The 51238-nt window shown below is 42.3% G+C and overlaps 2 protein-coding genes across 2 annotated transcripts; both read right to left on the bottom strand.

Moving 5' to 3' along the window:
* Positions 1-9143: 9143 nt before the first annotated feature.
* LOC148000695 (uncharacterized) lies at positions 9144-12786 on the bottom strand. Its single transcript, XM_087586941.1, has 4 exons — positions 12623-12786; positions 11713-11872; positions 10194-10325; positions 9144-9751 (listed from the first exon to the last, which is right to left on the bottom strand). The coding sequence occupies exons 1-4, from the start codon at positions 12711-12713 to the stop codon at positions 9550-9552; spliced, it is 585 nt and encodes a 194-aa protein (XP_087443067.1). The 5' UTR covers positions 12714-12786; the 3' UTR covers positions 9144-9549.
* A 10274-nt stretch (positions 12787-23060) lies between these two features.
* Positions 23061-30401, bottom strand: LOC148000696 (disks large homolog 5-like). The gene is made up of 5 exons (XM_087587147.1): positions 30063-30401; positions 29159-29321; positions 27863-27994; positions 27229-27405; positions 23061-23656 (listed from the first exon to the last, which is right to left on the bottom strand). The coding sequence occupies exons 1-5, from the start codon at positions 30211-30213 to the stop codon at positions 23572-23574; spliced, it is 708 nt and encodes a 235-aa protein (XP_087443273.1). The 5' UTR covers positions 30214-30401; the 3' UTR covers positions 23061-23571.
* Positions 30402-51238: the final 20837 nt, after the last annotated feature.

Below are 51238 nucleotides of genomic sequence, written 5' to 3' on the forward strand. Positions count from 1 at the left end.
TTGTTTAAGATTTATGACGTATACCGCATTCTGCCTGCATGCATGCTTGCAGGCCAGAAGAGGGCGCCAAATCTCACTCTAGATGGTTGTGAGCCACTGTGTGGTTACTGGGAATTGAACTCCGACCTCTGAAACAGTAGCCAGTATTAACTGTGGAACCACCTCTCCGGCACCATTACTTCTATTCTAATCTGCCTGGTGTCTCCAGTAATTTTCTCATGAATGTTCTCTTGGCATGATAAAGTTTGATCTTAACCTATGCGCTCAGAAGGGACACACATCTGCAATGACATGTTCATTTTGAGTTTTGTATTTTGTAATCGAAGATCTTTTTGTTTGTATTTAGCATGGAACTATCTATGTAAACAAGGATGTTCTACTCCCTGCCTCTGCCCTCCTGCTTGAACTCTTGAACTAACAGTGGACCACCACCATGAAAGGCACTTTCTTCTTTGTGTCCCAAATCCACAAAAAAGCAATTAAGTGCCTACTAGGGCGTTATGAATATGCTATCACCTTAGATGGTTCACGGCATGGCGTATAGATTAACAACTTGTAGCTGGCCATTTCGAGGCATTGTTCAATTGGACTAGACAGAAGACTCTGGCATGAATTTTCTAATGGCGCTAAGTGCCCTTTCATTTTTCTGAAAGTCCTTTGGACTTATGCCAGAGTGAGGGATGTGCATGAATCTCACTGGAAATTAAGTGTCTGTTTCCTTTAAGGCTGAGGTTGGGTTTCTTTTGAGAGAGGAGTGCTTGTGACTGGGATGATTCAGGTCTCCTCCAGCCAGGGCAACTGTGGGAGAAGACATCCCTCAGGTGCACTGAATTCTCACTTCCACAAGGTGGCACCCATACCTAGCAATCCATATCCTCATTTCTTCAGGACAAACACATAAGGGCCATTGGCTAGAAGGGGTCAGAACAACACCACTCTTCTGTTCCCCTTTCATTGAGCAGTAAGTGGTGATCGCCCTTATAGACAGCAGACTGCTGTGGTCAGAATGGAGGAAGGTGATAATTTAAGGCCTGTCACTAGTAGGAATTAAAAGTTGACATTTTTATCTGCAGATAGTATAATAACATTTATGAAACATTTATGAAAATTCCAAGGATATAATCATTAAGGAAAATTTTCAAGCTGATTTCCCATTAATTATTATATATCAATTGTATAAAAAAATCAAAGAAAAGCTATTGCTAAGGAGTACTGATCAAAAAGACTGCATATTTTTATTTTTTCATTTTAATTTGCTTTCAAACAGTGTGTGTGTGTTCCTACATTTTAAACTGATGTGAACAAAGAGAAACTGTCCAGAGGGATAAAAAGAAATGATAGAAGAGGTAAGGAAAGGAAGGACAATGGTATTGAGACGCAGAGATAGGCAAAATATATGGTATATACATATATGAAAATTAGACACACACACACACACACACACACACGTGCAATAGCAGCAAGGTACTCAGCAGGTAAAGAACTTGCGGCACTAGTGTGATTATCTGAGTTCAATACCTGGGACCCATGGTAGAAACATGAACTGAATATTGTGGCACATATGTGCACAGACACACACATATCCACTGGCAAAGAAAACTTTGAAAATTCATAAACATTTGACTTTAGAGGCACAAGGATCAGGAGTTGGGAATGAGGTCACCCCAACATTCACTTACCTCAGAAAACCCAAGAACCGAAATTGAGCTAAGCTAATGAGTCCAATTAAAGTGTGGCAAATGCAAGAAAAAAGAATTTTAATGTGCAAATATGCATGGCATAAACCACAACAAATATTAGGTTAGAAATATCAAATTGCTGGTCCTTTATATTAGTTGATAGAAAGAAAGTAACAAAGAAACAAAAAAGAGAGAAAAGAAACTAAACGACAAACTTCTGAAGGGAAGTAGAAGCCATCAAAATGAAGGCAGGGAATGAAAGAAAATGGGCTGGGGTGCCATGCTTGAAGGAGGAAAAGACTTTAGACTCTCTGCTCCTATGAAGCTGACTAAGGCGGTGCCTGCGGGTCCTTCACAGGCGCTTTTGCGCTGCCTGCTCAGCTTGGGCACAGTTGTTTGTCCTCTTGTATCCTGTGCGGATTCCAGGTAAGGCAGGCAGTGGGAGAGCCAGGTCTCCAGCTAACTGGCTAAGCTGCTGTGCTTCAGAGCACAGGGTGCTTTGTTGCAGCTTGAGCAGGAGCTCCTGAGTCTGCACAGCCGCTGCCACAATGTTTCCACCTCACTCCTGCTTTCCTCCCCTGAGAAATCCCCTCTGGAGTCAGGTTTGCTGCTTGCTGTTGTCCTGAACTGCTGCCAAAGAAAAACAAGCTCGTTCCTGAAGAACTATTGTGAACCGGTCCTCTTCCCCCATATCCTAATAACTTTTCTCTTCCATTAACTATGATGTGGGCTACTTATTAAAAGTAGTTTGCAAAAAACTTTGCCTCCATCCTGCTGTAGTAGAAATAAGGAAAAAGGAAGCAGGTCCTTTTGTACAAAATACTTTATCAGAGGTCTTAAGCTCCTCAGGCTTCCTCAAAGAAGCTCTGAAGGCAATTTTAGGAAGTATCTAATAATTTTGTATGTGATAAAAGAAGAGAGGCCCTTGGGTCAACTAAAATCCAACTTTATTAGTCTGGTCTCTTAGTCTTCGGTGCATCTATCCAGGCTCTTCTGGCTTTTAGAGTCTCTAGCGAGAAGTGATATGTGATTCTCATGGGAGGACTGACTTTGTATGTTACCAGTACTTTTTCCCTTGCAGCTTTTATTATACTTATTTGTTCTCCATGTTTACTGTCTTAGGTAATATATGCCCAGGGGAATTCCTTTTCCACTCCAGTCTATTTCATACTGTGTGCTCCTTTTACTTTGATGAGTCTCTTGTTTAAGTTAAGGACATTTTCTTCTATATTTTGTTGAGAATTTTTTTTGTTTGTTTGTTGGTTGGTTTTTGTTTTCTGTTTTATTTGCCTTTGACCCAAGTTTATTTTCATCCTTCCTATATACTTTATTGTCTTTATCATTATTATATTTGTTATTTTGCAGAAAAATCCTGTATATTTCTTGGATGTTTTCTTCCAGGATTGACTTCCTTCCTTCCTACCCTCCCTCCCTCCCTCCTCCTTCCTTTCTTCCTTTGCTTTTCCTTTATTCCTTTTCCCCCTCCACTCTTTTCCTCCCTTTGGATTTAAGATTTCCTCTATCTATGCATCCATTCCTCCTATGATCTCTTCAATGCCTGAGGTTCTCTATTCCATCTCTTGTAGTCTGTTATTAAGGTCTGCCTCTGAGAGACTACTTGAGTTCCTACATTTTGCTCATCCACATCTCTCTGTTTAGGTTTTCTTTATTCATTTCCTTCCACCGTTATTGTTTTCACACATTTCTTTACTTTCTCTTTAAAGGCCTCTCCCATATGTGCAAATGCTGTTTTACAGTCTTTTTTTATTATTGTTCTTCAGTCATGTTGACATATTCAGGGCCTTCTGTCATAGTGTTGATGGGCTCTAATAGAGATTTGAATGCCCTGGCTGTTACTGGTTGTGTTTCTATGCTGGTCTGTAGTTATCTGGGGTTGGGAAGATTGTAATTCTAGGTGCTGAATCTGGTTTTGTGTGTAGAAAGTATTTGATCCCAACCATGGATTTCTGCCCATCCTTTGCCCAGTTAGTTTCTGGATAAAAGATTCACACTAGCTTTATATCTATGATAATCCTTAATCAGCACAAGAGCTGGGCAGATAGCTATCCTCTATACTATTATGCATATTTTTCCAATAATTCCGTTATATAATTTGCCATGGTTTTTTCTGGGATGCTTTAAACTCCAATTAGACCACTCACATGGCCATTATTTAAAGATTCCTACCTCATGGTGGCTTCTCCTCTATTTATGTTCTTCTTTCTACCCCTGTCTGTCATGGTCTCCTCCCACCCCCAAGCTGGGAACACCAGGGAACACCTGTCTTAATTCTGTACAGCTTTTGACTATAGGCATTTTAATTTACAATTCAGAAATAACTTGGAGGCAAGGTCACATAAGAGTATGCATTGGTGTTTTCTTTCTTTCGTTTGCTGTTGTTATTGTTGCTGCTGCTCCTGTTTTTATTTTGTCTTTTTTTTTTCAGAGCTGAGAGCCATATCCAGGGCCTTACGCTTGTTAGGCAAGTGCTCTACCACTGAGCTAAATCCCCAACCCCGTTGCTGTTGTTTTTAATTTGTCTTTGTTGGTTTGGTTGGTTGGTTGGTTGGTTTTTGAGACAGTGTTTTTCTACTGTACTAGCATTTTCAAAAGCCAGTTGCTTGATTAAGATATCTGGGGTCAGAGAAATGCCTGAGTGTTAGTATTCTGCTAGCAGCCTTCTGATGAAGATGTAGAACTCACAACTCCTGCTGCACCACACCTGCTTAGAGGGTGACACGCCCCCACCTTAAAGACATTGAACTAAACATCTGAACCTATAAGCCCAGCCCCAATTAAATGTTGTCCTTCATAAGACTTACTTTGGTCATGCTATATGTTCTCAGCAGTAAAACCCTAACTTCACGGTCCTGTGAAGGATCATTTCCCCAATGTAGGGGACTGCCAGGGCGTTGAGGGCACATGATTTAGGGCAAACATAGTCATGATCCTATTGGGTAGCGCTGACCTTAAATATTAAATCATCCTTTTTCAGTTCTGTAATAGCTGCCAACTGTAGGCTGGATACAATGGGGGCTAGAATGCCATATACATCTAATGCAGGGCAAAGGAAGGAGCGTCATCCAGTCCCACCAGTCTCTAAGGCTAATTTAGTTAAGGTCTAATTTAGAGTTCTATGTATCCTTTCTACCTGCCCTTAACTGTGGGGATGATATGCATAATGAAGCTTCCAATTAGTCCCCAAGATCTTAGTCAGTCACTGACATTTCTGAAATATGAAGGCAGGCCCTTATCTGGTCCTATTACCTTAGGTGCTCCAAACCTGGGAAAATCTCTTCTAGTATCTCTATCCGTCTATCCAGGAGGAAATGTCCACAAAACCCAGCAGGTATTTTGAGCCATGTCTTTCTTCCTTAATCTCTATAAAATCAATTTTCCCAGTAGAGGCCTCCAAGCTCTTACCTCTCAGTCAGGAGTTTGGATATTTGGGGTGACTGGGAGTGTTGCTCAGCTGATAAGCTTTAAAGTTTGTGATTCGTTTTACTCCCAAGTGAGTGACTGTGTGGATCTTTCTGAGAAGAGTTCTTGTTAAAGAGATGGATAATATTAGCTTACGTTCACTCGATCATCACCATCCCATTTAATTTCTTTTTCTGCATATATCAGTTGATCTAGGTGGTTCAGGTAGAACAGTATCCAATCTAGAGATGCTGTTTTCTTTAAGACTATGTCCTTAGCGGCCTTGTTAGCCCATGTGTTATCTCTAGCCATTGGTTTCTTTTCCCATGATGAGGGCTTGTGTTAATGTTATTAGCTTGGCCCTTTGAATTGAAGTGTCTGGAGGAACAGACTGAGTCCAGACTACCTCCATTTCCAGTGTCACCACTGCCTCTGCTCTCCTCTGACCCTCATGGGTAAAGCTGCTTTTGTTAAAAAACCAGATCTGTTCTGTCTCTGACAGAGGAGAATCACTTTGATGGAGTGGACAGTCCAAGTCAGGGTTGGGCAGCAGAATTGCATGGTTCGGGGAAACAGGTGGCTGGAAAATATGTAAGCCAAGATAGATTAATAAAGTCTGATAATGAAGCCTTAGGCATTACTGAACAGCAATCAGGATGTGTGTGTGTGTGTGTGTGTGTGTGTGTGTGTGTGTGTGTGTGTGTGATGAGTCCCAAAGTTAACTTATCCGCATCTTTATCCAACAGTGCTGTGGCAACAATAATAAGCAGGCAATACTGCTGTCACTGAGTCCAGTTTCTATGATAAATAAGCCATTGGCCATTTCTATGGTAGTCTTTTCTCCTGGATCCATGGCTTTGTTGGCTAGAGGGGCTCTAATTAATTCTTCTTGTCTAATCTGCACTCTTCTATAATCTCTGCAACTTTTATTAGCTTGTATCTGTATCTTTTATCTAATATTTGGCACTAACTAATTGAAGAAAGCCCTGTACTAGAGTTCTCTGTTTTCTCTTATTTCATATCATATCTAAACACTGGCAAATTATTGTTTAAACATGCTTACAGAGCCTGGTGGCAAATCTGGAGGAGATCCCTAACCCTTACACCCATTAAATAACCAATCTGGTTGGGTTCCCTGTGGGCCCAAGGGCCAGTTTCTTGGCCTATGTCTGTGGTGAAGAGAACCTGTAAGAACTTTTCGGGGGAGTTGGTGTCATGTCCTGAATACAGTTTATTCTACATTATGCCATCCGGTGGCTGGTTCCTCAGGGGAAGAGATGCCTCAACATGAGCCTACCAGAGGCATCCCCTTTCTTTATATAAAATAAATCTTTTTCATCTTAAAAACTCAGAGACCACATTTACTCGGACAGGGAGCATGCATTTCTCTTGGCAAGAAGGATATTCATTTACTGAACAAAAGATGTGAGCAGGAGTCAATTGCAAACTCTGTTAATGGATACATATGACCACTTGGGGCCTCTCCTGTCATGGACCCTGGATGCCAGACTGCACTGTGTCTGCCCTAGGCAGAAGGAGAGGGGAAGAGGGGATAAACCGGTGAGAAATGTAAAACCTGGAGCTGGTCCTGAGGGAAAAAGAAACTCAACAAATGACTGCTGAGAATTGAACTCAGGACATCTGGAAGAGCAGTCAGTGTTCTTAACCACCGAGCCATCTCTCTAGCCCCAAAGCTAACACTGTCAACACGGATGGAGCTAACTGCTAGGCTGGACTCAGATTTTGTTCACGTTGACAAAGAAGTGTTAGCAGGGAGGAGGAGGGAAAACTTCTGAAACACTATATCCTCTACTGCTGACACCTTGGGGGGGGGTCCTGTGGCCATTTAACATCAAAAGCAGGCCACTCTAAGTTACATTAAGTGGTCATTAGTCCTAACAACCTGTCCCATGTCAAAAAATTTCATCAGTCCAAGTCCAAGAACACAGAAAACAAAAGAACAACTAACACAAAGTGCCCTCCTTGGCAGCTGAAGTACACAGACCAGCCTGTCCATGCCACGGACAGCATAACTCAGGCCTTCTGCTCCAGCCACTGGCCAGATCAAAGTCCTGTTACTGAGGCTGTCCGAGCCCTCCTTAAGCTTGCACATATGAATCTAACCAAAAGCAGAACACATGGAAGCTAGATAGAGGAGACGTAGACAACTGTGGTACATTGCTCAAGCTGTCACTTCCCCGATTCACCACTCTCCTGTGGGTCCCCCACAAGAGGGGAGTTTACTGGCCAATACACAAAATATGAGGTACAAATTGAACCACTACCTGAACCTCCTGAAATGTGACTCACAGAGGAGGAAATCTATGTAAAGGCAAGAGTTTAGTCATTCCAAAATATCATGGTCATCTCATTTCAAAGAGAGAAGTCCCTGAGCAGAGTCTTCCAGGGAGCTATATACTTGCAATCAGGGTAGAATTCAAACAATTGGGGCAGAATTTGTACAAAGGTAACTAGATAGGGTACAATCAGGGGGGAGAGGCAACCTCCAAATAGACTGGCAGTCAGTGGGCTGTTCTGGGACTTTCTGAGGGAGTCGGATGGGGAGTCACAGGAGGCTTTTTCAACAGTCTGGTTTGCAGCTGTTGCAGGAACTACACTAGCTCTACTCCTCCTGGAAGGGAGGGGTCTTTCTGTGCTCAGAGGTTGGTGGTGGAATTTTCCCGCTGGCCTCAGCTTGGCCCCAACTCGGGCTCTTTCATGGGGACTTTGGATCTGGAAAGCTGTGGAAATGCTTTAAATAGGGCTTAATGGGCTATCCTAGAACAAATATGGAAGACTTTGTTACTGAAAGTGGTTTAAATTGTGTGACTCTGTCCCAAGCCTTCTGTGAAGAATTTCAATATTTGCGTAGAGACTCTTTGGGGAGGTTTTATGGTAAAGAATGTGGCCACCTTTTGCACTTGTCTGAAGAATCTGCCTGAGACCAAGGTTATGAGAATCAGATAAATTGGATTGAAAAAGGAAGTCTCAGAAACACCACTATGTGGCCCCCATAGTCTCATATGTTTGAACAAGCCTCTGGAAGCCTCAGGGTGGAATGTGAAGGTTTGTATATGCTTGGCCCAGGGAGCGGTACTATTATGAGGTATGGCTCCTTTGGAGTAGGTATTTCCTTGTTGGGTCAGGTGTTTAGCTGTGGGTCTGGGCTTTAAGACCCTCATCCTAGGTGCCTGAAACTGAGTATTCTGCTAGCAAACATCAGATGAAGATGTACAACTCTCAGCTCCTACAGCACCATATCTGCTTAGATGCTGCCAAGCTCCCACCTTGATGATAAAGAACTGAAGATCTGAACCTTTAAGCCAGCTCCAATTAAATGCTGTCCTTTATAACATTTGTCTTAGTCATGGTATCTGTTCTCGGCAGCGAAACCCTAACTAAAAACTTCACATAGATGTCTGGAAGTCTAGATAATTAGCATGCAGACCCCATAAATGTGTCCCTACATATCTCAAGAAACACTTTATTCAGGTATGATCCATTGCAACTAGTAAGGAACACGATGAAGGACAAAAGTCCATGGTAGGGGCTGGAGAGATGGCTCATCATTTGAGAATTTGTTTCTCAAAAGACCTGCAGGGCACCTAACAATCCTCTGTCACTTAAGTTCCAGGTGAAACACAGTGACCCCTTCTGGCCTTTGGGGAACAGCATGCACAGACCTACAGAAGGCAAAACACTCATAAATATAAAATAAATCAACGACAACAACAAACAAAAACAAAAGCACCCAAAGGAGGGAAAAACAAAGGAGAAAACTCATATGGCACCTTTGCCTGGATATTTTGTCCAGCTTTTAAAGAAATCTAGAAACTGAATTGTAATCTATGTGGTCTGCTTGAGTTGAAATCCCAAATGGAACATAGTACATTGTCAAGAACAAAAGTCATCATCCTAATCAAGAAGAACAAGAAAACAACCAACCATAAAAACCCTATCCCCTGAAAGGTCTTGCAATTTATTATCTCCTCTGTGCAGTTATAATTGATATCATGTTTGAAGGAAACCAAAAGCAAGCAATTCTGTTTCATGACTGCTTCTATACTCCGTATAATAATATTGTTTTATTTCCTGTGAGGTACTAGAGAACACCTGATGAATATTCCATTAATATGTTCAACACTCTCATCCACAAAAGAGTATATTTTAGTGGTCACTAAATATTTGATAAGGATACAGCATTGATAATTTTTTCATCATGAAGTTGGTATTCAGAGTTGGACACACAATCTACACTGAAAGTACAATTGTCTTTGTATCTCAGTCTGACTGGGAAGTCATTATGATGCCCAATCCCTGTGAGAATGCAGAGATCCATCTCTGCCTGAGAGCTGTGGGATTTCAGATGGTTACATCTCACTTCAATAAAGAAGGTTCTTAAGAGTGACGAGTTCGAGATCACTGTTTGATTCACAAGGATACATTCCATTTACTCAAAAGTAACAGGACACAAGGATTCAATATCTGCATTGCAGATGGTCTTGCTGGCCTCCTCACAGAACCTCTTTCCCTCCTCACAGGATGCTTGCAGTTCAGTCTGCTCCACCAGCAGTTTTCTGTTCTCATTCATCAAAATCCTTACATTCTTCTTCAATTCATTGCATTCATTCAGGAGGTGGAAGTTTCTGATGCTGAATCAAAAACAAATAATGGTAAATCCCAGGCAGTTTCTATTTGCCTGCCACTCCTGCAAGTACAATCATCCCTTCAAGGGCCCCATCCCCAGGCATCTCCAGACTAGAGCCACAGTTTGCATGTTTGCACCAATCAGAGGAAGGTCAAATCCCGAGTCCGCACTCCACGGGAATCAAAGTACTTCAGAAAATCTTGACACTAGAGGGTATATATACATCAAAGCAGAGGACATGGTGCATATGGGTGCTTATGTGTTCATGGTATTCTAAAACCATTGGCAGGTGGAGGGCCAATCCCCTCTGAGGGCTGATAGAAGACCCAGCAGCTATACAATCTTCCCATGTGTTTCTCATGGATCCCAGATCTTTTTTCAAAGTCACAGCTGGACAGAAGTATTCCCTGCCTAGTGCTGGGGTCTCCTTTCTGTCAGTGACTCACCGGTAGGAATTGTTCTCTTGTATGAGCTCCTTGTACTTCTCCATGGCATCACTTAACCAGTTGGTCATCTTATGCATGTCCATCGTTCTCATCTCATGTTGGGATTTAAGCATTGGCAATTCAACACTCAGCCTGTGTTAGAACATGACCCAAGGAACAAATAACTGTCTGACCCCATGATTTCAGAATTAGGTGAAGTGTAAATTAAAAATAGCCAATAAAAAATTCAAATTCAAGGAATGGGGGCTAGGGAAGAAAGTAGAAAACTTAAAGACCACAGCGAAAACACAACAGTGAGACTCAAACCATCACTCTCCCATAGAAAATATTTCTCTGCAAATCAGCACACATTTGTTTTGAAATAAGTAATCCTTAAAAGGCTAGTGAGATACGGTCCTACAAAGACCCTCTGTATAGGAGGGGGAGAGCCTGAGAGCTGCATGTTTGGGAATAAAAAGTGTCAAGAATTTATTCCTACAGTCACCTTTTCTAGGTCACAATAAACCATCCTTGGATAGTTAAAAAAAGAAAAGAAACTTCAAAGCAGGAAAATAAATAAATAAATAAATAAATAAATAAATAAATAAATAAACAAACAAACAAACAAACAAACTCAGACTGCTCTCTGGACTACCTAAGCCCATTTATATAACACAAACTTGCTCCTTCCTATTGGTGCTGGTTAAACTCATTATCCTGGGCATTGGACGACAGAGCTAGGGGACCAAATGGAGGGAGCAGACCTTCAAGATCTGGCCAGGTAAGCATGAAGGAATTGAACAGTTGTGTAAGAAGTATAAGATGTTTCCTCCAGTCTGTGCCATAGCCTTGGGTCCAACAGAAAGATGTGATGACATTTCTCTTGTTTTGAAAGCAGGGATTCTCAATCCTTGTTACATGACTCCCAGAGGCCGTAACTACTTTTTACAGGGAAGAGGATTCATAACACCTCCTCCCCTCAGGAGAGTCCTATGTGCCAGCAAGGTAAACAGAAGGAGCAAAGTGCTCTGTTCATCAATGACGGCCTCCACGGACTCATCACTATCATGAGCTGCAAACTGTTCATCAAACAAATCCTCAGACCCAATCAAAGGTCCCAACTCCCTGATCCTGAGCAAAACACACAAATACTTTCACATCCATCCATACATACCAACCCATATACAAACATAATTAGAATGCCAACTTTATCGTGGAGGTGCCATAGAATCAGTATATACGATCTAAATCAGAGTAAGAGTGAGGACATTCAGGCATTTCATTCACACACTTAGATGCAGCAAGTGTGACCAGGTCCTTCCAGCTGTTGAAAAAAATCCAATCCAACTCCAAGGAGGTCAGGGTCAAGTACAAGAGAGGTTGACCCTAAACACAGCACCTAGCTTCTCTCACAGGCCAGCACCCGCCAAGGCTCCTTAAAGTCCAGGATGAGAGATGAAACACTTTCTGGATGTGAGGAAATCTTGGCTTAGCAGAGAGAGCACAAGACAGTCAGTAGGTTACAGGGCATAATGACTACCTGTAGTTCAAACCATCATTGACATAAAGGTCCAGGATTTGAGAAAGTTCATCCCGCTCGATTTTACACTTCTGGATTTCAAGTTTTAGTTCCTCCAATTTCTTTATACGCTTTTCATGGTTACTGATGAAATTTTCTGATGATGCCTTCCGAATAAACCCTGTAGATAGATAAACACAAGTGAATGTACATATTGGATAGCCCATGGGTAGAAAAGACCATTCTGAGTCTCAAAATGGAGGTTGAGGAAGAGGAAAGACTGGAGACTTGTTGAATCCCTGAAAGAGAAGAAAAGCTATCTCTAATGTGGACTCTTAAGCTATTTCCCTCTTTCCAACCTCCATTGGCATACATAAGCCTCACTCACTATTACACGATCCCTCATACTGAAAGATAGAATCTACCTCTGACATAAAGATTTGGGACATTGTCAGCAGATATCAGACGTGGAGCAGGTCAATCCTGGAGTTCATAGCACCATCAAACCCTAATCGTGTGTTCAAGCTTAAAGTGTCTGCGACCTCAATTCATGACTAGGGGGTTCATCCTTCCTTGTTGTTGTCACCACAGACTTAGTAACCTACAGGAATCTAGAGGATGAAGTGCTTCAACTCCCAACCATGAATGGGCACATTGTTATCCTCATAGGGCTTCCTCCTGGCATTCCTTGGCAGTAGAAATTAAAAAGCTCATAGAAAAGAAGCTGCAGGCCTGCCAATTCCTGGCTCTCTGTCAAATTAATCATCAGGACTCTTGACTCTTGGTCTGCAATTGACAAATTCCAAGGCTCCTGCTTGTAAGGCCGACTCCTGAAAGGCTCAGCTCAAACCTGCCTCCTGGAGGAAGTTCCCCGACTCTACCCAGTACTCACTGTGCCTTCCCCAGAATGATTTCATTCTTCCGTACTTACAAGACAGGAGGCCAGCTTTCTTCTGCCTCCGTCTGGTCTCTCCTTGGTCTCCCCTCTCCTTCTGAACGAGCTTGAGCAGCTGGTGAAACATGCCTGTTTGTGAACCCAAAAGGCACTGAAGGAATCCCACAGGCACTTGTTGTCACCACAACACTGGTGACGTCACAGAAGATTCTAGTGCTCTCTTAGATACAAGAGATTGTCCAAGGAAGAGATTACTGATGACGTCACTGGGAAGTTTTTTGGCCTCCCTGCTACCCAGCTCTCCCAAAAGCAACCGATTTCTATGGGACCCTTTCCTGCAGCCTCTCCTGTGACCCAGGGAATATCCTTTGGCAACTTCTCCTCCAAAGTTAGATATTTCTCTCTGCTTCATCGGATGTCATCAATGCTTTTGATGGGGAGAGTTGGTTACAACCCTGAATTGGATAAGAGATTTTTGTTAGCACCCAAATCCCTAGGGACCATAAATGAGGGAGATTTCTCTTAATAATAAATCTACACCTGAGACAATGCACATACATACAGTCCAATTCCCAAAGTTTCCCTGTTTCCTAGAGGCCAATATATTTCTCCTATACTTTTAATTTTATAAAACCTGAATAATATTTGCTTACTGGGTATTCTTTGATAGCCGGCACTATTTCCACATAAACGTCCATGTATTTCACAAAGTCAGTGGTTGATAATCCTACTTTTTGCAATAAAAACTTCCTTTTCTTGGGAATATAGGGGGATTAACTACAGGGCAAATATAAAATCATAAATTTCTGCCCCTTCTTTTACATATTAAGTTGGACATCATCCCTTTCTCAAATATAGCCAGACAATTAAATTGGTCATCAGTGAGCAAAGGTCAACCTGGACTGCGTGTTCCTACATTGTAGCCCGACAGCCATCACTTCTCCAATATCTGTCTTCCTTCATTTCCAAGTCCAGGCACGAGGATATCGGAGGTTGCCCCTTGATACTTTACTCCTAGCAAACATAAGAATCAGCAGGATGGGGAGGCAGTCGAAGGGCCTGAGGTCAGGTTAAACCTCAATTTTAGTGGGTCCATAAGTTCAGGGGAAAGTCCATTTGGCATTGTCATCTGTGGCTTCTGTGTTCTTATCCTAGGTGCGCTCAATCTGTGCTATGACGCCTCCTAACCTCACAGACGTAAGAGTGAAAATCACGTCTGTCTTCTCTGGGAAGGGCTCTGCCTCTGACTCCCACCTGGAGTTGGACAACATCGCTATGCAAAGTTCAAAAAAGAGGGGTGGAGATGGTGGACGCCTCAGAAGTTTAGGGTCATTTCTTCCAAATAAGGCACACATTTTTCCAATGTAATTTTTCCTTTGTTCTTTCACTCATGGTGGCTGGCTTCTTTCCTGGCCTGAAGTATACTGGAGTCCAATCTTTTAGATGACTGAAGCATCTGTTTTTGAGATGACAGGCCCACCAAGGGGCCTGCTGCATACAGGCTCCTATCACCAAGGCAGTTGTTGTTACAGGATCATGGCATGGCGGCAGCAGCACACGATCTCTCAGTCTTCTCTGCTGCAATTGCTAAAAGAATAATAGGGTTGTTTGTTTTTAAAAATATTTTATTGGAAATACCTACAATGCTGGTCAGAGTTGATACATGCCTTTAATCCCAGCACCCATAAGGGTTTTTTTCTCTTTTTTTTTTCTCTTCTTTTTTTGCAGTTGTTGTTAGAATTCCCATTGTTTTCTTTGGTAATTCCCTCTATTTGCTCTGTACCTAGAATGTTACCCACACTCTTCATGGCCCTATTCTTCATGTTAAAGATTTTACTCTTACCACCCACACCACACATGATCACATTATTTACTTTCAAATAAGAAAAAAAGGCATGAAGAAGAGAGTTAACTCATATGGTCTAGGGTAATCAACACATCAGGAGTTTCAACTAGGCTGCTCTACGTTCCAGCTCACTGGATGCAGGCCTGAGGCCATGGGGTATCTTGGAAAGGAAGAAGCACACACTACCTCACAGCTCTCTCTGCTGGCGACTGCTAGAATTGTGACAGGACCTGTGTTTGTTGGCACACGCCTTAATCCCAGCATTCAAAATTTATTTTAATCGTTGATGTTGTTTTTTGTTTGTTTTTTGTTTTTAATCCCCCCAGCTAATTGCTCTATACCTAGAATATTAAGCTCACGCTCTGGAGGGACCTATTCATGTTAGGCGATGCTTTTATTCTTACTAACCACTCCACAGATGATCCCATTATTTCCTTTCAAATAAGAAGACAGTCATAGAGAAGTGAGTTAACCAGTATGCTCTCACAGAAGAAACACATCACGAGTATGGAATGGCACCCCAATCTTTTGCATTTGTTATGCCTTTTAAATTTTTTTATTCTTTATTTGTTTTTAGTTACATTCAAATGTTAAAGCCTTTCTCTGTTTCACACCCATATCCCCCTACCTCATCCCCCTCACCCTGTTTCTCTGAGGGTGTTCTCCCACCCACCCAACCCTTCCTGCCACCCTGCCCTACATTCTCCTACACTGGGGCATAGAGCCTTCGCAGGAACAAGGGCTTCTTCTCTCATTGAAGCCCAACAAGCCAATCCTTTTCTACATATGCTGCTGGAGCCCTGGGTCTGTCCATGTGTACCATTTGAATGGTGGTTTAGTCTCTTGGAGCTATAGTTGGTTGGTATTATTGTTGTTATGGGATTGCAAACCCTTTCAGCTCCTTCAATCCTTTCTCTGCCTCCTCCATTGTTCTCAGTTCAATGGTTGACTTCAAACATCCGCCTCTGTATTTGTCATGCTCTGGCAGTGCCTTTCAGAAGACAGCTATATCAGGCTCCTGTCAGCTCGCACTTCTTGGCATCACCAATATTGTCTGAGGTTGGTGGATGTATATAGACTGGATCCCCAGTTAGGGCAGTCCCTGGGTAGCCTTTCCTTTAGTCTCTGCTCCAAACTTCATCTCCACACTTCCTCCTGTGAATATTTTTGTTTCCCCTTCTGAGAAGGACTGAAGCTTCTACACTTTGGTCATCCTTCTTGAGCTTCATGTGGTCTGTGGATTGCGTCTTCGGTAATCTGAGATTTGTGCTAATGTCCACTTATCAGTGAGTGCATACAATGTGTGTTTTCTTGTGATTGGGTTTCCTCACTCAGGATGATATTTTCTAGTTCCTTCCATTGCTGTAAGATTTCCAGGAAGTCATTGTTCTTAATAGCTGAGTAGTACTCCACTGTGTAGATGTACTCCATTTTCTGTATCCATTCCTCTGTTGAAGGGCATCTGCGTTTTCCCCAGCTTCTGGCTGTTATGAATACGGCTGCTATGAACTTAGTGGACCATGTGCCTTCATTGTATGTTGGAGCATCTTTTGGGTATATGCCCAGGAGAGGTATAGCTGGGTCCTCAGGCAGTGCAATGTTCAATTTTTGAGGAAACTCTAGACTGATTTCCAGAGAGGTTGTCCAGTTTGCAATCCTATGAAAAGTGGAGGAGTGTTCCTCTTTCTCCGCATTCTCGCCAGCATCTGCTGACACCTGAGTTTTTGATCTTAGCCTTTCTGACTGGTGTGAGGTGGAATCTCAGGGTTGCTTTGATTTGCATTTCCCTGATGACTGAGGATTTTGAACATAACAGAAGGCATTTTAAGAAGTGATGCTACCCTAACTGGTGGTCTGCATGTAGTTGAGTGCCAATGGATCCATTTCTCTCTCTTTCTACAAAGTTCAAGTCCAAGTGAATCAAGGAAATCCACATAAAACCAAACATGCAGAAGCTAATAGAAGGGAAAGTGTCGCAAAGTTCCTAGAACACATTTGCACAGGAGAAAGTTTTCAGAAAACAATACCAAATGGTCAGGCTCTAAGATCAACAGTAAATGTATGAAATCTCAACAATCTGAAAACTTTCTTTAAAGCAAAGGACACTGCCAATAGGACAAAACAGCAAGCTACAGATTCAGAGAAGAGTTTTACCAACCCTACATCTGAGAGAGTGCCAAAATTCAAAATAAACAAAATACTCAAAAAGGTAAACTCCCAGACTAACAAATAACCCGACTTTTACACTGGGACAGAGAGCTGAACCAGGAATTCTCAACTGAGGATCTCAGTGCCTAAGAAACTCATCAAGAAATGTTTGACATCCTTATTTATCAGAAAAAGGCAAATCAAAATGAACCTGAGATTCTTCATTACACCAATCAGAATGGCTAAGATAGAAAACTGAGGCAGCAGCAGATTGGGCTAGGATGTAGAGGAAGGGGAACGCTCCTCCATTGCTGGTGCGATTACTCGCTGTATAGCCACTCTGGATATCAATGTGGAGGATCAGGGAATATTGCAAATAGCTGTACCTGAAGACCCAGCTTTACCACTCACTTCAGTGCATATACTCAAACCTGATCCACATATGACAAGGACATGTGGTTGAATATGTTCATAGCAGCCTTACTTATATTAGTCAAATGCTGGGAACAACCGCGATAGACCTCAACTCAACTGAGGAATGAATAGATAAAGTGCGCTCTATTCATACAGAGCAACAGTACTCGGGTATCAAAAATGAATACGCCAAGAACTTTGTAGGCAAAGGGATGGAACTGGAAAATAGTGAAGTAACAGAGATCAAAAAGATATAAAATGGGATGTATTTAGTGACAAATGGATGTTAGTCCAAAAGTTCCAGAAGACCCACTATACAATTCATTGATCACCTGAAGGGTAACATGTCAGAAGGCCAAATTGTGGATGCTTGAAACCCACTTAGAAGGGGGGACAACATAATCATGGGAGGCAGAGGGATGGAGGGACGTAGGTAGAGGCAGGGAAGGATGGACAAAGGGGGGAAGAGAGTAGCAATAATGAAAAGAGACAAGAGAGAAACCCAGAGGAAAAGTGGAAAAAATAACAATAAGCATCAGTGGTGGGTGGTGAACTTGGGTAACCCAAATGAAAAATGAAGAAGTCAAAATGTTCTCATTTGCAGAAGACATGATACTATTTTAAAAACTCTAAAAATGTATCACCGTCTCTTAAGACTGATAAATACATTCATAAAAGCACAATACAATGTGAACACATAAAGTTTCTTAGCCTTCCTTTATGCCAATCTAAATCATACCGTGAGAAAATCTGGGAAAAATTCCCCTCATAATAATCTGAAAATATTAAATAAAATAATTTGGATCAACTGGATGGGAAACATGGGCTTAGAGGCAGAGCCATGTCAGCACATGAAGAGTGGAAAAGCCAGTGTTGTCTGTTAAGCTGCTCACCCCCATGGTTAAAGGCAAACGGCAACAGGTTTTAGCACTGAGGAAAAGAAGAAATAAAAGCCAATTTGTTGAAAATCCCCATCACCAAAAAGTAGTGACATCCTCTGTGATGCACATCATCTCTCAGGGGCACTGGCCGTCGGAATGGCTGGATGATGGCTCTCGGCATGGGCTCTGCCTGCACCCCTTTCCTAACTGCAGAGCTCAAATCTGCTTCAGCCCGGTTATCAGCTCTCCATTCTGTTGCATGTAGATCAGATCGCTGTGTCTGCCTATGCAGTCTTTCTTTACCTATGAAGACCTGAGGAACTGTTCTCCATCCAGTGAGCTGTTGTAATTAATCTTGAATCTCATTGGTGTTGTTAGAGGCTGTGATGTTCACAATTCCAGAAGACCAGGTTTGAAAGGCAGTTGACTGAGGATTTCTTGGGTCTTTCTGTAATAGGGGCAGGTGGGCTGGATGAACACGACCACCTTCCCAGATGGACACTTGCAGTTCACAAACCACTGAGCCACGCCGACAGGCTGCAGCTTTCCAGGAAGGAACATTCGGGTGAAGGTACTGGTCCCGTGTCAAATGGAATTGGAAAACCTGATGTCTTTGCTTCTGTGGACCAAGACCGGAAAAGACAACTACATAAAAATCTGAGGACAAGTTGTGAGAGGTTTGTTCTTTCCTTCAATCATGTAGGTCCTAGGAAGGAGCTCAGGTGTAGGGAGTTGGCAACAATTACCTTTATCTGCTGAGCCATCTCACCTGCTGAATCCCTCATTCCTGGAACTGAAGAAACTCTGTATCCATCTGGTATTCTGTGTATGTATCTATGTATCATTCGCAGAGTGGATACTTTTGTCTGTTGGTTGGAAAGCACCAGTCTGGTGGGCTCATGGTTGGTCTCAGTAGTCCAGTCCAGGAGCTGCTTTACAAGAACCATTCATTGATCTAGAAGAAACTCTTTTTATAGGCAGTGAGATCTACTGGAGCAATATCAACCATCCTTCTCCCTTCCCAGTTTTGAACTGAATCATTCTCCACCAAAGGCCTGTGGTCTCTGCTGCAGGCTGCATCCCCCCAGGCTGTCTGAAGCTTGCTCATAGCAGTGCATTTATGGGATGGCAACATGATTTCCTCACCACTTCACCCCCAGGAGAGTTTTTCAATTCTTTATTTAATCTGATGGGTCTAATCTACATCATCACCCAGGATGAGATGGGGGAGTTCTGCTCAACCCTTACAGTAAGAGATGCTGAGATATGATGCCATACCCACTAATGCCGTACATGGACACCTGCAGTTTAGACAATAAGCATGGCTGTCCAATATATGTGTTCCTACTGGTCTCTAGAAGGAGAGAGTGAGAAAATATGCCTTGTACACATGAAGCCAGAAAAGAATTTGTGGATCTAGAAGACAAGGTACGAAGGACTGCCTAGAAGACAAGGTACAAAGGACTGCGTGTAAATCCCAGTGACTGAGAAAGCAGCCTGGAGCCAGTTGTGTTATTGAGACTTCAGACAGCTTGGCCTTTACACATGTGACACAGCAGACTTCCATGAGCAAATCCTTAGCCTGGAAGATGTAGTTATGGTAGCCAAGAAAACAAACACAGAACTGTCCCCTTTGCCTGCCTCCTACTACTCTGCTCTCCCACATCACGGGAGGCTGAATGGTCTTCCGCATACCCTGAGACGCAGCTCACAAGGGACAGCGCCTGTCTTCAACAGAGCTTCATCTGAGCCTGCCCTTGGCCTGTGGTGGATGTGCAGGAAGTGAGCTGACAGGTGAAACTTTCAAATCCTTTCTCCAAAAAATAACCAGATATCAGTGAGCAAAGGACAACGTGGACGGAGATTGGTCCTCTGCAGTTCCATTAGACGTCACTTCTCTAGTGTCCACCTTCCTGAGGTCCCAGGGACAGGCCAGAGGGTGTTAGAGTTTGGACCATGATCCTGTATTCATGCCAAACATAAGATTCAGGAGGTTGGGCAGGGAGTGGAAGGGCTTGAGGTCAGGTGAAAGCTCAACTTTAATAGGTCCAGAAGTTCTGGAGGGAGTCTATTTGGACTTGTCATCTGTGGCTTCTACCTTCTTGACCTAGTTGTGAGGAATCCATGTTAAAATTCCACCTAACCTCATAACTGTAAGAGTGTAAAACATCACCACGTAGGTCCTTTGCAAATTGCTTTGTCCTTTTCGATGCCCAGTTGGCTCATGCAGGTTCGCTACCACTAGGTCCAAATTAGGGGATATTGTAGATAGATTTAGAGGTTCACTGGGTCTCTCCGATAGTCAAAGTAATAGACTTTACGGAGAAGTGGACGAATAGGATTTCAAGAATAAAATAGCTGAAGAATTCTGCCAACTGCTGATCTCTAAGAGTCAGAAGCAATGGGGGGTATATTCTAAACATAATATTCTATGGTTCAATCCCTCCTTGTATAGTACAGCAAGCCCAAAGTAAGAAAAGTGCCTATCCACACTTCCTGGACTCTAATGTGAGTTTTGATAGTGTTTCCTTTAATGTCTTGTTCATTATTTCCACCTGCCCAGAATTCTGCACAACAAAGACTCCAAACTATGCATACATCTTTGTTATTCACAGGCTTTGGCAGTGAGATCTGGGCTATTATATGACAGCATTCCTAGTGAGTGGCAAAATTAGGGGGAAAGTTCCTAGCAGAGCTTTCTAGTTGCTCTATGATCAGTTTCAGTCTGATGTAGTGAGCTTCTACTCACCCAGAAAAGGAATCAATAAAAACAAGCAGGCACTTTTGTCTTACTCTAGGAGACCATGTGTCAGTAAAATCAGGATCCCATAATTTATCAGAGCATTGGCTACCTGTATGCAATCCTCTCTGGGTAAATGATCTCTGTTTTTTATTTACATAGGTGCAAATGTGACATCTGGCTTTGACATCTTCTTCTACACTGTCCAGTGTATTAGGTAGAACATACCTTGGTGTTGGCAACTCAGAGAGTTCTGTGGGCCCAAGACAAGTAGTCTGGCAAAGCTGAGTTACCAGAAACCTGCCAATTGTCTCTGGAAGAATGATCTTTTCCTCTGGTGTTCACCACCAACCTCTGGCATCAAGCTATCCATTTGATTCTTTTGCATCCTCGCCTCTTGGTTATACTCGAAATACACAAGATCTAAGGCACAGACCACATAAAACTCAAGAAGAATGACGAAAATGTGGATGCTTCACTCCCTCTTTTTTTTTTTTATTAACTTGAGTATTTCTTATATACATTTCGAGTGTTATTCCCTTTCCTGGTTTCCGGGCAAACATCCCCCTCCCCCCTCCCCTTCCTTATGGGTGTTCCCCTCCCAAACCCTCCCCCCATTGCCGCCCTCCCCTCAACAGTCTAGTTCAGTGGGGGTTCAGTCTTAGCAGGACCCAGGGCTTCCCCTTCCACTGGTGCTCTTACTAGGATATTCATTGCTACCTATGAGGTCAGAATCCAGGGTCAGTCCATGTATAGTCCTTAGGTAGTGGCTTAGTCCCTGGAAGCTCTGGTTGCTTGGCATTGTTGTACATATGGGGTCTCGAGCCCCTTTAAGCTCTTCCAGTTCTTTCTCTGATTCCTTCAAGTGGGTCCTATTCTCAGTTCAGTGGTTTGCTGCTGGCATTCGTCTCTGTATTTGCTGTATTCTGGCTGTGTCTCTCAGGAGCAATCTACATCCGGCTCCTGTCGGTCTGCACTTCTTTGCTTCATCCATCTTGTCTAATTGGGTGGCTGTATATATATGGGCCACATGTGGGGCAGGCTGTGAATGGGTGTTCCTTCAGTCTCTGTTTTAATCTTTGCCTCTCACTTCCCTGCCAAGGGTATTCTTGTTCCCCTTTTAAAGAAGGAGGCTTCACTCCTTCTTTAGAGGGGGAACAAAAATATCCACAGGAGGGGATAGGGACGCAAATTTTAGAGCAGAGAATGAAGGAACGCCATTCAGAGCCTGCCCCACATGTGGTCCACACCTATCTTTCTATCATCTATCTATCTATCTATCTATCTATCTATCTATCTATCTATCTATCTCCACCAAAACTAGATAAGAGGGATGAAGCTAAGAAGTGCAGGCTGACATGAACCGGATATAGATCTCTCCTGAAGACACAGCCAGAACATGTCAAATACAGAGTCAAATGCCTGAAGCGAACCACTGAACTGAGAACGGGACACCCATTGGAGGAACTAGGGAAAGGACTGAAGGAGCTGAAGGGGCTTGCAACCCCATAAGAACCAACCAGAGCTTCCAGGGACCAAACCACTACCCAAAGACTACACATGGACTGACCCTGCGTAGGTAGCAGTAAATAGCATTGTTGGGGCAGCAGTGGAAGGGGAAGCCTTTGGTACTACCAAGGTTGAACCCCCAGTGAAGGGAATTTTGGAGAGGGCAGTAATGGGGGTTGGACAGGGAGGGGACACCCATTTAGAACGGGAAGGGGAGGGGTTAGGGGGCTGATGGACAGGAAACTGGGAAAAGGAATAACATTTGAAATGTAAATAAGAAATGCCCAATTTAATAAAAATGGGAGAAAAAGAATAACAACAAACAAACCAACAAAACAATAAAGAAAATGTTCCAGGGGCAGTGCCGGGGAATAGTGGTGAACAATAAGGGGGATGTATAGGGGAATACACATATGGGGAAGGGAGAGGGAAGGGAATGGGGGCTTCAGGAAGGAAACAAGGATGGGGAATAACGTTTGAAATGTAAGTAAAGAAATATATATAATAAAAAATTTTTAACATATTGTTCCTCCAAAATTGCTGGAATTCAATAAATCTGCAGTAATAACCGATGCTATATTACAAGGAATGCAGAGGCATACAGCTCTGTGTGTCCTGATCGCTTTTTATATTCCTATACTGAATGGTTTTATTTCCTCTAATGTATTAGAGAAACACTTCTGTGTGTCTCCTTTGTTTGTCATTATAAAGGAAGCTAAATTTGTGAGCACAAGTATAAAGCAAGAATATTTTTCATCATGAATGTGGGATCCACAGAGTATGACACACTGTCTACATCAAGAGCACAGTTTCCTGTGCAGCTCTGGCTGGCTGTGAACTGATGGTGAAGCCTATGCTGCATGAGACTTGCAGAAAACCACTGTTGCCTTACACTTGTGCTGTTACAGGAGGAAGAACCACACACGACTCAGGACGGTCTTCTGAGTGAGGGATTAAAGGTCACATTTTTATTTATAGACAAACATTAATTTATTCAAGAACATTTTAAAGTGGGGAGTCAATGAGTTCAATGTATATAGCCTTAAGAATATAGCATATTAATTAAAAAACTAATGTTAACAAATAAAGAACAAAACTTCAAATGTAAACAAATAAAACCAAATGCATAAAACAACCAAATTTCAAACTAAAAACTAAATATAACAAGTAAATTAGTCAGCATTCAATTCCTGATGATTTTTCAACATATAACTCCAGCCTGTTGCTGGCCTTGCAAACACAGCAGAACGGCAGGTAAGATGGTAAAAATCTCTTCAAGAGGAATGTAGACGCCTCATTCGGTGTAGTTGATTGTTGGTGGACAAGTCGTCAAAAGGTTAAACGTGAGGCATGTTCCAGTCCACATCTCAAGGTCTTTCAAATTCAGCCCAGGATTGCTATGGTTACAAGGACTGAGATGCGGGAGGTGGTGTCAATCTTTGAACCCTCAGTGCTCCTGGTGGACAGTCCTGTCTCTGAGAGCTGTAGTCCTGGTCTGGGCCCTGGGAAAGCTTCTGCTGCAGTGTTCAGACCTAGGGGTGGAGAAGACCTGGTGAGGACCTGCCATGCCACTTATCCCATACACAGCAGCACAATTCAGCAGGAAAATCCAGGATGATCTTTCATCTGAGGTCATTCTCTCATGCCCAAGAGAGAAGGGTAAGAGATCCCACAGGCCTGCATATTTTCTCAGCTTTTCAAAATGCTAAAAATCGAACAGTGAAAAGCAGATAATTCCAATCGTACATATATATTATATTTTAATATCATGTAACAATGTCTCAATGTCAGATGAGGAGAGATGTGAACAACCTAGAAAACAATAGGAAGGCCTTGGAAGCCTGGCCATCACTGAAATGAAGACTATTATTATTCCTCCAGTGCAGGAATATGCCTGGGGTCCAAATGACAACCTCAATATCTGCAAAGACCCAGAGAAACAATATCTCAAGAAGTACATGCACACTGAAGTGATATTATATTTGGCAAGAATATGCTGCATGGAAATCTTGCCAAGACTAAGCATTGAACTCTAAAGGAGATACTCAAGCAGAAAATAAACTATACCACTCCTTTGTTTATGGGTATCGTAAAACTATTATGGGGAGACTTAAAGGCACTGGGCTCAGATAATACAAGAGAGCACAGCCTGGAGGGATCGGTACACAAGAGCCAGAATCTCTATGGATCACATACACTTCATGGACGGAATTTCTTTTAAATGGACAAGAACAATATTCTGAGCTGCTCCTAGCTGACAGATGCTGAGAACTCTGGAGAAAGTCACACACCCGATAAGACAGTTTATAAGTACAGGAAATCTACTTGGGTCCTCTCATCCTGTGCTTTCAAATCCTCTCAGTGACACCGAAATGATGCTGCATTGTCTCAGACAAGGCCTTTTGCTCAGTGGCCAGTTTTTTCTGATTCAGGGCGTCCTGCAGACTTTCCTCCATGCTCTCCTCATCCTGGTCATTAGAAGATTATATTGTCCATGGAGACATGCATATATACAGACACAGACAGACAGACACCCAGAAATACACACTTTTGAACTCACCCAAATATATTTGTTCACACATACAAGCAGAGTATTTTGCAGAATGTGGTTAGTTTCCCAGTTAATGGTAATAGAAGAGATCACCCAGTCTACTATGGTAGCATAAGAAAAAAAACCTGGAATGGGGTAAGTACACAGTGAGCATAGCCTAAAGACAGCTCAGCCAATAAAGTGTATTCCCCTGAAAATCAGAAATTAGAAATGTGACATCTAGGCCTGTTAGCCAAGCCTGCTTAGCAAGTTCACAATGCTGTGCACAGGAGGCTGATTTCAGGGAACAGAGCACTGGGTGGGGGCAGGTAAGCCTCTTCAGTCCTCTGCTCACTGTTTCCCAGTGCATGCAAAGTGAGCTGCATTTTTCAATATGAGGTCCCTTTACCATACAGTACCTGACAGGGGAAACAAACTACCAGCACAAACAGCTAAGAAATCTCCATAACCACAATCCAAGGTAAAACTTGTACTGGGATGCTATCAGATATAATTCGAGTAAGAGAAGGCTAATTCAAAGCCAAATGCTGGCAGGTATAATCAAACTAGCCACAGTCCATGGAAGGGCTGGACAACATTGTACCTTTTCACTTTCTGACTGATGGACATCTGGATAATTTTGCTTCATGGCTGCTCTGAGGTGAACCCCTACAACACTAATGTGCCCCAGTTTCTCTGCTGACACCTACTTCTTATTCTGGAATCACTGTGTCAAAAGGTTGAACTTTCACAAGAGTTGTACATGGTTTCTCACAGGGCTACCCATTTGACACCTCCAGCAATGTCTGAGGGTCATCACTGTTCTAAACCCTCCTTACAGATGATTTTCACTCAGATCAAACGATTTTGAATAACAATGGTTAAGAGTGCCACAACACAACACAGGGTGAGTGCTTTGGACGATTTTGAGCCTAAGTTTCTGTCTGAGGCAAAGATGTGATTACACCTCAGCATAACTCCTGGACATCTTCTGCCTGAATATTCAACTCTAAGCAAATTAATCTTTCAAATAACAAATTCCAGGCCAAACTCCAAAGCCAAGGTATATTCAACCAAGTTTAGGCCAATCTGGAAAGAAAGTGGTGGCAGGTTAATGATTAACATAACCAGGATGTTGAGAAGACACAACAAGCCACATGACCTTCCAGTGTTACTATACACCGAGAGCAAAGAAGGCAGAAGAGCCCTGAGTCATCAGTTTCGACACTCAGGTACATGGATTTCACACAGTAGCCTCTCCTCACATCCCTGTACCCCATTCCTGAGTTTTTCTCCAAGTAATGTCAATGTTGATGAATAGTTTTCCCAGTGTAAATATTTTGAATAGTGATCAAGACCCCATTAAGAACAATTTAAAATGTAATTGGAAAGATTATGTTTCTCTTCTTCTCTCTTTCTCAGAGTGTTTGTGGTGTGTGTGTGTATCTATATATATAGTTTTACATGTTTCTAAATATGCACATATAGATTTATACAATATATATAAATATATATATGTGTCTGTGTTCAGAAACTTGATGAGTTCACACACACACATGCGAAAAAACACACATATACACACACTTCTATATATAAGACACCATATCACAATTAAAACAAACAACTTCCAAAGTACAATATGGACCATAGTCATAAACATGATCACACATATATGTGCCCACAGACAAAAAACACACAAAAAAACACGCCCACAAACACACACACAGAGTCAGAGAGAGATGGAGAGGGGAAGGGAGAGGGAGAGGGAGAGGGAGATGACAGAAATCATAAGTGAGAAGCAGAAAAGAATGGGGAGGCCATCATGCTAGAACAACAGTTGTTGAATACAGATTAGGCAAAGGAAATGTGTCAAGTGAGAGCTTAGACACTGCTATCCATCCCTTATAGAGTAAACCTGTATAGGGAATGCACTTCTTGGGCACACGAGGTTGAGAGAGTTGGAGAAAAATTTCCCTCTAATCCTCACATATCTCACACAAACCCTCACCCTGAGAGAAGTCTTTCTTACATCCCTGTTCATCCAGTCAGCTCCAGGACATAAGCCACAGGAAAGAACACTAAAACACTGACATAAAACAGGACGGACAAACTGCTTCTCAAGCTCTGTCACTGTAAACCACGATTTGGACAGGCAAAAGGGACCATTTTCAATGTACAGGGAAAAGGAGAGAAAGTCCACAAGCCCCATCATGATTGACAATGAGAACCATTCTTTTGGCAATTGAACTAAACTCTAATCAGTTCTGTGCACTACAAAGACGGCTACCACATGGCATCCCTCTAGCATAATGGCATGTAAGTGTGCAGTGTGTGATCAACAGATCCCCCTTAAGGAAATGCATTTTCTAGTTGAGCAGGAGGATTTGGTTGTCAATCCTCCAGTTTCTTGCATGAAGCTAACATCACAGAAAGTTTTGTAAATGGTCAAAGAGATGAACAACTGGATGAGACCTAGGAGAGCGTCTGGATAAGTGGGAGAAAGTTTAAACTGGCTTGACTTGGTTTATGGTTAGATATCAGGAAAACCTGCCCTTGATGCATAATTCATCCTACCTGAGGCTGCTTGTTACGTGGATTTTCATACTGGCTTCCCCACAGAACCTTGTTGTTTCCTTAATGGACTCTTCCAGTGCAATCTGTTCCCATAGAAGCTCCCTGTTCTCATGCCGTGCTCTCTGGGCATTGTTCTTCAGCTCAAACAACTCAGTTAGGAGGGGGCAGAAGCTGCGGCTGACACACAAAGAAAAAATGGTGACTCCCAGCCAGTCTCCAACTTCCTCCCACATCTCCATGTCCATTACTCCTTCTAGGGTCCTGATCCAAAGAGAGCCCAGATTATAGTCCAAGTCCACAGTAGCCATGGAGCATGACCTAGAGACAGGTCAAATGGAGAAAAGAGCCACATTCCAGAAGACTCAGGGCACTTCTCAAAAACCTGACACCATTGATTCAAGTTTTTCCCAGAAGAGGACATAATCCCTATGTGTGCTTATTTGTCCATTTTATTAGAATGTCGCTTGGAGGCCAATCTTTCTGTGTCCTGTGTGTCCTAGAGCCTTCCTTAGAGACAGGCTTCCTGGTCTGCTTCAAACACTATAAAGCCTGATCCTCACTTTACTTCAAACATAAGAATGGGCTGACACATGCTGTGCCCTGTGCTGGGGTCACAGCCTTGTAAGTTACTCACCAGTACCAGTCATTTTCCAGTGTGAGGTGTGTACATTTGACCAAAGCTCTATTGACCTGCTCGCTCATTTTCTTCATGTCAGTCATCACTTCCTCGTGCTGCATCGTGAGCATCTCGGACTCAAAGTTGTTCCTGTGGTAGGGCATGGTCCAAGGATGAAATAACATATGAATGAAGGATGCAAGAATTACATGAATTCAGACTGAATCCTGAACTACCCCAGCCTAGGACATGCCACACCCTTGATCCTTGGTACTGGGTCCATTTGGTATTTACTAAGTTTATTATTATGGACACAGGGACAGCAGTGCCAGCAAACAAAAGGAGGGAGCTGATTTGCTTGAGCTCCCTGAGGGTGTTTGAAGGAATAGACTAGCATGCCAAGAACTTTGGAGGACCCTGTGCCACGATCCAGGCTCCAACTGAAACCCATGAAGACTATTGTCCTGTTCTTAGGTAACAATTCTCAATCATAGAATCTATTGCTACATGAAAACCCAAAGGAACAGGAACAGTATTTACAGGGAAAAGAATTTATAACACACACCAGGAGATTCCCATGTGCGTCCACCTGAGCAGATGTGAAATGTTCTACTGCTCACTGTGAGGCTCTCACCCTCATCATTATCATGCCATGAAAATTGACACAGGATAATTCTCAGGCCAAATCAGAACATAGAATACCCAGATCTTAAGTTATACACACAAACGCACTCATATACAGACACACACACAAACTTACACAAAACTCTCTCTCTCTCTCTCTCTCTCTCTCTCTCTCTCTCTCTTTCTCTCTCTCTCTCTCAAATACAATTAGAATGCCAAATAAATACAAGGATGTGGCATTATCTCAAAATACAATGAATAAAATCAGAGAAAACCAATGATCCCCTGTTGTCAGTCCAGTCACACACTGTGAGGCACCAAGTGGGATTGGGTCCCTCCAGCTCTTCACAGGACCTATTGAACCCAAAGCACCTCCACGTCAATTACAACAATGATTGGTCATAATCAGAGCACCTAGAAATTCCCACAAGCCAACACCTGTCCAGGCTTCTTAAACCACACAATGAGAGCTCACACACTACTACCCTTATTCCCAGACTGTCATTCAGGCCACAGGCTATGATTTACGTTTGTAGGAATTAAAATAGCCTGTTCCACCATCCCATTCCCATCTGAACTTCACATTCTGATGCAATCAGGAAAGTGATTTTGACCATGAGGATACCCTGGAGTTGTAGCCTACTGTGATGTGAGGAAATGTGGATTTAACAGAACTTGCATTGTGACTACCTGTCATTTAAATTCTTTCCCGGGTAATCAGCCAGGATTCTCCTGAGTTCATCTCTCTCCTTTTGCATCTTGTGGAGAGCAATTTTGAGGTTCTCCAGACGCTTCATTCTCTCCTCTTCAACAGGTGTCATGGAGGCTTGGGATGATGCCTTCTGATCAGACTCTGTAGGTAGATAAACACCAGTAAACAGGCATGTATGTGGACACAGTGTCAAGGAAAACTATGCTTAGTCTAAAACAGAAGTCTGAGGATGAACAGTTCTACAGATACAGTGAATCCCTGACAGAGCAAGAAAGCTATCTTTAAGCTGAACTCAGCTAGGTCCCTGGTCCCCACCATCATAGCCATAGGATGACATATGCCATCATAGATATAGAACACACCTCCTAAAGCCATTCCTCTGGCTCTGAAATTCTAAAGCTGGGCTAAACAAGAAGAATTGGAGGACCTTCTCAGCTAATGTCTGATATGAGGCAGGTAAGTCCTTGAGTCCAAACTGCTTAACATCTTGAATCCCTAGTCTGTGTGTTCAAGGACAAATAACTGAGACCTTGTTATATGACCAGGAGAGTATCCCTCTTGGCATCAATTACCCAAGTAATCTACAGGACACTGCTGAGAATGAAGTGCTTTGATAGCCTATCCTGGGAGAGACACTGTGTTATTCTTACAGAGGCACATCCTGGTATTTTTTGACACTGCCCATGACAGTAAAGAGATTCAAGGAAAGGCCCTTGACATATAACAGTTCTTGGTTTTCTGTCAAACTAATGATCAGAAATTGTTGAGTCTGAGTCAGCCATTTAGGAAGACTGAGGCTCTAAATCATACGTCCTACTCCTGGAAGGACCAGCTCAAGCCAACCTCCTCCAGGAAGCCCCCCTTGCCCTGCCCAGTACTCACGTGACCTCCTCCAGGACCTTTCCATTCGTCTTCTTCTCCAACGTGATGGAGGGCTGGCCTCCCTCTGCCTTGGTCTGGTGTCTACATGGATATGATTGTCCCTCCGAAAGAGACTGAGGATCCTGGAGAACATGCCTCCTCGGGAACCCATTAGGAAATGAAGGGAAATCGCTCAGGCAGTTGGTGTCACCACAACACTGCTGACATCACAGAACATTCTAGTGTTTCCTGGATACAAGAGAATTTCCAGGGAAGACACTACCGGTGATGTCACTGGGAAATGCCATAGCTTACTTGCTAACTACCTCCAACCAGACTGACCAGGTTCTGCAGTGGCTTTTCCAGAGACTCACTTTTGAGCCAGGAACACCCATTCGCTCACTGTCCTTCCAGAGCTTCAGAGTTCTCACTGCTTCATTACAACTCAGTTGCTGAGGAGAGGGAGAGTTGTATCAGGCCTTGAAATGGATAGAACATCTTTGTTAACAGCCAAAGACCTAAAGACCATGGTGATGGATATTCTTCTTCCTGAAATGTATAAACCCAGGGTCCATGCATGTGACATATAATCCAATATCCACAATTTTTACTGTTCCCTAGATGCCAATATTTTTTTCCTACACCTTTAAATGTATGCAAGCTGGAGTACATTGTTTCATGGACTGTGCCTTGAGAGGTGTCATGGTTTCAATATATTCACCCATGTTCTTTCCTGAAATCTCTGTCTTACCATCCCATTTTGTGCAATGGAATCTCCCCTTTCCTGGCAACATAGGTTCTCAGGTATAGGGCAAACATCAAATTGTAATCTTTCTGTCCCTTCTTAAAAGTTAAAATCTCCAAAAGTGAGGGAACTGAGACCTAAGCAAGAGCCATGGAGGGGCAGAATGCAGAGGTGCTGCTGGCCAAGGAAGAGCAGGAGGAAGCAGAGAAGCTGTAGCACATCATGGTGCACACCTGGGCAACCTGCTGGCTTCACTCAGAGGACCTACAGGGTGCTTAACCATCATTTGTAACTCGGTATCTGGTGCCCTCCTCTGGCCACCGTTGGAACTGCATTCAGAGGAACCACAGACAAAAGTCATCCAAAGAACAATTCACCAAAATAAATACAGTTTTCTTTCAAAAAGACATACAAATGTATGGTCAAGTCAAACAAAACCCAAGGAAACACAAGAAATGAACTATTTCACAACAACCCAAGAGTGCAAGAAACAGCATAAAAACAATCTCTTAAACCTATAATCATTCTATATGTATTTCTTGAAATAGCAGTTGGAGTAAGCAACCGGGCTGTAATGCTCTTATATGTTCCATAGCCTCATCAACCCTTGTCACAGTCTCCACCTGTTTGACTTTTTCTTAAGCACAAATATGTACGAGTTAGAATCCCGAGTCTGTCTGGGATCAGACTGTAAACTGTAGTCAATGTAACACTGGCAATCATTAGCCACAATCTTCAAGTTTCCCTCCTAACCCCAGAGCACAGCCATAACTTTGGAAAGCAAAACTCACCCTCCACCAAACTATCTATCCTCCAAAATCCAGTCTCTCCAAAACACCAAGTCCTATCCTCATGCTATAAAGTATGGCGGCCAAGCCTTGCATATGAAGGAACGATGGTGCAGGCTCTAATATCTCAGCAAAGAGACATTGCCCTAAATTCTTTTATTAGTCCAGTTTCCATGATAAGAAATATATTAAAATATTATCCCAATCTAGACCTGTTTCCCTGGGTTGGCTCATGCCACGTGTTGTCTAGAATGACTCCTTTTTTAAGCCAACTTTCTATTACCAATGTTACAAATTTTCAACCATAACCAATAACTTAAAAGCCAATCACCTATAGCCAAGACATGTAAAGCGTATTATACATTTAAAACAAAAAAATGAAGTGAGTACACATATCTTTAGCATTTAGATCAAACACCATTTTCACTTTTTTAGGTGTCATTTTAAAAGAAGCACCTTGTTACCTGTTGATTCCAATAATCACAGTCACAGATTTCTCTAAGAGAATCAGACATCAGCTCCCTTACCATAGAAGCTTTGAAGCTGCTGGCACCTTTAAGATCAGCTAGTGTAGACATTTAGCCAGCCCCCTGGGGAGCTTCCCCAGTGGACAGACCTAGGCTCCTAGCTACATTCCTCTTTTGAGGCCGGATCCAGTCAGAGACACACATGACAGTTAACACCAGAGATAACCAGTTATCTAGGATGCAGGGCTCCAAAGGTCAATTGAAACTGTTTTTGTTTATTTGTTCCTTTCTGGAAAGGACTTAAAACTAAATCAAGGTGGGAATCAACCAGCATTTAAAGTTTTCACCATTTTTCCTTTTAAACATGAAACATAAAACATTCAAGCAACGAGAAGCAAAACCCAGACATAAATTGACATCCATGGACAGCTTGGTACACCAAGGACAGACAATAGACATAGAGGGAAGGAGCTAGATGGTGTCCCACTAAAAGGACCCAGATACCCTACTTGAAGGACACAGAACCAGAAATAAGCACTTCTCCAATAGGAACCAGCAAGGCGGCAGGATGTCCCTAGGAGAGCTCTTAAAAAGCTTAATCTCATTTTCCTTCTTTTGCCAAAGCATCTGTGGAGCGTCTGGGAGGAATGCTTTTCTCAAAGCATTTTCATTCTTATGTAGGGTGTAAACTGTCTCTAATCAGGGTCCAAAGACTAAAAGCATCTATGAGAATTGACTTTGCTTCTCTAGATTGTAGCATAACTCTAAAAGAACACACACAAAAAAAACATTTTACCATTATTACCTTGTCCCTTTTTACAAGGTTTATTCACCACCTCCCCAAATCTTTATTTTTCTTTGCATGTGCTTTCAATTCCCACGGTGCTTCTGTATCCTGTTCACTGGGACCTTTCCTGGCCCATTTTCCCCAATGTGTCCCTCCTTCACTGGCCGGCTTCCTGGGACCATCTCGTCAGGTTGTCCTCTCTTTCCCAATCTTCGTGGGACCTCCATTTGATGATGCCTGTGTCATCAGGACACTGAGAACCAGGCATAGGCCTATAAGAGTTAAGAAGAAACACACACTGGGGTCATTCGTGTTAAAAGAATGCTGTCCGGGCTTTACTGAGATCTCCTTATATACCAGAGGCAAAAGCTGTGGAAAAACAATAAAGCAGGTGAAAATCCCCAACCAGGAAAATAGGAAAACAGGAGAAATCTGCATTGTGACAAGTCCTGGCCCCAACACAGGGGCGTAAACAACTTCTTAACAACAATAAGCTGAAAGGCTCAGCAAGAGGAATGGGTGTCATGGAAGGTCCTGGCTCCAAATCAGGGGCAGAGAGCAGCTGCCAAGAGGGTAAACAACTTTTGGCTGAAAGGCACAGCGAGGGGGAAGGGAAACACTCCAAGGTAGGGCCCAACAGGCTAATATAAAAATATATTTGAAAAATGAAAACACTATATATCAAGAAAAATAATTAAAATGTGCTACATATCTAAGCATAACATTCATAATAGAAGAAACTCAAATGACTGAGAAATTCATAAGAAATATCCATCATTCTTGTACATCACACAAATGCAAATCAAAATTACTCTGAATCACTTTTCACACTTGTCAGTATGACTAAGGTTAATAACACATGTGACAACTCAAGCTGACTGGGTTATGGAGCAAGGGGAACATTCATATTCTCCTGGTGGAAAGGCAAACTTCTACAACAACTTCTGAAATCAGTACGATGGTTCTTCAGGAAGGTGAAAATTGTTATACCTTAAGATACAACTCCAGGTCTCATGTCCAGATGTTGATTCATCCTAGAATAGAGACCTTTGCTCAAACATGTTCAGTGAAGCTCGTTTATAATACTTAGAATTTGGAAATATTTAAGTTGTCCCTTAACGGATGAATGCATAAAGAAAACGTGGTGCATTTACAGACTGCATTGCTGCTTAACAATTACAAAAGGCAAAAGGAAGCATGCAATATGCAGGACAATGAATGGATCTAGTAAAAGTCATTCTGGATGAGGTAATCTAGACTGAAAAAGACAAATGGGATACATATTCACTTAAATGTGGATGTTAGCTGTTAATTCTTCAATCTGTGTAACTGTATGATCAGTTTAGTGTGAGGGTCTAGGGACGTGGGCCAGACTGTCCTCATTTAGGGAAGTACAAGTTTACTCATGGATGGCTGAGGGACACTGTCAGGGATAGGAATGTGAAATGTGAAGAGACAGGGAGAGGGCAGCAATGGAGGGAACATAGAGAGGGACAGCTAAAATGAGGCACTGTATCGAAGCCTAAGAGAGTAGAAACCCTAACTGCTTTTTAAATTGTTTTATAAAGGTAACTAATGATTTATTATAGGTTCAAGGAGAGAAGTTAAAATGTTGATTGGGTTCATCTATGTGAAATTTCAATAATAAGTAAGTCACAACAGTTATGGATTTTGACTTTCAATGAACCTGTTACACATAATGAACATCTGGTCCTTATGGAGACATCTGTTACCATCTATTATACAGTAGTCATTTTATTTGTTTACATTTCAAATGTCATCCCCATCATTGGTCTCTCCACTTTGAACCCCCATACCCTCCCAATCCTCTTTGTTTCTAAGAGGCCACTCCTCCATCTACCCACCCCCTTCCACTTCACCCCTCTAGCATCCCCCTTCTCTGGGACATCAAGTTTCTACAGGGCCAGTTGCCTCCCTTCCCATAGATGTCAGATGAGCCAGTTGTTGCTACACATGCTCTACACTATATGCATCAGGAGCCATGGCCAGGACCATATATCCTCTTTAGTTGGTAGTTTAGTCCCGAGGAAATCTGAAGGCTCCAGTTAATTGATATTGTTGTTCTTCATATTGGGTTCCAATCCCCTTCATCTCCTTCAGGCTTTTCCCTAACTCTTTCACTGTGGTTCCCAGGCTTAGTCCAATGGTTGGCTGTGAATATCTGCATCTATGTCTTGAACAGAGGCACATGCGAGGCTAGAAGGACTCCAAAGTAAGGTAATAGGATGTAATTCTGAATTTGCCCAGCAGATGGCGACATAGGATGGTATTCACACACACTTGTTTCTCACTAACCTCTTAGTTCTGTCCAGCGTGTCAGGTAAGTTCAGCAATGTGCTCTGGGACTGAAGATCCTTCTGCTTGCTGGAACTCGATCCGCTGCGTGGAATACTCTCGATCGGCGATGGGTGTCTGGGTCGGTGGACACAATGACTCCAGGAACTGTGAATGAATGGACTGAGTTGAGCAGACATTGAATTCATCTGCGAGGTTGGCATCTCCAGAACCTGCAGCTTAGCATCCACGGATCCAAGAGAGCACAGTGTGCAGGGCTGAAATCAGATTCTGGAATGGGGCGGAGGGAGAAACTAAGTTTTGAAGTATTTGTTCTGTTTGAAAGCACAAAGTGGGAGATCAGTCAGTTTTCCTCTTTTTGCAACATCTTACTCTGAGCTGCAGGACATATCCTGGGGTACATTGCCTTCCAGATTCAGTGGGCTTTTCAGAAATTCCAGTTTCCTGAAATGGCATGGCCCTACTTTGGTGGACTGAGTGGTAGGAAGTGGAAAGGTCCTCTGAGGGGCAGATGAGGATCAGAATATGAAAGGCCAAAAGAAGAGGGAAGACACAGTTATGAAAGGGCTGCTGGTGGGTACAAGGTAACAACAAGCGTAATTCTCAAAGCCCTGTTTTACTGTAGTACTGTGGGAAGCATAACCACAAGCTAACAGGAACAAATTGTTAAAATAAACAATGCATTCGTTCCCGTTCCCCAAAATTCTCCATTTTTTCCACCAAGGTCAATAGAATTTTAAGCCTCAAGTACACCTTCTCTTACGGTTCCATACCTCAGCAGGCTGAAAAATCTGCCCACGGGCCTTGACTTACCTTGACTATGCCTAGCAGGCAGACCTTCTCTCTCTTTCTTTTCCTCTGTTTGAGAGCAGGAGCAAATGACTTTATACAGCGGGCGATTTCCATTATCAACAAATAAAAATTTTCCTAAGTCATTAAAGCTAGAAGGCCAGTAATTGATGGGCTGGTGCAGTAAGGTCATTCTAACTAAACTATCCCATGGGGAAAAGTAAAAGAGACAGCCACACCTGTGTTTAGGAAACAAGATGTCACAGGTGATTTGAGTATGGGTGCTGAGTGGGAGAGAGGAGGTCATGAATCCAGCTGGAAAAGCCCACCCCACTTTTAGATGTGTTTTCAAAAGTCATGTATTAGAAATTGAACTGCAATAAAAGTGTGTCAGCAAATGTGCTCTAACGATAGGTGATTAGGTTTTGGGGGCCATATTGACACAGAAACTGGATTAATGGTAATATCTTGGGAAGTAGCTTGTGTTACAAGGAGAACTTCAGTTATCCCTTGCCTAGGCCATCTACTGTCTTCTCTTCTCTTTTTCCTCTTTCACTCTTCTACCTGGGCTGATGTAGCAAAAGGCTCTTTCCAGAGACAAGTCAAAGGAGAATTAAGGTGCAATCTTTAGCCTGTTTTCTTGGAGACACATTGGACTGGAAAGGCTGTGAGGGAACCAGGCGGGAGGAGACTGCAAAGGGCAGAACGAAGCAGTGACTGCACTGGTCGTGTTTCCCATTCTGTCACAGAAGCATTTTAAGAAAGGAGGGTTCCATTGGCTCAGAGTCTGGAAGCACAGACTCCGTCCTAGAAGGGGTGAGTGTAGCCGTGAGAGGTGCAGTTGGTAGAAGTGGACTGGCTGGCAGGATGTGAATGAGACTCTTTCCATGTGGGTGGAGCAGGGAGCAGAAATAGGGAAATTCTAGCTCTTAGCTTCTTCTCTGTGCCATTTAGTGCAGGCTCCTAGCCTGAGAGTTATGGTGTTACCACCATTCAGAGTGAGTTTTACGTCGATTCTCTCCCCAAAACCCCTCAGAGTGACATTCAAAGGCCTGCTTCACTAACACACTAGGCACTTTTTACCTTCCTCAAATTGTCAATGATCATCAGCAGAGCAAAGACAAGAAGGTAGCACGGCCATGTAGAGGGAGGAATCAAGGAGTGGTGTCCGTGCAAGCCAGAAGAGACCTACAGGAAAGCTGGACATCAAAGAGCCACACACATTCTCTCATGGATTCTCATGGTTTTCCCAGGGTGAGATTCAGATGCATGTGGTAGTTACAGGCATTTCTGGCTGAAGCCGGTTTTCCTATGTGACATTAGGAAACAGTTGTAATAAAAGAAAGTTTCAAACAGCAACCTGTTCTGATTCTGATGGACACAAGTCTGATACTAGGCTGGAATTCTCTTCATAACTTTCGATACTTTTGAAAATAAAGGATAGATAGTATAATGTACTCTAATCCTAAAATTCTGTGAAATATGTATTTCACAAATATGCGTTACATGATATTCAGTTGAAATTGCTGGGAATTGTACTTTCTTCTATCCCTATAAGCACTCTGCTCTGGACAGAATTACTAAGGAATATGATGACTTGTGTTGTATGTGTGTGTGTTTTGTGCGTTCTGTGTGTGTGTTTATGTGCAGTGGTTTCTGGCCCAACTGAAGGAAAATTAAGGTTTCTGCATTTAAGTATTTTAAGTGGTTTGGATAGATTTTAATTCTTTTCATAAGGTATTTATTCTGGGTTGTCTGGTATGAGTGACAGAGCTGTGCTGTAGTCACTTTACTTTGACAGTTTACCTGTGGGTGGCAGTTTTCTGTAGTCCTTGACAGCGATGCTTTAGATCATTTTTCTTACAAACTCCAGCTGGCTCTTATGGCTAGAATAGGAAAATCGATTTGGTTGTTTACTGGTTTTTTTAAAAAAATTCCCATTAAAAATTTCTGATGTTAATACTTTAAATAAACATGATTGATTAATATTTTTTTAAAGAGACTGTTCCTCAGAAAGGCATAGTCACCATTTATTTATTTATTTATTTATTTGTTTGTTTGTTTGTTTATTTATTTTTAGATTTATTCATTTATTATAAGTACACTGTAGCTGTCTTCAGATACACCAGAAGAGGGCATTGGATTTCTTTACAGATGGTTGTGAGCCACCATGTTGTTGCTGGGAATTGAACTCAGGACCTCTGGAAGAGTAGTCGGGTGCTCTTAACCGCTGAGCCATCTCTCCAGCTCCTGATTAATATTTTTAAAAGAGGTAAAAACACTCAGAGACCTAGAAAACAATGGATGGGTTCCTCTTTAGTCAACTGGAGCCACAAAAATGTCAGAATCACACAGCCAATCAGAATTCACCTGAAACCAGACACTACAGAAATAGTCTCATTTACATAGAAAGAATTGGCTGATGGGAAATGATAAGCAAAGTTGCTCAGCACGACCACGAAAGGACTCTTCACAACTGGGCATTGTGACTCAAAGTGCCAATTCCAGTACTTGGGATAAAGAAGTAGGTAGATTCCTGTAGGATCAAGGCCACCCTGCCCCACCCACCAAGTCCATGACATTTAGTTCTCCCTGATTATACTTAGAGGTCCTGCGTTTCTTCCTTTCTATTTTTTTAATATTTAATTTTTACTTGTGTGAGTACATTGCCGCTAACTTCAGACACACCAGAAGAGGGCGTCAGATCCCATACCAGAGGGCTGTAAGTAGCCATGTGGTTGTTGGGATTTGAACTCAGGATCTCTGGGGGAGTGGTTGGTGCTCTTAATCACTGAACAATCTCTTCAACCCTTGACAGATCCTGTGGCAACATACCGACTAAAACTCTTTGTACATTCCATCAAATGGTTATTATTTCCAGGCTTGAATAACAATGGTACATTTATAACTTAGATGAAGTTATTTCATAAGTGACACTGGTCTCAGTTATTGAAGTGATGGGTGAACTATCAGAAATAAAAGAACGCTACAGGCCACTGGATATATATGCAGGATAGCAGTAGCTGTAGTTGCACTTTTTATACTTATATATAATTATACACATAGTTTTCCAAACCTATTTATTTTTATTTTAGTTTGTTTAAGATTTTTGACATATACAGCATTCTGCCTGCATGCATGCCTGCAGGCCAGAAGAGGGCGCCAGATCTCACCATAGATGATTGTGAGGCACTATGTGGTTGCTGGGAATTGAACTCCGACCTCTGGAACAGTAGCCAGTATTAACTGTGGAACCACCTCTCCGGCACCATTACTTTTTTTTTTTCTTTTCTTTTTTTCGGAGCTGGGGACCCAACCCAGGACCTTGTGCTTACTAGGCAAGCGCTCTACCACTAAGCTAAATCCCCAACCCCCGTACTTCTATTCTAATCTGCCTGGTGTCTCCAGTAATTTTCTTATGAATGTTCTCTCGGCATGATAAAGTGTGATCTTCACCTGTGCACTCAGAAGGGACACACATCTGCAGCGACATGTTCATTTGGGGTCTTGTATTTGTAATCCAAGATCTTTTTGTTTGTATTTAGCATGGAACTATCTATGTAAACAAGGATGTTCTCCTCCCTGCCTCTGCCCTCCTGCTTCAACTCTTGAACTAACAGTGGACCACCACCATGAAAGGAACTTCCTTCTTTGTGTCCTAAAACCACAAAAAAAGCAATTAAGTGCCTAAGAGGGCATTATGAAATATGCTATCACCTTAGATGGTTCACGGCATGGCTGGGTATTTCGAGGCATTGTTCCATTGGACTAGACAGAAAACTCTGGCATGAATTTTCTAATGGTGTTAAGTGCCCTTTTATTTTTCTGAAAGTCCTTTGGACTTATGCCAGAGTGAGGGATGTGCACGAATCTCACTGGAAATTAAGTGTCCGTTTCCTTTAAGGCTGAGGTTGGGTTTCTTTTGAGAGAGGAGTGCTTGTGACTGGGATGATTCAGGAATCCTCCAGCCAAGGCAACTGTGGGAGAAGACATCGCTCAGGTGCACTAAATTCTCACTTCCACAAGGTGGCACCCCATACCTAGCAATCCATATCCCCATTTCTTCAGGACAAACACATAAGGGCCATTGGCCAGAAGGGGTCAGAACAACACCACTCTTCTGTTCCCCTTTCATTGAGCACTAAGTGGTGATCGCACTTATAGACACTAGAGGGCTGTGGTCAGAATGGAGGATCGTGATAATTTAAGGCCTGTAACTAGTAGGAATTAAAAGTTGACATTTTTATCTGCAGACAGTATAACATTTATGAAACATTTATGAAAATTCCAAGGATATAATCATTAAGGAAAAATTTCAAGCTGCTTGCCCATTAATTATTATATATCAATTGTATAAAAAAATCAAAGGCCGGCCCGCAGCAGCTCTCTGCTCCCAGACCCTGTGAGAGAGAGACCCAACCGCCTGGTCAGGTGGGCACTCCTGAGGCTGCAGAGCGGAAGAAACCACCAACACTGCTCACCCCTGCCCACATCCCTGGCCCAAGAGGAAACCGTATAAGGCCTCTGGGCTCCCGTGGGGGAGGGCCCAGGAGCCGCAGGACCCCTGCCAGAGACACCGCCGGACCCTGAAGGAAACAGACCGGATAAACAGTTCTCTGCACCCAAATCCCGTGGGAGGGAGAGCTAAACCTTCAGAGAGGCAGACAAGCCTGGGAAACCAGAAGAGACTGATCTCTGTACATACATCTCGGACGCCAGAGAAAAACACCAAAGGCCATCTGGAACCCTGGTGCACTGAAGCTCCCGGAAGAGGCGGCACAGGTATTCCTGGTTGCTGCCGCCACAGAGAGCCCGTGGGCAGCACCCCACGAGCGAACTTGAGCCTCGGGACCACAGGTAAGACCAACTTTTCTGCTGCAAGAAAGCTGCCTGGTGAACTCAAGACACAGGCCCACAGGAACAGCTGAAGACCTGTAGAGAGGAAAAACTACACGCCCGAAAGCAGAACACTCTGTTCCCATAACTGGCTCAAAGAAAACAGGAAAACAGGTCTACAGCACTCCTGACACACAGGCTTATAGGACGGTCTAGCCACTGTCAGAAATAGCAGAACAAAGTAACACTAGAGATAATCTGATGGCGAGAGGCAAGCGCAGGAACCCAAGCAACAGAAACCAAGACTACTTGGCATCATCGGAGCCCAATTCTCCCACCAAAACAAACATGGAATATCCAAACACACCAGAAAAGCAAGATCTAGTTCCAAAATCATATTTGATCATGATGCTGGAGGACTTCAAGAAAGATGTGAAGAACTCCCTTAGGGAAACACAGGAAAACATTAATAAATAAGTAGAAGCCTACAGAGAGGAATCGCAAAAATCCCTGAAAGAATTCCAGGAAAACACAATCAAACAGTTGAAGGAATTAAAAATGGAAATAGAAGCAATCAAGAAAGAACAGATGGAAACAACCCTGGATATAGAAAACCAAAAGAAGAGACAAGGAGCTGTAGATACAAGCTTCACCAACAGAATACAAGAGATGGAAGAGAGAATATCAGGAGCAGAAGATTCCATAGAAATCATTGACTCAACTGTCAAAGATAATGTAAAGCGGAAAAAGCTACTGGTCCAAAACATACAGGAAATCCAGGACTCAATGAGAAGATCAAACCTAAGGATAATAGGTATAGAAGAGATTGAAGACTCCCAGCTCAAAAGACCAGTAAATATCTTCAACAAAATCATAGAAGAAAACTTCCCTAATCTAAAAAAAGAGATACCCATAGGCATACAAGAAGCCTACAGAACTGCAAATAGATTGGACCAGAAGAGAAACACCTCCCGTCACATAATAGTCAAAACACCAAACGCACAAAATAAAGAAAGAATATTAAAAGCAGTAAGGGAAAAAGGTCAAGTAACATATAAAGGCAGACCTATCAGAATCACACCAGACTTCTCGCCAGAAACTATGAAGGCCAGAAGATCCTGGACTGATGTCATACAGACCCTAAGAGAACACAAATGCCAGCCCAGGTTACTGTATCCTGCAAAACTCTCAATTAACATTGATGGAGAAACCAAGATATTCCATGACAAAACCAAATTTACACAATATCTTTCTACAAATCCAGCACTACAAAGGATAATAAATGGTAAAGCCCAACATAAGGAGGCAAGCTATAACCTAGAAGAAGCAAGAAACTAATCGTCTTGGCAACAAAACAAAGAGAATGAAAGCACACAAACATAACCTCACATCCAAATATGAATATAACGGGAAGCAATAATCACTATTCCTTAATATCTCTCAACATCAATGGCCTCAACTCCCCAATAAAAAGACATAGATTAACAAACTGGATACGCAACGAGGACCCTGCATTCTGCTGCCTACAGGAAACACACCTCAGAGACAAAGACAGACACTACCTCAGAGTGAAAGGCTGGAAAACAACTTTCCAAGCAAATGGTCAGAAGAAGCAAGCTGGAGTAGCCATTCTAATATCAAATAAAATCAATTTTCAATTAAAAGTCATCAAAAAAGATAAGGAAGGACACTTCATATTCATCAAAGGAAAAATCCACCAAGATGAACTCTCAATCCTAAATATCTATGCCCCAAATACAAGGGCACCTACATACATAAAAGAAACCTTACTAAAGCTCAAAACACACATTGCACCTCACACAATAATAGTGGGAGATTTCAACACCCCACTCTCATCAATGGACAGATCATGGAAACAGAAATTGAACAGAGATGTAGACAGACTAAGAGAAGTCATGAGCCAAATGGACTTAACGGATATTTATAGAACATTCTATCCTAAAGCAAAAGGATATACCTTCTTCTCAGCTCCTCATGGTACTTTCTCCAAAATTGACCATATAATTGGTCAAAAAATGGGCCTCAACAGGTACAGAAAGATAGAAATAATCCCATGCGTGCTATCGGACCACCACGGCCTAAAACTGGTCTTCAATAACAATCAAGGAAGAATGCCCACATATACTTGGAAATTGAACAATGCTCTACTCAATGATAACCTGGTCAAGGAAGAAATAAAGAAAGAAATTAAAAACTTTTTAGAATTTAATGAAAATGAAGGTACAACATACCCAAACTTATGGGACACAATGAAAGCTGGGCTAAGAGGAAAACTCATAGCGCTGAGTGCCTGCAGAAAGAAACAGGAAAGAGCATATGTCAGCAGCTTGACAGCACACCTAAAAGCTCTAGAACAAAAAGAAGCACATACACCCAGGAGGAGTAGAAGGCAGGAAATAATCAAACTCAGAGCGGAAATCAACCAAGTAGAAACAAAAAGGACCATAGAAAGAATCAACAAAACCAAAAGTTGGTTCTTTGAGAAAATCAACAAGATAGATAAACCCTTAGCCAGACTAACGAGAGGACACAGAGAGTGCGTCCAAATTAACAAAATCAGAAATGAAAAGGGAGACATAACAACAGATTCAGAGGAAATTCAAAAAATCATCAGATCTTACTATAAAAACCTATATTCAACAAAACTTGAAAATCTTCAGGAAATGGATAATTTCCTAGACAGATACCAGGTATCGAAGTTAAATCAGGAACAGATAAACCAGTTAAACAACCCCATAACTCCTAAGGAAATAGAAGCAGTCATTAAAGGTCTCCCAACCAAAAAGAGCCCAGGTCCAGACGGGTTTAGTGCAGAATTCTACCAAACCTTCATAGAAGACCTCATACCAATATTATCCAAACTATTCCACAAAATTGAAACAGATGGATCACTACCGAATACCTTCTACGAAGCCACAATTACTCTTATACCTAAACCACACAAAGACACAACAAAGAAAGAGAACTTCAGACCAATTTCCCTTATGAATATCGATGCAAAAATACTCAACAAAATTCTGGCAAACCGAATCCAAGAGCACATCAAAACAATCATCCATCATGACCAAGTAGGCTTCGTCCCAGGCATGCAGAGATGGTTTAATATACGGAAAACCATCAACGTGATCCATTATATAAACAAACTGAAAGAACAAAACCACATGATCATTTCATTAGACGCTGAGAAAGCATTTGACAAAATTCAACACCCCTTCATGATAAAAGTCCTGGAAAGAATAGGAATTCAAGGCCCATACCTGAACATAGTAAAAGCCATATACAGCAAACCAGTTGCTAACATTAAACTAAATGGAGAGAAACTCGAAGCAATCCCACTAAAATCAGGGACTAGACAAGGCTGCCCACTCTCTCCCTACTTATTCAATATAGTTCTTGAAGTTCTAGCCAGAGCAATCAGACAACAAAAGGAGGTCAAGGGGATACAGATCGGAAAAGAAGAAGTCAAAATATCACTGTTTGCAGATGATATGATAGTGTATTTAAGTGATCCCAAAAGTTCCACCAGAGAACTACTAAAGCTGATAAACAACTTCAGCAAAGTGGCTGGGTATAAAATTAACTCAAATAAATCAGTAGCCTTCCTCTACACAAAAGAGAAACAAGCCGAGAAAGAAATTAGGGAAACGACACCCTTCATAATAGACCCAAATAATATAAAGTACCTCGGTGTGACTTTAACCAAGCAAGTAAGAGATCTGTACAATAAGAACTTCAAGACACTGAGGAAAGAAATTGAAGAAGACCTCAGAAGATGGAAAGATCTCCCATGCTCATGGATTGGCAGGATTAATATAGTAAAAATGGCCATTTTACCAAAAGCGATCTACAGATTCAATGCAATCCCCATCAAAATACCAATCCAATTCTTCAAAGAGTTAGACAGAACAATTTGCAAATTCATCTGGAATAACAAAAAACCCAGGATAGCTAAAGCTATCCTCAGCAATAAAAGGACTTCAGGGGGAATCACTATCCCTGAACTCAAGCAGTATTACAGAGCAATAGTGATAAAAACTGCATGGTATTGGTACAGAGACAGACAGATAGACCAATGGAATAGAATTGAAGACCCAGAAATGAACCCACACACCTATGGTCACTTGATTTTTGACAAAGGAGCCAAAACCATCCAAGGGAAAAAAGATAGCATTTTCAGCAAATGGTGCTGGTTCAACTGGAGGTCAACATGTAGAAGAATGCAGATCGATCCATGCTTATCACCCTGTACAAAGCTTAAGTCCAAGTGGATCAAGGACCTCCACATCAAACCAGACACACTCAAACTAATAGAAGAAAAACTAGGGAAGCATCTGGAACACATGGGCACTGGAAAAAATTTCCTGAACAAAACACCAATGGCTTATGCTCTAAGACCAAGAATCGACAAATGGGATCTCATAAAACTACAAAGCTTCTGTAAGGCAAAGGACACGGTGGTTAGGACAAAACGGCAACCAACAGATTGGGAAAAGATCTTTACCAATCCTACAACAGATGGAGGCCTTATATCCAAAATATACAAAGAACTCAAGAAGTTAGACCGCAGGGAAACAAATAACCCTATTAAAAATGGGGTTCAGAGCTAAACAAAGAATTCACAGCTGAGGAATGCCGAATGGCTGAGAAACACCTAAAGAAATGTTCAACATCTTTAGTCATAAGGGAAATGCAAATCAAAACAACCCTGAGATTTCACCTCACACCAGTGAGAATGGCTAAGATCAAAAACTCAGGGGACAACAGATGCTGGCGAGGATGTGGAGGAAGAGGAACACTCCTCCATTGTTGGTGGGATTGCAAACTGGTACAACCATTCTGGAAATCAGTCTGCAGAATCCTCAGAAAATTGGACATTGAACTGCCTGAGGATCCAGCTATACCTCTCTTGGGCATATACCCAAAAGATGCCCCAACATATAAAAAAGACACGTGCTCCACTATGTTCATTGCAGCCTTATTTATAATAGCCAGAAGCTGGAAAGAACCCAGATGCCCTTCAACAGAGGAATGGATACAGAAAATGTGGTACATCTACACAATGGAATATTACTCAGCTATCAAAAACAACGACTTTATGAAATTCGTAGGCAAATGGTTGGAACTGGAAAACATCATCCTGAGTGAGCTAACCCAATCACAGAAAGACATACATGGTATGCACTCATTGATAAGTGGCTATTAGCCCAAATGCTTGAATTACCCTAGATGCCTAGAGCAAATGAAACTCAAGACGGATGATCAAAATGTGAATGTTTCACTCCTTCTTTAAAAGGGGAACAAGAATACCCTTGGCAGGGAAGAGAGAGGAAAGATTAAAACAGAGACTGAAGGAACACCCATTCAGAGTCTGCCCCACATGTGGCCCATACATATATAGCCACCCAATTAGACAAGATGGATGAAGCAAAGAAGTGCAGACCGACAGGAACCGGATGTAGATCGCTCCTAAGAGACACAGCCAGAATACAGCAAATACAGAGGCGAATGCCAGCAGCAAACCACTGAACTGAGAATAGGACCCCCGTTGAAGGAATCAGAGAAAGAACTGGAAGAGCTTGAAGGGGCTCGAGACTCCATATGTACAACAATGCCAAGCAACCAGAGCTTCCAGGGACTAAGCCCCTACCCAAAGACTATACATGGACTGACCCTGGACTCTGACCTCATAGGTAGCAATGCATATCCTAGTAAGAGCACCAGTGGAAGGAGAAGCCCTGGGTCCTGCTAAGACTGAACCCCCAGTGAACTAGACTGGTGGGGGGAGGGCGGCAATGAGGGGAGGGTTGGGAGGGGAACACCCATAAGGAAGGGGAGGGGGGAGGGGGATGTTTGCCCGGATACCGGGAAAGGGAATAACACTTGAAATGTATATAAGAAATACTCAAGTTAATAAAAAAAAATTAAAAAAAAATCAAAGGAAAGCTATTGCTAAGGAGTACTGATCAAAAAGACTGCATATTTTTATTTTTTCATTTTAATTTGCTTTCAAACAGTGTGTGTGTGTGTGTGTGTGTGTGTGTGTGTGTGTTTGTGTGTGTCTGTTCCTACATTTTAAACTGATGTGAACAATGAGAAACTGTCCAGAGGGATAAAAAGAAACGATAGAAGAGGTGAGGAAAGGAAGGACAATGGTATTGAGAGGCAGAGATATGCACAATATATGACGTATACATATATGAAAATTAGACACACACACACACACACACACACACACACACACACACACACACGTGCAATAGCAGCAAGGTACTCAGCAGTAAAAGGACTTGCTGCCCTAGTATGATTATCTGAGTTCAATACCTGGGACTCCTAGAAGAAACATGAACTGAAAATTGTGGCACATATGTGCCCAGACACACGCACATATCCACAGGCAAAGAAAACTTTGAAAATTCATAAGCATTTGACTTCAGAGGCACAAGGATCAGGAATTGGGAATGAGGTCACCCCAACATTCACTCACCTCAGAAAACCCAAGAACCGAGATTGAGCAAAGCTAATGAGTCCGATTAAAGTGTGGCAAATGCAAGAAAAAAGAATTTTAATGTGCAAGTATGCATGGCATAAACCACAACAAATATTAGGTTAGAAATATCAAATTGCTGGTCCTTTATATTAGTTGAAAGAAAGAAAGAAACAAAGAAGCAAAAACAGAGAGAAAAGAAACTAAATGACAAACTTATGAAGGGAAGTAGAAGCCATCAAAATGAAGGCAGGGAATGAAAGAAAATGGGCTGGAGTGCCATGCTTGAAGGAGGAAAAGACTTTAGACTCTCTGCTCTGATGAAGCTGACTAAGGTGGTGCCTGCAAGTCCTTCACAGGCGCTTTTGCGCTGCCTGCTCAGCTTGGGCACAGTTGTTTGTCCTCTTGTATCCTGTGCGGATTCCAGGTCAGGCGGGCAGTGGGAGAGCCCGGTCTCCAGCTAACTGGCTAAGCTGCTGTGCTTCAGAGCACAGGGTGCCTTGTTGCAGCTTGAGCAGGAGCTCCTGTGTCTGCACAGCCGCTGCCACAATGTTTCCGCCACACTCCTGCTTTCCTCCCCTGTGAAATCCCCTCCGGAGTCAGGTTTGCTGCTTGCTGTTGTCCTGAACCGCTGCCAAAGGAAAACAAGCTCGTTCCTGAAGAACTATTGCTGAACAGGTCCTCTTCCCCCATATCCTAATATTTTTTCTCTTCCATTAACTATGATGTGGGCTACTTATTAAAAGTAGTTTGCAAAAAACTTTGCCTCCATCCTGCTGTAGTAGAAATAAGGAAAAAGCAAGCTGGTGCTTTTGTACAAAATACTTTATCAGAGGTCTTAAGCTCCTCAGGCTTCCTCAAAGAAACTCTGAAGGCAATTTTAGGAAGTATCTAATAATATCGCATGTGATAAAAGAAGAGAGGCACTTGGGTCAACTAAAATCCAACTTTATTAGTCTGGTCTCTTAGTCTTCAGTGCATCTATCCAGGCTCTTCTGGCTTTTAGAGTCTGTAGCGAGAAGTAATGTGTGATTCTCATGGGAGGACTGACTGTGTATGTTACCAGTACTTTTACCCTTGCAGCTTTTATTACACTTATTTGTTCTCCACGTTTACTGTCTTAGGTAATATATGCCCAGGGGAATTTCTTTTCCACTCCAGTCTATTTCATACTGTGTGCTCCTTTTACTTTGATAAGTCTCTTGCTTAAGTTAAGGACATTTTCTTCTATGATTTTGGTTGAGAATGTTTTTTTTTCTTGTTTTTGGTTTTTATTTTTGTTTTTTTTTGTTTTATTTGCCTTTGACCCAAGTTTATTTTCATCCTTCCTATATACTTTATTGTCTTTATCATTTTATTATTATATTTGTTATTTAGCAGAAAAATCCTACTTCTTGGATGTTTTCTCCCAGGATTGACTTCCTTTCTTCCTTCCCTCCTTCCCTCCCTCCTTCCTTCCTTCCTTTCTTCCTTTGCTTTTCCTTTATTCCTTTCCCCCTCCACTCTTTTCCTCCCTTTGGATTTAAGATTTCCTCTATCTATGTATCCATTCCTTCTATCATCTCTTCAATGCCTGAGGTTCTCTATTCCATCTGTTGGAGTCTGTTATTAAGGTCTGCCTCTGAGAGACTATTTGAGTTCCTACATTTTACTCGTCCACATCTCTCTGTTTAGGATTTCTTTATTCATTTCCTTCCACAGTTAGTGTTTTCACACATTTCTTTACTTTCTCTTTAAAGGCCTCTCCCATATGTGCAAATGCTGTTTTACAGTCTTTTTTATTCTTGTCCTTCAGTCATGTTGACATATTCAGGGCCTTCTGTCATAGTGTTGATGGGCTCTAATAGAGATTTGAATGCCCTGGCTGTTACTGGTTGTGTTTCTATGCTGGTCTGTAGTTATCTGGGGTTGGGAAGATTGTAATTCTAGGTGCTGAATCTGGTTTTGTGTGTAGAAAATATTTGATCCCAACCATGGATTTCTGCCCATCCTTTGCCCAGTTAGTTTCTGGATAAAAGATTCACACTAGCTTTATATCTATGATAATCCTTAATTAGCACAAGAGCTGGGCGGGTAGCTATCCTCTATACTATTATGCCTATTTTTCCAATAATTCCGTTATATAATTTGCCATGGTTTTGTCTGGGATGCTTTAAACTCCAATTAGCCCACTCACACGGCCATTATTTAAAGATTTTTACCTCCTGGTGGCTTCTCCTCTATTTATGTTCTTCTTTCTACCCCTGTCTGTCATGGTCTCCTCCCACCCCCAATTGGAACCACCAGGGAACACCTGTCTTAATTCTGCACAGCTTTTGACTATAGGCGTTTTAATTTACAATTCAGAAATAAGTTGGTGGTAAGGTCACATAAGAGTATGCATTGGTGTTTTCTTTCTTTCGTTTGCTGTTGTTATTGTTGCTGCTGCTCCTGTTTTTATTTTGTCTTTTTTTTTTTCAGAGCTGAGAATCATATCCAGGGCCTTACGCTTGTTAGGCAAGTGCTCTACCACTGAGCTAAATCCCCAACCCCATTGCTGCTGTTTTTAATTTGTCTTTGTTGGTTTGGTTGGTTGGTTGGTTTTTGAGACAGTGTTCTCTACTGTATTAGCATTTTCAAAAGCCAGTTGCTTGATTAAGATATCTGGGGTCAGAGAAAGGCCTGAGTGTTAGTATTCTGCTAGCAGCCTTCTGATGGAGATGTAGAACTCACAACTCCTGCTGTGCCATACCTGCTTAGAGGGTGACACGCCCCCACTTTAATGAAAATGGACTAAACATCTGAACCTATAAGCCAGCCCCAATTAAATGTTGTCCTTCATAAGACTCACTTTGGTTTGCTATATGTTCTCAGCAGTAAAACCCTAACTTCATGGTCCTGTGAAGGATAATTTCCCCAATGTAGGGGACTGCCAGCGTGTTGAGGGCACATAATTTAGGGCAAACATAGTCATGAGCCTATTGGGTAGCGCTGACCTTAAATATTAAATTATCATTTTTCAGTTCTGTAATCGCTGCCAACTGTAGGCTGGATACAATGGGGGCTAGAATGCCATATACATCTAATGCAGGGCAAAGGGAAGGAGGGTCATCCAGGCCCACCAGTCTCTAAGGCTAATTTAGTTAAGGTCTAATTTAGAGTGCTATGTATCCTTTCTACCTGCCCTTAACTCTGGGGGATGATATGCATAATGAAGCTTCCAATTAGTCCCCAAGATCTTAGTTAGTCCCTGACATTTCTGAAATATGAAGGCAGGCCCTTATCTGGTCCTATTACCTTAGGTGCTCCAAACCTGGGAAAATCTCTTCTAGTATCTCTATCCGTCTATCCAGGAGGAAATGTCCACAAAAACCAGCAGGTATTTTGAGCCATGTCTTTCTTCCTTAATCTCTATAAAGTCAATTTCCCCAATAGAGGCCTCCAAGCTCTTACCTCTCAGTCAGGAGTTTGGATATTTGGGGTGACTGGGAGTGTTGCTCAGCTGATAAGCTTTAAAGTTTGTCATTCGTTTTACCCCCAAGTGAGTGACTCTGTGGATCTTTCTGAGAAGAGTTCTTGTTAAAGAGATGGATAATATTAGCTTACATTCAGTCGATCATCACCATCCCATTTAATTTCTTTTTCTGCATGTATCAGTTGATCTAGGTGGTTCAGGTAGAACAGTATCCAATCTAGAGATGCTGTTTTCTTTAAGACTATGTCTTTAGCGGCCTTGTTAGCCCATCTGTTATCTCTAGCCATTGGTTTCTTTTCCCATGATGAGGGCCTGTGTTAATGTTATTAGCTTGGCCCTTTGAATTGAAGTGTCTGGAGGAAGAGGCTGAGTCCAGACTACCTCCATTTCCAGTGTCACCACTGCCCCTGCTCTCCTCTGACCCTCATGGGTAAAGCTGCTTTTGTTAATAAACCAGATCTGTTCTGTCTCTGACAGAGGAGAACCACTTTGATGGAGTGGACAGTCCAA

The sequence above is a fragment of the Rattus norvegicus genome, chromosome 15, assembly GCF_021556685.1.
Source record: "Rattus norvegicus strain SHRSP/BbbUtx chromosome 15, alternate assembly SHRSP_T2T, whole genome shotgun sequence".
Classification (NCBI taxonomy): Eukaryota; Metazoa; Chordata; class Mammalia; order Rodentia; family Muridae; genus Rattus; species Rattus norvegicus.

Excerpts from the sequence above, each read along its gene's own strand:
- LOC148000695 (XM_087586941.1), bottom strand. The coding sequence starts at position 12,713 with ATGTTTCACCAGCTGCTCAAGCTCGTTCAGAAGGAGAGGGGAGACCAA. Across the intron at positions 11,873-12,622 it reads GAAAGCTGGCCTCCTGTCTT|GGTTTATTCGGAAGGCATCA; the intron begins GTAAGTACGGAA and ends ATCTATCTACAG. Across the intron at positions 9,752-10,193 it reads CAAGAGAACAATTCCTACCG|CATCAGAAACTTCCACCTCC; the intron begins GTGAGTCACTGA and ends TTTTTGATTCAG.
- LOC148000696 (XM_087587147.1), bottom strand. The coding sequence starts at position 30,213 with ATGGGTTCCCGAGGAGGCATGTTCTCCAGGATCCTCAGTCTCTTTCGG. Across the intron at positions 27,406-27,862 it reads CTGGAAAATGACTGGTACTG|CCGCAGCTTCTGCCCCCTCC; the intron begins GTGAGTAACTTA and ends TTTGTGTGTCAG. Across the intron at positions 23,657-27,228 it reads CACGTAACAAGCAGCCTCAG|GTCTGAACACTGCAGCAGAA; the intron begins GTAGGATGAATT and ends CTCCACCCCTAG.